The 58481-nt window shown below is 48.2% G+C and overlaps 1 protein-coding gene and 1 long non-coding RNA gene across 2 annotated transcripts; one reads left to right on the forward strand and one right to left on the reverse strand.

The window, feature by feature from the left end:
• Positions 1 to 851: 851 nt before the first annotated feature.
• On the reverse strand, positions 852 to 23121 carry ECHDC3 (enoyl-CoA hydratase domain containing 3). Its single transcript, XM_036341163.1, has 5 exons — positions 22837 to 23121; positions 12787 to 12908; positions 11062 to 11159; positions 9300 to 9500; positions 852 to 2199 (listed from the first exon to the last, which is right to left on the reverse strand). The coding sequence occupies exons 1-5, from the start codon at positions 23004 to 23006 to the stop codon at positions 1888 to 1890; spliced, it is 903 nt and encodes a 300-aa protein (XP_036197056.1). The 5' UTR covers positions 23007 to 23121; the 3' UTR covers positions 852 to 1887.
• Positions 23122 to 23201: 80 nt separating this feature from the next.
• LOC118671967 lies at positions 23202 to 24900 on the forward strand. Its single transcript, XR_004972938.1, has 2 exons — positions 23202 to 23380; positions 24513 to 24900. It is a non-coding gene; the product is annotated as an uncharacterized LOC118671967 (long non-coding RNA).
• The last annotated feature ends 33581 nt before the right edge of the window (positions 24901 to 58481 follow it).

Here is a 58481-nt window from a genome sequence, read left to right on the forward strand (position 1 = left end):
ACTGTTCTGGCAGCTCCATCCTTCACCACCTACTTTAGGACTGCAGCCAGCTCTTTATTACTTTTGTAGAAAAACTCCATTAGTGGTCTGCCAGTAACTCAAATCCGATGTCCCCTGCACACTAGCAGAGTTCTGTAGCAAGGAGTGCCTGGTCTGTTATTTTAATTGGAGAGCTGCCATGGAGCAGGAAAGTCACTTCTTCGGGCTGGCCTCCCCATGAGGCAGTGTGGCCAGGAGAAAGCATCCATGGCTTCACCAGGCAGATAGAGTTTGGAACCCTCACTGTACTCAGTGTCAGCTGTTTGATCTGGGACCAAGTGGGCCTCAGCTACTCACATGTGAGATGGAGATCACTGTAGGTCCTGCTCCCTGGGTGTGGTGAGGACTGAAGGAGAATGTAGCATGTCAGGTGTCCAGCAGATGGTAGCTCGAATGATCTTTCCGCTCTGGAGGGGCACTCTTAGAACAAGCTCTTCCTTTCCAAGAAAAAACTCTTTTATTAACCTTCCTAAACTTGTTAAAGAAAAAAAAAACCTACACAAAAACATGTCAATCTGAATAGAAACCTGTGAAACCACTAGGGGACATCATACCAAGAAATGCTTGCCCTGAGTGAGAACCACTGGTTAGAGCCACATGTTTCTCGTCTTTGGTTACTAACCACATTTAGGACCCCTTTCTACTCTACGTAAGATAAGCTGGGCAAGCCCTAACCGGTGTGGCTCAGGGGATAGAGCGTTGGCCTGCGGACTGAAGGGTCCCGGGTTCGATTCCGGTCAAGGGCATGTACCTTGGTTGCGGGCACATCCGGGTGGGGGGGGGGGGTGCAGGTGGCGGCTGATCAATGTTTCTCTCTCATTGATGTTTCTACCTCTCTATTCCTCTCCCTTCCTCTCTGTAAAAAATCAATAAAATATATTTTTAAAAAAAGATAAGCTGGGCAAGTTTGAGGACAGGAGATTTAGAACATATCTTGGGTCAGCCTGAACCAGAAGCCAGAAAGTAGCATGTTTAGGTCCTAAGCCAAGCCCTTGCTCAGCTGGGAACTCAACTGCCTGATGCTACTGTGGATTCTCACCAGAAGCTGAGCAGAGTTTGGAAGCATGTCCGGAGCAGGTGATTTTTAGTGGGTAGGACGTGTGCTCTGCATCCTTCCCACCTATCCTGATGTTTTTATCCTCAGGTTATGCCCAGGGTCCCGGTTTCACAGTAGCTCCAATGGCCAGGACATTCACTACAGAAACATCAGGCACCTACTCTGTGTCCATAGCACAGGCATACAAAGAATGAATTCATTTATTTTTTTCCTCAAACAGCTTATATTCTGGTTAAGAAGATAAAATACCAGTCTCTCTAAATACTTAATATTTTAAAGTCACATAAGATTATTCCAAAGCCATAGGCATGATTCTTTCTCAATAGAACCAAAATGTGCAATGTGGAGACTACCTCATGGAGATTGGAAATGGTTCGTGTGTCTGGGCAACCAGAACTACCTCCACCGTACGGGACATTTCTGATAACAGAAGCAGGTTGGCATCCTTCTTTCATGCTTCATTTTATCGTCACCTTCTCCCATGTCGGGGTGGTCCCACACTTAAGGTCCCATGAAGAAGTTTATCAAAATCCAGGCTTATTACCACAGCTGACCCAGCATAGGTGCTCACTACCCTTAAATTAGCATCTCCTTTGAATCTCGGTTTCATCCTTTTCCCAGGAACCATGGCTTTGAATATAGACCCCATGCAGTGGGACCATGACTAATGGTACAGAAGCAGTCTGTCTGCTGTTCCTGTCATGAGGCAGCAGTGGTGGCTGGGGGGGCGAGGAGCATCCTGAGTGCTGCTCACTGGGTCACACTCCCTCCATCCCTCTGTTCAGGCCGGCTCAGTGTGACCAGACGGGTTTTCTCTTCTGGATGAAGGCCTTGATTCCCTCCTGCCCATCTTGCAGGGCCACATTGTCCACCATGGTCTGGGAGGCCAGGTGGTAGGCCGTTCTAAGGTCCTGGTGCACTTGCTTGTAGAAGGCAGCCTTGCCCAAAGACACCACAGGACGGCTCAAGGAGGCGATCTTCCTTGCGATTCTCATGGTCTCTTCCTCCAGCTGCTCTTCCGGCACCACTCTACTGAGCATCCCATGGAGCAAGGCTTCCTGAGCAGATATGGGTTCCCCGGTGAAGAGCATTTCTAAGGCGACCTGGGGGAGGAAACACGGGCAGTTATTAAGGCACTCTCCTCCTGACCCCTGCCACCTACGTCCCACCCTCTCCATTTCACTCTGCGGGGATGGTTGGTGTCCTGGTGTCCTGACTTCCTGACAACCTGGGCCAGTTCTCAGGAACAGACTGGATCTTTCCAAGAGCAAGGAGAAGGAGGGACTCTCCGTGTCGTCCTGTTCTTTCCCTAAGCTGAACTCCCTGCCCTGCAGAGGCAGGAGATTTGAGCTGCCTCTTTCAAGGGCCACGCACAGGACAGCGGCCACATCTGATGGGACAAAACTAAAAACACCGCAGAGCGAGGCCCGTCGCCTTGCACAAGCCAATGCAGTGAGTGGTTATTTTCCAGAAGAAAGGGATGTTCAGAGAAGCCACCACCTCAGCCTGAGTTGAAAGAGCAGCCTCGTCTCCCAGAGGAGGAGGGGAATGAAAGGAACATCTTCTAGGGACAGATGGAGGGGCCCAGCATGATGTTAACTTATAAGAAGAGAATGCCCTCTTTCCAGAACCCTCTCCCCCCAGATTTCTGAGGCCCGCAGAAAGGGGGAGTACACCTTTCTCACTACAGTTTCCTCAGTTCTGTCCGCCTGCCATACTGTGCCCCGATTCTTTAATTCTACAAAGCTGAGCTTTTTGAAACTAAAATGTGATTTAGAAAAAGGGCTCCCAGATGCACAAGAAACACTTGTGCCTCTCTTCTCCCTCTCCCCTTGCTCCCTCTCCTGCGGCCCAGCTGGCATCTTAGCTGTTCCTTGAACACACCAAGTGTGCTGTCACCTCAGTCCTATACTTGCTGTTCCCTTGGACTGCAATGCTGTGTCCCCAGATAGCCTCACGGCCTGTTCCCTCATCTCCTTTAGGTCTCTGCTCACATGTCTCCTCATCAGTGAGGTACTCTATGACAATACCAGCCTATTAAAATTGCGATCCAACCTCAGCACTACCCCATTTCTGGCTCTATTTTAATCCTTTGTACTTTCATCATTTAACAAACCATATACTGTACATGTTTATTTGTTTACTAGAGGTCTGGTGCACGAAATTCGTGCAAGGGACTTGGCCCGGACAGCCCCAGCTTCTCTGGAAGGTCATCTGGAAGGATGTCCAGAAGGTTGTTCGGCTGTCTGGTCTAATTAGCATAGTATGCTTTTATTATTATAGATTAGATTATCTCCTTTGCTGGCATGTAAATTTGACTAGGGCAGAGGTTATTTTGTTGTTGTTGTTAATCCTATCCTGAGGATTAATTTTCCATTGCTTTTATTTATTTACTAGAGGCCCAGTGCACGGATCTGTGCACCAGTGGGGTCCCTCAGCCTGGCCTGTGGGGATCAGGCTGAAACCGGCTCTCCAACATCTCCCAAGGGGTCCCAGATTGTGAGAGGGTGCAGGCCACTCTGAGGGACTCCACCTGTGCACGATTGGGGCTGGGGAGGGACCGTGGGAGGGCTCCAGGGAGTGTCTGGCCCATCTTGCCCAATCCCTATCGGCTGGACCCCAGCAGCAAGCTAACTACCCAGTCAGAGGGTCTGCCCCCTGGTGGTCAGTGCATGTCATAGCGACTGGTTGAACGATCAAATGAACAGTTGGACACTTAGCATATTAGGCTTTTATTATTTTTTTTTTTTAAGAAAGGGGCTTGCTTAGTTTCACTTTATCATGCTCTCAGGCTAACCTTGACTGAGGTTGGTGTTCTGTTTTAAATCCTCACCTGAGGATATTTTGAGAGATAGTGGAAGAAAGATGAAAAGACAGAGAAAAATGTGAAAGAAATACATCGATTGGTTGCTTCCTGCATGAGTTCTGACCAGGGCCCGGGAGGTGCATGCAACCGAGGTATGTGCCCTTAACAAGAATCAAACCTGGAATATTTTGGTCTGCAGGCTGACGCTCTATCCACTGAGCCAAACCGGCTAGGGCCATTTTTCCATTGCTTTTAGCTAGAGTGGAAGGTGGCGGGGGGTGGGGTGGGGAGGGAAGGGGGGCCGCGGCAGCAGGACAACACATTGATGTGAGAAAGACACATCCATTGGTCGCCTCCGACCGGGGTTGGGTAAAGAACCTGCAACCCAGGTACGTGCCCTGGACTGGGAATCGAACCCACGACTCTTTGGTGCATGGGTCGACATCTAACCACTGAGCTACGCTGGCCAGGATGAGTTTTCTCTTTAGTGTTCTGTTCATTTCTGTGTCTCCAGCATCAGAAGAATGCCTTGCATGTGGCAGACAACCTATTAAATAGTCATCAATGAATGATTTAATGAATGAACGGATGAAGGCAAACAGTACAGCCAAAGTGGCACTATAGTTCTTTAAAGGCTAGGTCAAAGGGGGATACGGCTTCCATCTGGCTCTTTCCCTTGGCAACGCAGACTGAGAACCCGGCTGCCCCGCTCTGAGGAAGCGCAAGCCACACCGCCCAGAGGCTGCACTAAGTGCCTGAGTCCCCGCTGAGAGGCAGCCTCTGCAGCCAGCGTGAGTGAACATGCCTTACACCGACGGTCCCCAGCTGTCACTCCCCTACCCTGAAGTCTCCTAGCTGAGGCCACAGACACTGTGAAGCAGAGATCAGCTTTCCTCACTGACCTCGAGCCCTGTCCGAATTGCAGATTCATGAGCTAAACAAACTGCTGCTGTTCTGAGTCACTAAGAATAGTGGTTACGCAGTGAGAGATAATGGGAACAGTTTATACTATATATAAGACACAGCGCATCAGCACACTCTACTTACTGTTTAAGTTTCTATGTAGTGGGCCCTGGAAGCTTCCGGTGAGAGAGCATTTAGATCTAGCTTCTCAGTCTCAGTGCCATTGTATCTTCTGGACCAGATAATGTTTTGTTGTGTGGTTTTGTCCTGCGCAGGGTAGCATCCCTGGCCTCTGTCTACTGGGTGCCAGTAGTATACCCCACTCCCAATTTGTGATGATCAGAAATAGCAGCAGGCATTACCAAATGTCCCCGGGGCCAAAATTGCTTAGTTTATTTTATTTATTTACTTTTTAATTGATTTTAGAGAGAGGAAGAGGAAGAGGGGGGGAGAGAGAGAGAGAGAGAGAGAGAGAGAGAGAGAGAGAGAGAGAGAGAAACACTGATGTGAAGGAAACATTGTTTGGTTGTTTCCCGACCGGGGATCAAACCTGGGGATGTGCCCTGACTGGGAATGAATCTGCCACCTTCTGATGCACAGGATGACACCCTAACTGAACCACACCGGCCAGGGCAGCCCCCAGTTTAGAACCACTGATTTAGATGGTTTTAAAATCAAGACTAGATTATGCTTCTGCTATCCTGACATTTTTCTGTCCAGGAGACCAAGGAGGTCTTAACGGGTTTAAAGCTGCTCGTGAAAGACATTTTGACTGGAACAGGGTCAGGGCCAGAGGCCTGGACAGAGTTCCTGGCCTACCTTTAGCTTCCTAAGTCACCCACGCCTAGCTTATGCCTCTTTCTGGGCCTCAGTTTCCTCACCTGCCTAGTGGGGTAATACCGTTTGGCACCGTGTTGATTTATGGGGACTTTACCCAGGCAGATTAGGTGATAGAGCGGCATTCCCTAAGAAATAGAAAGCCTGTTTATTTTATAGTGCACAAGCAACAATCTTTATTTACTGTTTATTATCCAGTGGGCCCCTGAAACTTCAGGTGAGAGAGAAGAAAATAACTCCTTTTCCCTAATAAACTCTTGTTCATTTTAGGGGTACTTTTTTGGGCCCCCTAACAAGTTGGTGATTTACTACTTCCTCCTCCTGAGCTATCTGCATTAAAAACAATAAAAAGGACTGGAGGCCAACACTCACTCCTAGGGTGGTGGAGCTTGTGTCTGGATGTCCCTGAGGCCACTTACTAACCACAGATCTTAAGGGAACAATTCAACCCATCTGAGTCTGTTTCCTTATCTGAAAAACAGGAAGAAGAACACCATCTTCTGCAGAATGGTTAAGATTAGAGACAACGTATACAGTTTATTCTACAGTGCTGGGCACTCAGTAGCACTAATAAGTGCAGTGGCTATTATTCACATGCTTATTCCAGCTATAAACATGTATGAATCTCTAATGCTGTGTTTTAGGGATCATGGCCCCAGGAAGCAGAGCAGTCTTCCAGATCCCCTCTAGTCACACCGATGACAAGAACCAGCTGGTGGCAGTGGAGGGACTGGGATGCTGGAGGACTCAGAAGGGAATGAAGCTGACAGGATCACCGGGCTAATTTAATTGGCTGGGCAACCAGAGAAATAAGTAAATTAGGAAGCATGTTCTCAAAGGCTAAGGCACCTCTGACAGCCACAGGAATCACTGACAGAGTGCAGATTTTGATGCAGTCGGTCTGAGGGGCTGAGACCTGCATTTCTCCAGGCTCTGGTGAACTGCACACCAGCTGAGGGTCAATGCCTTAACTCTCCTTCCAGCTTGGAAGTTCTACTCTGTTCTAATGAGACAACTGAGAAATCAGATTCTACAGACACACAAGTTACCGTGGGTAAACAGGTGGCAGCAAGTGTTCCTACTGCAGAGAAATTACTGGCTTGGAAGGAGGGGGTTCGGATCTTTCATGTGCTCCACAGGGGTGCCACCCGCTGAGGCACCAGCTCCACATTTCTGAACAAGGCCAGCTCAGATAGGCAAAGGGAGCAGCTGCACCAGGCAGGTTGTTTATATGGTGCAATGAAGACACATTATTTAACTCACACTTTACAATCGTGGAAAATTATTCATGCCCAGGCTCAGTCTGGCTTGAACACAAGGGCTCCAGGCCATCATTTCTGCTCCCAGTGGACCAGCTGCAGCCCTGGTCTCTGGCACAGCTAAGCAGTTTTCCATGATGACCAGCAGAGGGTACTGGTGACCCATATGTGTGGCCTTAAGCTGCCTGAAAAAGGCCCTGTTTCCCAATTAGGTCAGTTTGCAAAAGCCACCTGCTTGCTTCCCTGTGGCTGTGCATGGGGACACGTGCCCAACACCCACACAGTTCACAGGCCTGTGTGTGAATGTGTTCCTGTGGGTGCAATCAAGCAATGACAACAGGTAGGTGTGTTTTGTTCAGGTTTAGATCTTTATGAATCCCCAATTTTCCTCCTAAAGGGGGCCACCCAGGTAAGATCTATAGTCCCAAAACTTGGCAAAGGCCTTGAGTGCCAACAGGCTTTTCACCCCACCAAATTCCACTTATCAATACTGTGATTTCACCTCATTAATACTGACCCGAACCATATCTCTGCCTTATGCCTCCAAGTAGCTCCACATGCAGGGACATCTGTTAGAACTGGAAAAACTCTGAAGACTTCAAAACAAGAATGCTACGCCTGACTAGTGATTCACAGGCCTCCTGGGATCAGGACGGGAGGAGCACAGAGCAGGGATCCGAATGGGACAATACTGGGAATCCTCTCCTGTCTTCTGAGTGGGCCTGGCAATGCCAGAACTTTCTGTGGAAGGACAAAGTACTTTGGTCTTACAACACCCTGCCCTTTAATCTCTCCTGCTGGACAATTATGCAACGTGATTCTGAGAATTGGGCTTTGTGGGAACTGAAGTCCTGTTTATGCCACATTTTCCTTCTCTTTCTTCTCAAAAACTAATTTAAATTTGACAAATATGATATAATGTTTACGTTTTTAGGACTCAATGATAAGCCTTGATTTTTAAAAGTTTGTTTTAAGAGAGAATGGATTCTTATCCTGACAGGGCAATCATGATTTACAGGTTTGAAATGCCTTAACATGGTTGAAGATGAACAGTTGCAGACAGGCTAACCAGACAACCACCCTTTAGTATGCAAAAGGCCTTGTGAGTTGATTTGCACAATTATAAGATAGTTTATTAATAAGCTCTGACTGTTTTTAATGAACGCATTTTAATTTAATGTACTGGCACAAAGTAGGGAACACACACACACACACACACACACACTCACCCCACATTTAAAGTCAGTGTGAATCCTGACAGGATGAAACCACCCCCTTGGGCTGAGCACATTTCAGCAAGCTCTGTGTTTGGCCGGCCACTTACTGTAGTTGTGGAGCCCACGTTCAGCCAGTTTTCGTGTGTGTGTGTGTGTGTGTGTGTGTGTGTGTGTGTGCGCGCGCGCGCTGGTAGGTATCTCTATTCAGAACATCGGCCAAAGCACACACCTCTGTAAAAGCTAATGAGGAAGCAGCGTGAAAGAAAGGCGTGCTTCCCTAAATGTCTCCGTCCCTGTGGCTTGATTTCGCCTGGGTCTCGTTTCTTTTGTGCCTCAGGCATATGAAGAACTGCTGACTTTGTAGATGCTAAATGGACGATATCCTAGAAGGCAATTTAGTTTCCTACCTGCTATACGACAATGTATACGACACCTATGATATGACACCTCCCCCCGCCCATCATTTTTAAAAACAAATTTCCAATTGAGAATGAAGATAGATATTTTTTTTAGAACAAGGAAGCCACTGGTTTCTACTCACAAGATGTTCAATAAATATTGTTTTATGTCTTATAGGAAGGGAGAAAGCTTTGTAAAGAAAATGGATTTAGCAAGGACAAAACAACGTTTACATATGGCTCCTGGGGCAGCTTCAACATGCTGAGCTCAAGATGTTCCATGCCCCTGAAATACAACCATCGTAAAGCTGACACGCTCAGTGTAGCAGCTACTTCAGCCCTTTCTAGAATACGACAGGCTGTCAGCAAACAATCAGCCAGTGACACTCATATCCGAGCCTCTTGGTACTGGCATGCCACCATGCTATTACATGTTATGGACACCTTTTGTGTGCAACAAAACTGTCTCAACTGCATTTCAAATAAGAGTACAAAAAATGTGTGCCTTTATGAAGACAAACAAAAAGATCCAAAAACCTAGCTAGCCACACAGAGGGGCAGGCAACAGCGAAATGCATGATTCAAGAAGTGAAGTGCCCTGTGAGGAGCCATGCATTCCCCGCTGGACAAGAGGCGTTAGAAGGAACACTGCAGCACATCCAGCCAGTCATGCTTCGTGCAGAACATCCTGATTCAAATGGTACTTTAACAAGCGAATTTGGAACCAGCCCTCCAGTGCGTGAGGGTTACGACTAGAGAGGAGGCTGCAGGGGGTCAGATTACCTTTCTTGGCACTGCTCTCCCCAAGGCCACCCCAGGGGTGGAGCAGAAGAGCCCGATGTTCACACCTGGAGTGGCAAATGAGGACTTGTCACTGGCCACGGCAATGTCACAGCTGGCAACCAGCTGACAGCCAGCAGCGGTGGCCAAGCCGTTCACCATGGCGATCACGGGGACGGGATGATTCTGGATCAGCATCATGACCTGAAGGAGCAAACATAACCAGTTCACATCCATCCAAGAGTGAGGTGCAACGTTCATGTTTATTTCATATGACTTTACTGCTTTCAGAGCACTTTTCATCCCCATTAGTGTATCAGATTCTATGGACAAAGGACAGAAGCAGGCACAAAGAGAACTTGCATTGAATATTGACTGTGGACCAGACTGTGCCATTTGACTCCTGAGAAGCCCAGGAGGAAGGAACACTAGTTACAACCGAGACACAGGCTCAGAGGGAAGGAACTGGCCTAAGGCCACGAGATCCACACGTGGTGGCTGTGGGGTCTGAACGCACATCTGTCTGACTCCCAGCCCCTGGCCTCTTCGAGGCTGCGGTCCCCTCCTCTCCGACTGCTTCCTCAGCAGCCCCACAAAAGAACAAAGCTGATTCTCTCTCTGCGGAATGGTTCTGTTCTCACTGAGCCTGTGTGGAGCTCTAGTGTTAAAGGTCTGAAACTGGTATTTGGAATTTCCTTGAAATATTAAGATGGAAAAGGGACTGGAAGGCAATTTCTCTAGTAATTCTCAAATTACCACCATGAATATTCTCTCAATTCTATTAAAATGGCAGGGAACACCCTGTCATCTAAATAAATAAAAGCCCAGCCAGTGTGGCTCAGTGGTTGAGTGTCCACCTATGAACCAGGAGGTCACAGTTGGATTCCCGATCAGAGCACATGCCCGGGTTGTGGGCTCGATCCACAGTGTGGGACGTGCAGGAGGCAGCCAATAATTCACCCTGATCATTGATGTTCTCTATCTCCCTCTCCCTTCCTCTCTGAAAGCAATAAAAACCTATTTTTAAAAATGATAATCTATAATAATAAAAGCATAATATACTAATTAGACCAGACGTCCTTTGGGACGGCCTTCTGGACAAAGCTGGGGCTGCGAGGGAAGCCAGGTCCCAGATGCCTGCTGGCGGCCAGAGGGAAGCCCGGGTCCCCGGTGCCAGAGGGAAGCTGGTGCTGGCAGGCAGGAGAAGGAAGGCCTACTCTTGCACGAATTTCGTGCATCGGGCCTCTAGTAATAAATAAAATTCCTAAAACAGTGCTATTGGTAGAGAGCAGCCAAAAACTTGCTCATGTGATACCCAGTTCCCCTCATAAGTCTCCAGAATTTTAAAATGGTTACTGTTATTCCATTTATAAATGTTCTCTCTTTCCCATTAACAGAACTGTTTTAGTTAAAAAATTAAATTATAATCTTGGATTCTCTATAAAGATGTACATTTCTACCCTTTACCTCTTAAGACATATATACCAAGACATACCCATGATGCTGGAGATGGCAGCTACTAATACCAACATATATTTCACTGTCTTTGGCATATCACATATCAAACTATGGTTGCTTTTTAAAAGTCTAAACCAAATTGTTGCTTGGATGAAGGACTCACCAATGGCCACAGAGGTTTTAGTAGTTCTGCAGTTGGTTAGGTCTCACAGATAAAACCTTACCTGTAAACTAGAAGCCTAATCCAATATTTAATGTGTGTAATTATCATTTTCAGGTTTGCAATGCAAGTTGTCCTCTGGCTTACCTCAGAACAGGTTTGAAATACTTCAGTGTGATATTCTGGACCTTGCTCATCCGTCAGTTCCTTTAAATCATGCCCAGAAGAAAATACAGGTCCCTCAGCTGCAAATGGTTCCAATTGAGAAAATAAAATAAAAAGGTGTAAACAGCAGAACTGGGAAGGTCATTTATTTGTAAATTAAATAATTTTAATGAACAATTGTATCACTGCTGTGGACACAGAAAGTTAATGGCCCAATTTGGTAAGAATAATTCCAGTTAACTGGAAAAGTTGTAGCCAGTATTTTGTGATGACAATTCAACATGAGGCATCTGTACTCTAAAAGGTCCGTGGTGGAAACCAATGAACACGTGCAATTACACATGAGTAACCAAAGCAGATGGACGACTTCTTTCAGAGTTGTCCCTCCAGTCTCAGTTTTGTTTTTGGACTTGATCTGGCCTAAATTTTTGACTCATGTAGGTCCATCAAAATCCACTGTGTCTTCTGTGGCGACCTTGTCATTTAGTCTACAGACAATGGCCATCCGTGCAGGCTGCAATCAGGGAGGTCAGAGGGTAAAGAGAACCTCTTTATTTTTAAAAAATATATTGTTTTATTGATTAAAGAGAGACAGGGAAAGGGAGAGAGACAGAAACACCAATGATGAGAGAGAATCATTGCTCAGCTGCCTCCTGCACACCCCCTTCTGGGGATTGAGCATAAAAACTTGGCACATGCCCTTGACCGGAATGGAACCCGGGACCCTTCAGTCCACAGGCTGACGCGCTATCCACTGAGCCAAACCAGCTAGGGTGAGAGCCTCTTTATTTTTAACATGGGACCTAAGGATGTGGTTTTATTGTTAATGTTAAGATTAATAACAACAAAATGCAATTCCACTGATAAGCTGGTAACACTTTCTCATATTTTCCTTTTGTTGTGACTCTTTTGATGAGCAATATTATTCCCTTTAAACAAGTGAGGGAATTGTGTTGTCTGGAAGTTAACTGTCTTTGCTGCATCTGGGTAACATCCCCGTGGCTGACGAACGATATCTGTCCTATTTCTTTTCAACAGTTGAAAACTTATATTCAACCATAGATAAGGTAACATTCTGAGTATCTGCCTCTAGAAATACTAACCCTTAATTTCTATAGCAACAAAAGTATATCACAGGGTATCCTCCATTTTATTTTTCTATGGATGCTTTAAAATGCTGACACTTATATTACTTAGACCATCACCATCATCACTAGATAATTCATTAACAACTTTTACTGGAGAAGAGCAAGGAAAGAAATGAGCAAACTGAAGAAGATTGCAGATATTGGTTGAAAGTTTGGTAGGAACAGATAAACCAATCAAATGCTTGAGCAGCCTGGTCCCATCGACTTGCTAGGCTACCCAACGGATCAGTGATTAAACTCATCTTATCCGGTCCATGAGGAAACCAATTATCTGATTTCAATGGGGATGCTATGTATCTGACAAAAAGGAAAGATATTTTCCCTGCACAGTAATCTTTGCTATAATTTCCAGTTAGCAGTGTTAGGGAAAAATAGTGTCAACAACGACAAAAATTAGTGTTAGGACCAAGCCCTCCAAATACACAATAGTTTTTCATAATGAATGTTCTTGTAAAGGAGCTTCCAAACAATTCTCCCATTAACTGAGGGACTGCCCCAGTCAACAAAAGAATTTTGAGAGAAGTCTTCAGCACCCTGAGGAAGGATATCAGAGAAGTACCTGAAATGATAATGACTTTCAGATCTGTGCTTTCAGCTTCATGAAGAATGTCCCTTTGGAGAGATTTCAGCATTGCCAGTGACAGCGCATTCCTCCTCTTTGGATTGCTCAAGACAATGTTCCTGCGAAGAACATTTGATAATTACTGGGTCATGCACCAGTCAAAACAAGTGAGGACCCCTGCATTTCCTTCTAATTTGGGAGCTATTTTTAAAACACCAGAAAAGAGAACTGCTGGTGCTTAGAGGCAACTGAGATGGTCTGTCAACTCTCCGGAGTTACGGCTAAGTCAAAACAAGGAGACGTCCGGAAATGCAGGCTGTGCTTTCTCCCTCTTCCCTCGATTTGTTTCTTTTTCAGATTTGCTGTCAGAAACATTGCTGTCAGCACCAAAAGGGCAAGTCAAAGTTGTTCCAAAATCATTGCCGCCCATACCTAGAGGCTGCACAGTTTGTAAGATGGCGGCAGGAGGCAGAGGAATCTGATACACGGTGCCACCTTCAACTTCTTCCCATTGTTCCTCAGAAATAAATTAGGTTAGGAAAAGAACCAAGAACCTGCCCCCATCTCCTCCTACCCACCGCACCGAAGAGGCAGCCAAGGTGCAGCTGCCCATACACACATATGACAGCATTTTTCCATTTCTTATAGTGGCATCCTATAATTCTGCACAATAATTCATGCTGCCTGAACATAGGATGGGATGTGAAGAACAAAAGGACAGAACCATACAGCAAGAGGGCTCTTTTGGACGTGTTATCTCACTGGAAGCTGGCATTCAGAGGCCTGCTCACTCTTTTAAGTATGCTGATTCGCCTGTATTGTCATCGTACTGCCCATACACAGAAATGTCTTATTTTTGCTATTATAAGGAACAAGCAAACCAAACACCAGATTATTAATATATGTTTTATATGTTTCCCATCAGCCTCCACCCACATTTTTTCAGCCTTCCTCATTCTTTTTCGAATCTGATATTCCTACTGCTATGTGTCAACTTGGATTCCCCATAAATAGCCTCCTTTGCCACTGTTTTCTGGGAAACCACTTTGATGACTGAATCTCAGTGTAATACCCTTTTCTTTGGAATACCGTTTCCATTTTGCTGCCACCTTTAGATGGCTGTGATATTCATCATTGTTTCTCATGTGCATGCTGTCTCCTAAGTACAAAAATGACTTGCAGCTGATATGCTGACTTTGAAACCTGTATTTGGGGGTGGGGGGAGTGACCTGGAGATGGTGGTGACAGAATTGCTGATAAACCTTCCAGTAAAATAATGGATGTGCCTGCTGAAGTATACTCATAAAGCTGCCATCCTATCCATGACAGACGCTTAATTAAAAGTCTAAGGCCTCAGGCAAAATTGTGTAAAAAGATCCAGTGCTTCATGGCAGTGTCTGCGCAGATGGGTCTCATTAATCCTTTGGCCTGCGTATGACACACCCTTTGAGTGTGCTCTAAGTTGCTGAGTTCACTTTTCAACCAGTGTCATGAACCAGGCTTCCTGCCCCTGTTCCTGCCACTCCACTAACACTATTCGCACCTAAGGGCTCCTAATCGTCTGAACCGAACCCAGGGGCCATCTGGATCATGCTCTCCTTCTGGAAACGCATGCCTTCTCTCCTGGCTTTTTAGTCCTTCCTCTACTTCTTCCATGGGCTCCTAGTCTTTCTGCTAACATCTAAATGCCAGCCACCTTCAGAGCTCCTGCTCGTGCCTAGAGCAATACCCAATTCATAGCTGGCCCTCATCTATTGCTGAGAGGAACAGCTTTGAAAAGGAACACTGCAAGCTTGACTGGGCTGCTCGAGCTCACCTACTTAGTTACACAGTGCTGCTTCCATGCTGGATTTGGGGGCCTCCTTCCTACTGAACAATTCCCAGCATTTATGATAGGTTGTTCTTCTCTATCTCCCTTCCTGATTCGTGTTTAACTCTGGAGAACTCAACCAGGCCTCCTTTCACAACTGGGCTGCCATGCCACAAGTCAGGCTCCTGACCAGATGGAACCAAATTTGCAGAAGCAGAAGTGCCTTTGAAGATGGGCAGGACGGGCCCCTGCCTGGTCCTGCACTTTGGAACACGGTGCTCTGGGCCTCCTCCCAGCTCTGCCCATCCAGGGGAGCAGGACACCACTAGGATAATGGGAAGTGTTTGCCTGGAATCACCTCCCCCTTCCAAACCTTGCTGCCCTTACCTGAGACCCTGGAGTTCCCTGACTGTGCAGTGGCACCCCTAGGTCCTGGGACTGACCAAGAGGAAGTGTCTGTGGGGAGTGAGAGGACAGAGAGGGCATGTGGATGGGGTGTCTACAGGTTTATGGGCCAAGCCTCTGGAAGAGCAGCGGGAAGGAGGGGTGAAGAGGCCAGAGTGGTGAGCAGAAGCTGGGAAGAAAAAGAAAAACTGCCGGTTAGCAGCCGGCTCTCCACTGTGGGGGGACTCCTAGGAGCCTGAGGGTTGTAAATTCAAACATGACCTTCCAGGTTTTATGAAGTACTACATGTCAGGGCAGGAGAAGAAAACACATTTAGCAGTTAGTGTGTGACTTTTAAATACGTAGATATGCTAAACGGGCCTATCATGGGGTCCTTGACAGGCCAGGCAAATGTCAGGCTGAGGCCTGGATGGGGCTTGAGGCCCTGCAACCTTGACTTCATGGTGCGGCTTGCACTGTGCACAGGGGTGGTTGTAAGGGGCTTGCACTGTGCAAAGGGGTGTTTTTAAGGGGCTTGCACTGTGCACAGGGGTGTTTTTAAGGGGCCTGAACAGTGCACAGGGGTGGTTTTAAGGGGCTTGCACTGTGCACAGGGTGTTTTTAAGGGGCCTGCACTGTGCACAGGGGTGGTTTTAAGGGGCTTGCACTGTGCAAAGGGGTGTTTTTAAGGGGCTTGCACTGTGCACAGGGGTGTTTTTAAGGGGCCTGCACTGTGCACAGGGGTGGTTTTAAGGGGCTTGCACTGTGCACAGGGGTGTTTTTAAGGGGCTTGCACAGTGCACAGGGGTGTTTTAAGGGGCTTGCAATGTGTGCACAGGGGTGTTTTAAGGGGCGTGCACTGTGCACAGGGGTGTTTTTAAGGGGCTTGCACTGTGTGCACAGGGGTGTTTTAAGGAGCTTGCACTGTGCACGGGGGTGTTTTAAGGTGCTTCCACTGTGTGCACAGGGGTGTTTTAAGGGGCTTGCACTGTGCACAGGGGTGTTTTTAAGGGGCTTGCACTGTGTGCACAGGGGTGTTTTAAGGGGCTTGCACTGTGCACAGGGGTGTTTTTAAGGGGCTTGCACTGTGCACAGGGGTGTATTAAGGGGCTTCCACTGTGTGCACAGGGGTGTTTTTAAGGGGCTTGCACTGTGCACAGGGGTGTTTTTAAGGGGCTTGCACTGTGCACAGGGGAGTTTTTAAGGGACTTGCACAGTGCACAGGGGTGTTAAGGGGCTTGCACTGTGTGCAGAGGGCTGTTTTAAGGGGCTTGCACTGTGAACAGGGGTGTTTATAAGGGGCTTGCACTGTGCACAGGGGTAGTTTAAGGGGCTTGCACTGTGCACAGGGGTGTTTTTAAGGGGCCTGCACTGTGCACAGGGGTGGTTTTCAGGGGCCTGCACTGTGCACAGCGGTGTTTTTAAGGGGCCTGCACTGTGCACACGGGTGGTTTTAAGGGGCCTGCACTGTGCACAGCGGTGGTTTTAAGGGGCCTGCACTGTGCACATGCGTGTTTTTAAGGGGCCTGCACTGTGCACAGGGGTGTTTTTAAGGGGCCTGCACTGTGCACAGGGGTGTTTTTAAGGGGCCTGCACTGTGCACAGGGGTGTTTTTAAGGGGCCTGCACCGTGCACAGCGGTGGTTTTAAGGGGCTTGCACTGTGCACAGGGGTGGTTTTAGGGGCCTGCACTGTGCACAGGGGTGTTTTTAAGGGGCCTGCACTGTGCACACGGGTGTTTTTAAGGGGCTTGCACTGTGTGCACAGGGGTGGTTTTAAGGGACTTGCACTGTGCACAGGGGTGGTTTTAAGGAGCCTGAACAGTGCACAGGGGTGTTTTAAGGGGCCTGCACTGTGCACAGGGGTGTTTTAAGGGGCTTGCACTGTGCACAGGGGTGTTTTTAAGGGGCCTACACTGTGCACAGGAGTGTTTTTAAGGGGCCTGCACTGTGCACAGGGGTGTTTTTAAGGGGCCTGCACTGTGCACACTCGTGTTTTTAAGGAGCCTGCACTGTGCACAGGGGTGTTTTAAGGGGCTTGCACTGTGCACAGGGGTGGTTTTAAGGGGCCTGCACTGTGCACAGGGGTGTTTTTAAGGGGCCTGCACTGTGCACAGGGGTGTTTTAAGGGGCCTGCACTGTGCACAGGTGTGTTTTTAAGGGGATTGAACTGTGCACAGGGGTGGTTTTAAGGGGCCTGCACTGTGCACAGGGGTGTATTTAAGGGGCCTGCACTGTGCACAGGGGTGTTTTTAAGGGGCTTGCACTGTGCACAGGGGTGTTTTTAAGGGGCTTGCACTGTGCACAGGGGTGTTTTAAGGGGCTTGCACTGTGAACAGGGGTGTTTTTAAGGGTCTTGCACTGTGTGCACAGGGGTGTTTTAAGGGGCTTGCACTGTGCACAGGGGTGTTTTAAGGGGCTTGCACTGTGAACAGGGGTGTTTTTAAGGGTCTTGCACTGTGTGCACAGGGGTGTTTTAAGGGGCTTGCACTGTGCACAGGGGTGTTTTTAAGGGGCCTGCACTGTGCACAGGGGTGTTTTAACGGGCTTGCAATGTGCACAGGGGTGTTTTTAAGGGGCCTGCACTGTGCACAGGGGTGGTTTTAAGGGGCTTGCACTGTGCACAGGGGTGTTCTTAAGGGGCCTGCACTGTGCACAGTAGTGTTTTTAAGGGGCTTGCACTGTGCACAGGGGTAGTTTAAGGGGTCTGCACTGTGCACAGCGGTGGTTTTAAGGGGCCTGCACTGTGCACAGGGGTGTTTTTATGGGGCCTGCACTGTGCACAGGGGTGTTTTTAAGGGGCTTCCACTGTGCACAGGGGTGGTTTTAAGGGGCCTGCACTGTGCACAGGGGTGTTTTTAAAGGGCCTTCACTGTGCACACGGGTGGTTTTAAGGGGCTTCCACTGTGCACAGGGGTGTTTTTAAGGGGCCTGCACTGTGCACAGGGGTGTTTTTAAGGTGCCTGCACTGTGCACAGGGGTGTTTTTAGGGGCCTGCACTGTGCACAGGGGTGTTTTTAAGGGGCTTGCACTGTGTGCACAGGGGTGGTTTTAAGGGGCTTGCACTGTGCACAGGGGTGTTTTAAGGGGCTTGCACTGTGCACAGGGGTGGTTTTAAGGGACTTGCACTGTGTGAACAGGGGTGGTTTTAAGGGGCTTGCACTGTGTGAACAGGGGTGGTTTTAAGGGGCTTGCACTGTGCACAGGGGTGTTTTAAGGGGCTTGCACTGTGTGCACAGGGGTGTTTTAAGGGGCCTGCACTGTGCACAGGTGTGTTTTTAAGGGGATTGAACTGTGCACAGGGGTGGTTTTAAGGGGCCTGCACGGTGCACAGGGGTGTATTTAAGGGGCCTGCACTGTGCACAGGGGTGTTTTTAAGGGGCTTGCACTGTGCACAGGGGTGTTTTTAAGGGGCTTGCACTGTGCACAGAGGTGTTTTAAGGGGCTTGCACTGTGCACAGGGGTTTTTTTAAGGGGCTTGCACTGTGCACAGGGGTGTTTTAAGGGGCTTGCACTGTGAACAGGGGTATTTTTAAGGGGCTTGCACTGTGTGCACAGGGGTGTTTTAAGGGGCTTGCACTGTACACGGGGTGTTTCTAAGGGGCTTGCACTGTGCACAGGGGTGTTTTAAGGGGCTTCCACTGTGTGCACAGGGGTGTTTTAAGGGGCTTGCACTGTGCACAGGGGTGTTTATAAGGGGCCTGCACTGTGTGCACAGGGGTGTTTTAAGGGGGTTGAACTATGCACAGGGGTGTTTTTAAGGGGCCTGCACTGTGCACAGGGGTGTTTTAACGGGCTTGCACTGTGCACAGGGGTGTTTTTAAGGGGCCTGCACTGTGCACACTCGTGTTTTTAAGGAGCCTGCACTGTGCACAGGGGTGTTTTTAGGGGCTTGCACTGTGCACAGGGGTGGTTTTAAGGGGCCTGCACTGTGCACAGGGGTGTTTTTAAGGGGCCTGCACTGTGCACAGGTGTGTTTTTAAGGGGATTGAACTGTGCACAGGGGTGGTTTTAAGGGGCCTGCACGGTGCACAGGGGTGTATTTAAGGGGCCTGCACTGTGCACAGGGGTGTTTTTAAGGGGCTTGCACTGTGCACAGGGGTGTTTTTAAGGGGCTTGCACTGTGCACAGGGGTGTTTTAAGGGGCTTGCACTGTGAACAGGGGTATTTTTAAGGGGCTTGCACTGTGTGCACAGGGGTGTTTTAAGGGGCTTGCACTGTACACGGGGTGTTTCTAAGGGGCTTGCACTGTGCACAGGGGTGTTTTAAGGGGCTTCCACTGTGTGCACAGGGGTGTTTTAAGGGGCTTGCACTGTGCACAGGGGTGTTTATAAGGGGCTTGCACTGTGTGCACAGGGGTGTTTTAAGGGGGTTGAACTGTGCATAGGGGTGTTTTTAAGGGGCCTGCACTGTGCACAGGGGTGTTTTAACGGGCTAGCACTGTGTACAGGGGTGTTTTTAAGGGGCCTGACTATGCACAGGGGTGGTTTTAAGGGGCTTGCACTGTGCACAGGGGTAGTTTAAGGGGCCTGCACTGTGCACAGGGGTGTTTTTAAGGGGCCTGCACTGTGCACAGGGGTGTTTTTAAGGGGCCAGCACCGTGCACAGCGGTGGTTTTAAGGGGCTTGCACTGTGCACAGGGGTGGTTTTAGGGGCCTGCACTGTGCACAGGGGTGTTTTTAAGGGGCCTGCACTGTGCACACGGGTGTTTTTAAGGGGCTGCACTGTGTGCACAGGGGTGGTTTTAAGGAGCCTGAACAGTGCACAGGGGTGTTTTTAAGGGGCCTGCACTGTGCACAGGGGTGTTTTAAGGGGCTTGCACTGTGCACAGGGGTGTTTTTAAGGGGCCTACACTGTGCACAGGGGTGTTTTTAAGGGGCCTGCACTGTGCACAGGGGTGTTTTTAAGGGGCCTGCACTGTGCACAGGGGTGTTTTAAGGGGCTTGCACTGTGCACAGGGGTGGTTTTAAGTGGCTTGCACTGTGAACAGGGGTGTTTTTAAGGAGCCTGCACTGTGCACAGGGGTGTTTTAAGGGGCTTGCACTGTGCACAGGGGTGTTTTAAGGGGCTTGCACTGTGCACAGGGGTGTTTTTAAGGGGCCTGCACTGTGCACAGGGGTGTTTTAAGGGGCTTGCACTGTGCACAGGGGTGGTTTTTAAGGGGCCTGCACTGTGCACAGGGGTGTTTTAAGGGGCTTGCACTGTGCACAGGGGTGGTTTTAAGGGGCCTGCACTGTGCACAGGGGTGTTTTTAAGGAGCCTGCACTGTGCACAGGGGTGTTTTAAGGGGCTTGCACTGTGCACAGGGGTGTTTTAAGGGGCTTGCACTGTGCACAGGGGTGTTTTTAAGGGGCTTGCACTGTGCACAGGGGTGTTTTAAGGGGCTTGCACTGTGAACAGGGGTATTTTTTAAGGGGCTTGCACTGTGCACAGGGGTGTTTTAAGGGGCTTGCACTGTGCACAGGGGTTTTTTTAAGGGGCTTGCACTGTGCACAGGGGTGTTTTAAGGGGCTTGCACTGTGAACAGGGGTATTTTTAAGGGGCTTGCACTGTGTGCACAGGGGTGTTTTAAGGGGCTTGCACTGTGCACAGGGGTGTTTTAAGGGGCTTCCACTGTGTGCACAGGGGTGTTTTTAAGGGCCTTGCACTGTGCACAGGGGTGTTTTTAAGGGGCTTGCACAGTGCACAGGGGTGTTAAGGGGCTTGCACTGTGTGCAGAGGGCTGTTTTAAGGGGCTTGCACTGTGAACAGGGGTGTTTATAAGGGGCTTGCACTGTGCACAGGGGTAGTTTAAGGGGCTTGCACTGTGCACAGGGGTAGTTTAAGGGGCCTGCACTGTGCACAGTAGTGTTTTTAAGGGGCTTGCACTGTGCACAGGGGTGTTAAGGGGCTTGCACTGTGTGCACAGGGGTGTTTTTAAGGGGCTTGCACAGTGCACAGGGGTGTTAAGGGGCTTGCACTGTGTGCAGAGGGCTGTTTTAAGGGGCTTGCACAGTGCACAGGGGTGTTAAGGGGCTTGCACTGTGTGCAGAGGGCTGTTTTAACTGGCTTGCAATGTGCACAGGGGTGTTTTTAAGGGGCCTGCACTATGCACAGGGGTGGTTTTAAGGGGCTTGCACTGTGCACAGGGGTGTTCTTAAGGGGCCTGCACTGTGCACAGTAGTGTTTTTAAGGGGCTTGCACTGTGCACAGGGGTAGTTTAAGGGGCCTGCACTGTGCACAGCGGTGGTTTTAAGGGGCCTGCACTGTGCACATGCCTGTTTTTATGGGGCCTGCACTGTGCACAGGGGTGTTTTTAAGGGGCCTGCACTGTGCACTGGGGTGGTTTTAAGGGGCTTGCACTGTGCACAGGGGTGTTTTAAGGGGCTTGCACTGTGCACATGGGTGTTTTAAGGGGCTTGCACTGTGCACAGGGGTGGTTTTAAGGGGCTTGCACTGTGCACAGGGGTGTTTTAAGGGTGTTGCACTGTGCACAGGGGTGTTTTTAAGGGGCTTGTACTGTGCACAGGGGTGTTTTTAAGGGGCTTGAACTGTGTGCACAGGTGTGTTTTAAGGGGCTTGCACTTTGTACAGGGGTGTTTTTAAGGGACTTGCACTGTGCACAGGGGTGATTTTAAGGGGCCTGCACTGTGCACATGGGTGGTTTTAAGGGGCTTCCACTGTACACAGGGGTGTTTTTAAGGGGCCTGCACTGTGCACTGGGGTGGTTTTAAGGGGCTTGCACTGTGCACAGCGGTGTTTTTAAGGGGGCTGCACTGTGCACAGGGGTGTTTTAAGGGGCTTGCACTGTGCACAGGGGTGGTTTTAAGGGGCATGCACTGTGCACAGGGTTGTTTTTAAGGGGCCTCCACTGTGCACAGGGGTGGTTTTAAGGGGCTTGCACTGTGCACAGGGGTGTTTTTAAGGGGCCTGCACTGTGCACAGGGGTGTTTTAAGGGGCTTGCACTGTGCACAGGGGTGTTTTTAAGGGGCTTGCACTGTGTGCACAGGGGTGTTTTAAGGGGCTTGCACTGTGCACAGGGGTGTTTTTAAGGGGCTTGCACTGTGCACAGGGGTGTTTTTAAGGGGCTTGCACTGTGCACAGGGGTGTTTTTAAGGGGCTTGCACTGTGCACAGGGGTGTTTTAAGGGGCTTGCACAGTGCACAGGGGTATTTTAAGGGGCTTGCACTGTGTGCACAGGTGTGTTTTAAGGGGCTTGCACTCTGTACAGGGGTGTTTTTAAGGGACTTGCACTGTGCACAGGGGTGGTTTTAAGGGGCTTGCACTGTGTGCACAGGGGTGGTTTTAAGGGGCTTGCACTGTGCACAGGGGTGTTTTTAAGGGGCTTGCACTGTGCACAGGGGTGGTTTTAAAGGGCTTGGGCCCGTGGAGACAAAGGGCAGGGCTCGGGACGGTGTGTCCTTCACTGTTTACAGACTGGGCACTTCTGGGTGCGGGCAAGCAGTGGCTCTGCCAGGCCTCCCCAGGCCGTGGAGCCAGGCCCGCTCCTGGCCCCGACCCTCCAGGCAGGGCTTTCTCAGGGGCGCGCGGCGGGGGCACCGGCAGAGCTGCCCACCCGTGCCCGCGGGTCTGAGGGTTCGGGGCCGTCGAGGCAGTCCCACTTGAGGTCCTCCTGTGGGTCCTGCACGGTCCCAAACGCTCCTGCGCCCTGGCAGGGGCTCCTTTAAGCACCGCATCCGCGATTCCTTCGGAGACGGGTAACGCGGGTCCAGGGCGGCAGTCGGCGCCGCCACCGACCGAGCCCGCGTGGGACCCCGCGTGGGGTGCCGGGCGGCCTCTGCCCAGCTCTCTCCCGCCAGCCCGGCCCACCCGGGAACAGCCCCGCACGCCTGCAGCCCGCGCCCCGCCGCTGACCTGATGCCGTCCCGCTGCCGCGAGCTCGTGAGTCGCGACCCCGGCTCCGGCTGCCCGGCCCCGGCGGGCCCTCCGCTGCAGAAGCCGGCGGCGAGCGGAACGCACCGGCCGTGCCGGAGCCAGTCGGGCACCTTGGCCCTGAAGGCCCGCAAGCCCGCGGCGGCGGCCATGGCGTCCGAGACGCGCTCCGAGGGCGCAGGTGCGGGGCTCCGGCCGTGGGAAGATCTGGCTCGGAAGTCCCAGGCCCGGGTCCGGACCGACTCCCCAGGCCGGATCCCTCCGCCGCCCCGCCCCTCGGGCCGTCACTCCACAGCCCGGTCCCCCGCGGGCCCGCCCCGGCCCCGCCCACCTCGCCGCCCCGCCCCTGGGGCCCTGACCCCTCCCCTCCTGACCGCCCCGGCGCGGTTCCCCTCCAGCTCCCTGGTCCCTCCCCGAATTCCACACTTCCGGACACTGGCTCCCGGCCCCCGAAAGGATCAGGCCAGGCCAACCTGCCCGCGATCTGTCTCCACGATCTGTTTGCCTTGCAAGGCTAGATAAAGAGGTGAGGCGTGGGGGTAGATCTGTTCCTTGCTGCACCAACACCAAGAATGTGGTGGTTTGCCTAGATTAGAAAAATGAATGTTACCAGGTGGTGAGTGGTGTGGCTTATGGACCTCACTTTGTTACCTCACCTTTCACACTGACTTTTGCAAGAATAACAATTGTACAAAAGCATACTACGATGGGGCCATTGAGATTGTACAGTGGCTTAAAATAGTCACACACTGGGTTCCTCTGAGTGAGGCTCTTATTAATTCTCAGCTTCATAATTGGGCAGAACACATGTACAGAAGGATATTTTGAAATATCAGTTGAGATCACCAGTACCTTGGTCATTTCCTTGGTCTCCACTCCATGCAGACAACCTGGGGTATTCTCATTCATTGCCTTCAAGGATGAAGGGCTCTGACAGAATTCAGAGACAAACAGGGGGCAATTCTTGGCTTTTGAGTTGTGAAAGTCCAGCAGATGGGGGTTAGGAAACACCAAACAGGCATAAGAGATTGGGGGTGGGGGGGAACTACTGATAAGTCAATAAGGCTTTTTGCCTGAGACCAGATTAAGGTTCCAGGTTTGGGGGGCAAGGATAGGGGAAGTAGGGCTTGTAGGAAAAGCTAGAAGAGGGCAACTGTTGTAGGATTTGGGAAAAGGGATGGGGACGTGGAAATGGTAGGAAGCCCCAGCTAGAGAAGAGGCAGGCTTGCTCATTTTCCTTGTTGGTATCCCAGGGGAGTCATGAGACTCCAGGTGGCACAGAATGCCTGGGCGATAAGCCTGAACACCTCCCAGAATTTGACATGGCCCAGTGTGATGCTGTGACAACCGGGCATTCCACTGGGCTCAGAAACAGCTGGGAGAGGTCTGGATCTGAGGAGGCTTTGAGGTGGGGAATGGAAGATGACTCAGCCAGTGTGGATTTGTGGTATAGGCAGTTAGACAGACATGAGCAGAGCAAGGACGATGGGCCAGGTACAGGAGGTCACCAGGTGGACAGCCCTGGATGCCTAGCAATGGACAATTATAGGGTGAGACCTCATCCCCAGGGTGACCTTTCCTCCTTTAGCATACTGATGGTCAAGCGGTTTGGACTTTTCTTCACTAGAGATAACATCTAAGCCTCAGTTGTTTTTCAGCTCCAGGCCCAGAGAAGCAGCAACATCAGACACGCAGATGACCTCAGAACCAGCTGCATTGAATAATGACCCCCTGCCCTGGTGCCAACCAATCAATCAGTGGAGACCCCAACCCTGAAAGGACACACCTGGAAAGTTGCTTAATAGTCTACGGAGCTTTTCTCCTGGGACTGTCCCTAAAGACGACACCCTTAAAACCCTTAGGAGGGAAGACCTAGCGGCTCTCCCAGGAGCAAGGCTGCACCTTGCCCTTCCCCATTCTCCTCCCCATCCCATCAAGTGCATCATCTTGACCTTCCTTTGCCTCCATAACTTGTTTCCTCAGCCCATTTCTTCTACAAATTACTTCTTTTACCTCTTTGATTCTCTAAATAAATGTTCTCTTATAGTTTGAGTCTTGGCTCTGAATTCTTTCCTAGCCAGAGCTCAAGTACCAAAGGTTGCTGAACCCAGGTCGGGTCTCACCCCACTAGTCTTACACTGGGTGCCTTTCTCAATGCCCCCCACAGATTGACACGTTGAAGACAAGGTGGGAATGAGGACATTTTGGATGGATGCCATCACCTGTAGGTACACCAGAATATGGTGAGGTAACAAAAACAACAACAAAACCAGCCTAAGTGGCTCAATAACAAAGCCTCATTTCTCATTCACACTACAGGTCTACTGCAGATGAGCGGAAAGCTCTGAGCTAGGTCAGTGCTGTCCTCACTCAGGGACCTGTTGGAGTAACCTCTGTCTGGAAAGTTGGCAGAGGAAAAAAAAATAAATAAATTTTAAAAAGGATGGGGAGGACCACGAACTGGCACTTAAAACTTCCTTCTGGAAATGTCACTTGCTCTCACATCTCATTTACCAAAGCAAGTCATGTGGCCACACTTCAGGTGTGTGGGGAATTACAAGCTTCCTATATATTTGGAAGATGAGAGCTGGAATCTTTTTTAGTAGTGACTATCCAATGACTAGCACAACCGCCCAAGCACAGACCCTTGGTGTCCTAAACTAATCCACACTTGTTATTCAGGGGTCGGGGATAGAACTCCACATCGGCTTCGATGAAGTTTCTGCCAGAAGGCAGAATGAGAGTTTGAAATAGAAGTTCAGCTCATAAGTAAAATGAAGTTAAATTTCTAGAACACCTGAGATTTGCATCTATCCTCTTAGTCATGTCAGGTGCTGCAGAAGAGGCAGAGCATACTACCTGAGGCTGCAGGGCGTGCGGGATCAAAACGTCTGGTCAGAATGATCACCATCATGGTCCAGAGTCCACCAGCAGAGTACATGTCTCACCTTCGTCCTGAGGTTGGTACACAGTACTGATAGTACCGTCCTGTGGGCTCAGTGGGCCATGCTCGTGTCCCCATGAGAAAATGGAGAGCAGGGGAGTCCAAACAGGGATGTTGCCCAGGGGGTGGCTTGGGCATGGGTTCTGTTGCAGATCTGACAAGCAAAGGCTATTTAGAGTTCTCGGAGACTAACATTTGTGCTTTAAAAAGACACACCGTGGGTTTTTCTCTTTTGATGAGTGCAATTGTCTGTGACAGTGCAGGGAACAATCTATGATAGTAAATGAACATTGAACACTCCTGATTTTAATAAGGTTTTTGATATAGCCAGTTGATCCTTCAACCTCTGGTGCTCATGGCAGTCTGTGGAGGGGAATAATTTTATTGTTTGGGCAGCTGCTGTTGGAGTGCTCATTTATTTCGAGTGGAAGCATTCAGGATGGCCCAGAATCACATGACTGAAGTCATTCATCAAAGTCACCTGCTTTTCTGGGATTCTGGTCTGGATAGGCTCAAACTTGCATGTTAGATATTGTTACTGTTGGCAAGGGTAGGGGCTGGATGTTCATGGAGTTTTCTGACATTAATTTTTGCTTATTTGTGTTTGCCTTTGTTAAATTAGTACTAGATAAGTATTAAATTTAAAAAAATTATGGGAGGTGGGGAGATGAGACTGCTTCATCCCATCATAGGACTGGAGTAGAGGACCTAACAGGAATATTGGGTTTTGAGTTTCACATTTCCTTTAAAGACCCACAGATGCTTGGCAGAACTGTTTCAGAGACAGCATCCACCTGCTTTTAAATGTTATGTAATAATAGAAACAGCTGCTCTTTAAGAAACCCCCCTCTGTGCCATCGCCTGCACGTGGTGCTTTCCTGGTGCCGTCTGAGGATAACTTGTGAGGCAGGTGTCATTATCCCAGTTGAGAGAGGTTACGACAGTGGGTCTGGGCTCTGGAGGTGACCTAAAAGATGGGGCTGGGATGCAGGTTTCCACGCTCACCTAAATTCCATCCCTTTTCTGTCTCCTTCCTCCCTTCATCTCTTCCAGAGCCCGCAGCTCTGGTTTGAGAGTGATGAAATGGAGACCGACAGCCACAGCACTATCCATGTCACTTGCTGAAATGCTTGTCCATCCTTCAGCAGTGCGAGAGTCTTTTCATGCAGGCTGTTTCTCCCGGCCCCCTCTGCCTCTCATTAATTTTGGTAGGGGCTGCTTGTCTTTCTTCTCTCTTGCTCAGTGCCCTTCGAATCTATTTTTTCCATGTGGGCCTTCTCCCTGACACAATTTGAGTTCCAGGTTGCCAGCAGGCTTTTCTCTGCCTTTGATTTATGTGCTCCTTCCCAGTGCCACACGTCTTAGCCATACAGATGTGTCTTTGCTACGTTTCACATTTCCTTTAAAGACCCACAGATGCTTGGCAGAACGTTGCAGACAGAATGCAGAATAAACGGCCGTTCTGGGGAACCTGGTGTCTCTGGTTGCTGTAGGACTGAAGGAAGTATCAGAATTCTTCAGGGTGCAGAGAAAGAACAGTAAAGGGCAGATTTTCAGCTGCACATGGAGTGGTTTTTGAACTTTCTTTTTTTTATTAATTTCAGGCCCTTCTAAGACAGACATGTAATGACACGGTTCAGAGGTGCCCTGTGGGAGCTTAGTTTCAGCTGAGATCCCTCTCGCTCCAGCTGGCTTGCCAGTCTAGCTTTCACCCTCATTCTCCTCATATCTGCCCCCTCCCTTCCCTCCCAAAAAAGTCATAGGAGAGTCAATCACCCATAAACCAGAAATGCTTAGATCTTTCATTGTTTCACACAACTGGGGTGCTTTTTAGTGCCCCGGTTTTACTTTATATTTATAATCCACCGGTCATTTTCCAAACGCCTTTTGCAAACCTAAAATTTCTTCGCAAAGACCCATGCTTTAAGTTGGTTGAACATTTACAAACTAAACAGGGAGGAAGGGTGTGTGTATGATTGAAATTAACTTCCTTTCATCCCCACTTAGTGAATATTCTTGAGTTTGCTCAGATGCCTTAAACCAGACAAAGCCAGTAATTTTAGGTAAAGGATATGGAAAAGTGATTTAAATGGATGAAGAGGTGTGTGCTTCATGCATCTTGGCTATAGGTAATGCTTTGAGCTTGAGAAGTTAAAGGATCCTAATAATGGCATTGATGGAAACTTTCTGGAAGGCAAGGAGTCATTTGGGAGATGAATGTTGAACATTTGACCCATTAAATGGTGCTAGAAAAAGACAGCCATGGGGAGGCCGCAGAGCCATGCAGCTCAACATTCACAATCCCCTGATGAGGAAGGGACAACAGACCGCAGAGCCTGCTAGCCTGGGAAGAACTAGTTAGTGCCAGGGCCCTGGCAGGGGCGGGAACCTGCTGGTTCCAGTCTTCCACCCCTCCCCCCGTCTGCACCACCCCTCCCAGTAGTTACAATCCCAGCACTCGAAGAGAAGGTTCAATTATGTTTCAATAACTGTAAGAGGAAAGGAAAATAGTAGGAGTCCTACCATCAAACAGGTTAACCTTCAGCCAAATGGAACATTCCTTTGTGAATGCGGAGTGATCTATTGCCCCAATATCCCAGAGAACCTCGGTGGAGAGCGGGTAGTGGTGGTGGTGGTGGGTGGGTGTGGGTGGTGGTGTGGTGGTGGGTGGTGTGTGTGGGTAGTGGTGGTGTGCGTGGGTGGTGGTGGTGTGGTGTTGGTGTGGTGGTGGGTGTGGGTGGTGGGTGGTAGTGTGGTGGTGGGTGTGGGTGGTGGTCGTGGTGGTAGTGATGGTGATGATGGGGACTGGGGGTGGGTGTGGTGAGAAGGGGGGAGTTTGTTTGACTGGAAGGGGGACAATTTTCTACTTAGCTTCTAGGAGGGAGGGATCGGGAGGAAGTTTAGTTCTTGGTAGTTAGTAGCTTACTAGTTTAATGACCTTAGCAAGTTACCTCTGAGCCTGTGCTAAGGACTCCAGAGCTTACAAAAGCTAGAGCTGACCTCTCTGTGATTCTTGAGGAGAGCTTGGGCACTTTACAGAGTGAAAAATATTAAGAGAGTAGGTGCGAACCAATTCCCCATGGTGTGTCAGCCTTCTAAGTCTGTGTGCATCTGGTTAACCCTGTGCAGAGATGAATAGCTCTAAAGTTCAAGGTTTTGTGTTGTTTTTAGATATAATTGACATAAAACATTCATTTCAGGTGTACAACATAATTTGATAATTGTCTATATTGTGAAATGATCACCACAGTAAGTCTCATTAGCATCCATTGCCATACATAGTTTCAAATTATTTTTCTTTGTAACTTTACTCTCTTAATAACTTTCAATTAAAGGTAAATGTGATTAACTATAGTCACTATGCTGTAAATTACATCCCCAGAACTTATTTTATAGCTGGAAGTTTGTGCCTTTTGACCACTTTCACCAATTTTGCCGACCTCTCACCCCTGCCTCTGGCAACCACCAATCTGTTCTCTGTATTTATAATTTCAGTTGTGTATTTTGGTTTGTTTGTTTTTTAGATTCTACTTGTGACAGCATATTGTCTTTGTGTGTTTGTCTGACTTATTTCATGTAGCATTATGCCCTCGAGGCCCATCCATGTTGTTGAAAATGGCAGGATTGCCTTCTTTTTTATGGCTGTATATACACACCATGTTATCTATTCCTCCACTGATGAACACATAGGCTGTTTTCATGTCTTGGCTATTGTAAATAATGCTGCGATGAACAGAGGGGTGTAGATGTCTTTTTGAGTTAGTGTTTTTGTTTCCCTCTGATGAATACCCAGACATGGAATTTCCGGATTATATGGTAGTTCTGTTTTTAATTTTGAGGAACTCTCTTTTTTTAATTGAACTTATTGGGCGACACTGGTTAATAAAATTATATAGGTTTCAGGTATACAGTTCTACAGTACATCATCGAATATTGTATTGTGTGTCTACCACCCCAAGTCAAATCTCCTTTCATCACCACTTATCCCCCCTTTACCCTCTTCCTCTGGCAATCACCAGACTGTTGTCTGTGTCCAAGAGTCTTTCTTTTTATTTTCTTCTTTGCTTAATCCCTTCATCCTTCTCACCCAGCTTCCAACCCTCTCCCCTCTGACAGCTATCAATTTGTTTTCTAAATCCGAAGTCTGCTTCCACTTAGTTAATTTATTCTGTTCATTAGATTCCACATATAAGTGAGATCACTGGTAGGTTTCCTTTTCATTTTGTTGACGGTTTCCCTTGCTGTACAGAAACTTTTTAGTTTCATGTAGCCCTATTTATTTATTTTGCTTTTGCTTTTGATGCCAACTCCAAAAAATTGTTGCCAAGACCAATGTCAAGGAGTTTACCACCTATGTTTTCTTTTTATGGTTTTAGGTCTAATGTTCACATTTTTATTCTTTTTGAGCTGCTATTATTTTTACATGACATAATGTAATACAATTTCAAAATAGGTGGGAGTTAGTTTTGGTAACTTCCTTCTGAATTGTTTGGAGCTACCTTGAGCTCTAGGTGCCTTTATGTTGTCTTTCTCTTCCAATCCCCCCTCCCCGCACCCCACAGTGATACCCTCATATTCCTTCCACTGCACCCCACCTCCAGCCCCATTCCCTTAGGCATATCTTCTTTCCCATTCCCCAAGTGAAAGTTAGCTTGGGCAGAAGTTAGAGAATCACAATCTAATTAAACCACTGTTTCTGGCCTTATTTCTCACTCCTATCTGGATACCTAATCAGGTATTGTCCTCATTCCCCAAAGCTAAGAGGTCCCAGTCCAAACCTGTCCTCTGCCCTCACTTGATCACACATCTTCGTTTTATTACTACATAGGCTCAAAGCTTTCATGTCTCCTTGAATGCCTTTCCTACACTTTCTTTCTCTCTAGAATGGGAGCTTGGGGGTTCCCCGCCTTCAGAGTTTGGATGAGGCTGTTTCAAATTACATGCTGACCTCCCTAGGAGCCTCTTGTGTCTCACTCCCATGCCCCATTGCGACAATTGCAGTGGCCTCTGAATATGGCCCCCTCACCTCTAGCCTTTCCCTTGTAATTCATACTGTGGCCAGATTTTGCCTCCTTGGAGCCCTTCTTTCCATCCCCATTGACAGCAGCTTTGGTGCAGCCACCACTGTCTCACCTGGCAACCGCAGAGGCCTCATTACTGGTGTCCCAGAGCTGCCCATGTCCCCTTCTTCACACTATGCCAGAGAGATGTTTACACATTGTAAACACAGTCAAGTTGCTCCCCAGTTTCCTGTGGCACTTAAAACCCAGGCCCATTGCCAGGACCTATAAGGTCAGCATGAACTAGTGCCATTTCCCTCCATGCCACCTCTCACCACCCCCTCTCTTGTTCCTGCCCTCCACTCACATCACCATTTTTCCAGTCTCTCAAGGCCAGGAAACTCCTTTCTCCTTCAGGCCTGTATGCAAATGTTTAAGGTTCATTTCCCAAGTCTCTACCTGGCCATTGTGGGTCCTTCAGGATGTCATTTTCTCAAAGAAGACTTCCCTGACCCTCCATTTCAAGTAAGTTTCCAACCCCTCAGTATTCTCTTACAGGATCTTGCTCTTCATTATCTGCCTTAGCATAATCTTCAATCAGGTATTTATTTGTATGAATACTTCTTTATCGTCTCTCCCTGCTATAAGCTCTGTGATAGCAGGGCCCATGTGTGTTTTTCTCAGCACCCGGTACCCAACACCTTGTGCCTCCCACTGGTAGGCACACTAATATTCGCTGAATAAATCAAAGAGTAAGTGAGCTTCTCTCTTCTGCTCAGATGCCTTCCCTGGTTCCCACTTTGTCACCCAGAGAAGTCCAAGTTTGTTTGATCATTTTAAAAAATTTTTTAAAACTTATTTTATATTTTAAATTTTATTCTATTTTATTTTTCAATAACAGTTGACATCAGGTTTGTTTGATCTTAATTTAAATCATTACCCTTCACAAATTAATGCTCCCATAACAGAAAGTTCCTGGCTGTTATCTCCATAACTCCTTCATTTTTCTGCTTGAGTGACTTCATTTTACCGTTAGTTAAAAGAATTCATGAGTGAATCAATTAATGACCGTCCCTCCATTAGACTCAGTCTATAAAGTCCATATCAAAATACAGTATCTACCATGGAATTCATTTTGCCTTCTTCCAGCCTTCCATGGCATTTTCTCTGGAGCAATTAAAAGTATGTGTTGCACCTGGTCGGTGTGACTCAGTGGTTGAGCATGTACTCACGAACCAGGAGGTCACAGTTCGATCGATTCCCAGTCAGGGCACATGCCCGGGTTGTGGGCTCAATCCCCAGTGTGGGACATACAGGAGGCAGCCAATCAATGACTCTCTCTCATCAATGATGTTTCTATCTCTCTCTCCCTCTCCCTTCCTGTCTGAAATCAATAAAAATACATATATTTTTTAAAAAAGTATTTGTTGCTTTCTGCCTCTCTCTTTAAATTTGTTTCTGCATGTCTTATCTTCTTTGTTAAACTGCAAGTTTCTTGAGGGCAAGATTTACATTCTAATCATCTTTATATCTGTCACCACGATGCTTCAGCTACAGCAGGTGCTCAGTGAAGGCAAATGTTATGGATGATTGATTCCAAGTGGTTATGATTTTTCAAATAACTTAAATGGTAGTTCCCTTTACAAACACGTGAGGGTGCCCTAACCAAGCAAAAGTATAGAGCCTGCACTACTTGAATTAATTCTAAACTATTTTAAAGATAATGGGGCTCCTTTTGAATTCTGTCTCACTGGTCATATTGGCCATCTGTGGATGACAGAAGAGAAATGTAAGGGACAAGTAAGTGGGCAAAGTAAGAGAGTTATTAAATCAAATTCAAAGATTACACCTGGCCAGAGAGACCAGGCAAGGCACCACACCTGTTTTCTCTGCATGAGGGGCCCTATCTACGATCGCAGACTATGGATGTAGCCTGGATATCATGGGTCTCCAAATGAGGGCTGGGAGTTGGGCTATGGACTGAGCTGTAACCCATCGAAATTCCTATGTTGAATCCCGAACCCACAGTATGATGGCATTTGGAGATGGGGGCTTCAGGAGGTAATTAGGTTTAGATGAACTCATGAGAGAGGGGACTCCATGGTGGGATTCATGTCCTTATATAAAGAGAAAGAGAGAACAGAGCTCTCTCTCCCCCTCTCTGTCATGTGAGGATGCAGTGAGAAGGCAGCTGTCTGCAAACCTGGGACAGGGTTCTCATCAAGAACTGGACCATCCAGCACCCTGATCTCCAACATGCAGCTTCCAGAACCGTGAGGAAATACACCTTTGTTGTGTGAGCCCCCCACTCTGTGGTACGTTGTTATGGCAGCCCAAGCAGACTAGGGCAGGCTGTGTGCAGGGCTGGGCTGCCTTTCAAGCTCTTTGCCCTTTCACAGGGAAATTGATATTTAGATAACCAAATGTTGAAACATAAGCTGGGAGCAGACAATGGGATTTCAATCCCCTGTCAAATCCTCTGATTTTGCTTTCTTAAAGTGTATGTGGTGCTTTGAAGACCTACCTTCCATGTACTGAAAAAGCATCACTATTCTCTTCTTTTATAACAAGTTTATGGCAAATCTCTTCTATTAGTTTGTTTGGATCAGAATCCTATTTCTATTTTGGAATGAATTCCTTTCCATTTTAAATGTCGGGACCTTACATGGGAAATAAGCTCTGAGAACTCCGTCATGTGGGATAAATTGATTTTTTTCACTATTGGTCTAAATGTACAAAGCATTCATTAGAATCAACCCGGGAATGTCTCCACAAAAATAGCCACATGCATTGCTACCTGGGCACTTGAATACCTGGATTTACATGTGTCAAACCATTGCTTTCCTGATCCTTGTCATTATCCAGCACTTTTATTTTTTTCATTTTAAAAAATGTACATGTTTATTTATTTGGATAAACTGAATTTGAATAAGCTGAACACACTGGCAGAATTTGAAGGTGCAATTTAAAGTGGTTTATAAGCTGAAATAGAAACTCCTCCTTTCTCATCCTCCACCTCTCCACCCTTCCCTCCACCCTCTCAGGTGCTTTGTGCTATCGTGTGTGTATCGGTATGTGTGGGTGTCTGTGCATAATCGTATTCTATATAAATTACAGATGGGGCTGAGTTTCACAACTGGGTCAACATGGTGTAGCCATGATAACATAGGTGTCTTCCTCTCACCCTGCTACTTAGAAATGGCAGGAATCTCAGGGGAGGCTTTGAACTTCCACAATCCATGGAATTGGTGAAAAGGAACAGAACCAATTATCATTAGAGCTTGAGAAGTAGAGAGATCTCAGTTTACATCTAAGTTATATATTTTCTTAATGTATATATTTTATAACATACAATATAAACTTGGAATAAGACAGTGTAATGTTTTACAACCTGCTTTTACAACCTGCTTTTTCTCATTAATCCTATATAATAAAAGGCTAATATGCAAATTGTCCCCTTGACCAGGAGTTCTACTGGGAGTTCAACCGAGATTTTTGACCAGGGGGTGGAGCCGGCTGGCCAACTGCCCACAGCCCCTCTCCCTGGCCTGCCCCCCCACATTGTCCCCCTCCTCCTCCTCCCCCCCCCCACCCCAATCGGGGGCAGGGCCTGCCAGCCAACTGCCCGAGGCCCCTGACCCAGGCCGACCCAACCAATTGCCCGATTGGGGTGGGCCAGCTAGACCCCACCCATGCATGAATTCATGCACTGGGCCTCTAGTAAATTACAAATACTTCCATGACACTAAATATTCTCCTACAAATGATTTTAATAGTAGCATGTTATTGTATCATATAGCTCTACCATAATTTATTTAATCAATCTCTCTTGACAGACATTTAAATTGTTTCTAATTTTTATATTATACTAGTAAATAATGCCACAGTGAACAGCCTTTTTCATAGATCTCTCTGTACAAGTCTGATATTTCTCTAGGATGACCTCCTGGAAGCAGAGTTGCTGGATCAAAGGATGTGAACATAGTTGGTGGCCTCTGATACCTGTTGCCAAACTGTCCTCCAGTAACATTGTTTTTTCTCCTTTCAGGTGTTTTAAAGAGAAAGGGTTTGAACTTGGATCAAATTTAGAAAATACCTATTGATATGATTGAATTTGTTCCCCAAAGATTGAAATTCTCACTGAATGCCTTATACTGTACATGTACATACAGCTTTGTAAAATTGACAGTTTTTGGGGTATGTTAAAGACTTCTTCTGCATTCATACCAACTAGGGGACACATGGCAGAAATGGGGGTGAGTATAGCAGGAACAGGAAAATCGAGAATCATTACACCTTTATTGGTTTACCATCCCAGATAGTTCACAGATTGATTAGTAAAAACTCCAGAGAAGGACCCAGATATTATAATTTTGAGGTTAGCCTATCATGAACTTAAGAAATAGCATTTTACAAAATGCCTAGTTCAGTATGTAGGCAATCTCAGCAATCTCTGCCTTTGTAACATGGAGATGTGTCTTCTCGCTCACAGGACCGAAACGGAACCTGGCATCATCTCCTCTTAATATCGGGAAGGGGCTTCTTTCCTTTTGTCTGCACTCTCTTTTATACACGAAGGAACTGACCTCCTTCAGTCAGATATGCCCCCTTGGTTTTTTGAAAATGTTGCTTATATCCATATTTTTGCTTTCCGTCTGTCTTCTCCCTGCCTCCCTGCCATTACCATTTCCATTACACCCTTATCCATGGCTTCCGCCATTCTGTGTGGTGAAGGGGGACATGACCTGGGCCTGGAATCAAGACATCCAGGTTCTAGTAACTTCACCTCTCAAAACCTGCTCATCTATCAAATGAGAGAGTTCAGCTAATTGGGACTATTAAAGAAAAATCAGAGCTGGACAGTAGTCAAAGTGGTAAATATACCTTTTATTCCGGACTATTGCAATAGGAGAAGAGAGACCTCAGTATAGAACTGGGCTCCACTCCAAATACAGCATGGGCAAGTGGGGATGTATAGTCCAGCAGCAGGTTGGGGCTGGTGAATGGAGGATGACTAAGAAGAAACACCAGGGGTGTGGGGATTTGGGCTAAACCGTCTTAACAGGATTCTTACTAAAGGCTGGCCAGGTGATCAGACATCACCTGGGAGATGGTGGAGGTTAAGGTACCCGATCAGATATTGAGGCTGATGAGATACGGAGGGTGATCAAATATGGAAGATGGAGACTGTAGCTAACCCAACTTAGCAGGATTCTTGCTGAAATTGGACAATGCAGAGATTAACACGGAAGTCCAAAAATTGAGGCCTGGTTGAAAAAGAGTTAAGAGGGGCTGTGTAGGGTTTGGTCAAGGAGAGAGTCTTTGTCAGGATGTCCTCAAACTGGGTCATCAACCCTGGGGGCTCTGAGGAGGGTCCCTTGGACTGTGGGCTGCAGGAGGGGCCAAGTGCAGTCCCAGGCTCAGCGTCAGCCTGAACAGCTCCACTCTTATCTGAGCGCGTCTGTGTGATGTATGGGGTCTTACCCAAACTCGTTTGTTTGGTATAAATCAGTAGAACCTTTTCTTCAAACTTTGAAGACCATGAAACCAGAATATGTGTGAAGACCCTTCCAAGTACACCACATTAGGATTCTGAGTCCGCGTAAAGCAGTGGTTCTCAACCTTGGCTGCACATTAGAATCACCTGGGAATCTTTTTAAAATCCTGATTTCTGGGCCTCATCTTCCGGAAACTCTGTTTCTTTGTTATGGGGTGGGGCCACAACATTAGTAATAAAGAAACAGCATTTCCGGAGGATGAGGCCCAGAAATCAGTATTTTAAAAAGATTCCCAGGTGAATCTAATGTGCAGCCAAGGTTGAGAACCACTGGCCTAAATCAAGTGAAGGGCTTAATTTTCTTCCTAACAGACACCCCAGGGAACTTGACATGAGTGGCAAAGAGGCTTCTCATGAATCACAGAAACTTGCTGCGCTCTGTCTGCCCGTTCCTTTTGTGAGAAACATGTCCTTCGAGGACAGACCCTTCTTTTAAGCGGATTTCCACAGCCAATGCTGAAACTTGGCATTTGGGCGCATCTCCCCCTTCCCAGTGATAAGTATTCATCGCTGCTCCTGAGTTCACATTTCACAGCATCCATCCTCAGTGGGAGGCCGGGTTATTCATCCGTTTCCACAACACATGCTGTAGTATGATTAGTGCCTGTTCTGCACAAGAGGAAACTGGGACACAGAAAGGATGAGCAACTGACCTCAAATAGCACATGTTGTCTGTCGGGGGAGCGAATCAGGACTGCAGCTTCCTGAAAACAGCTCCCTCCCTGCTGAGTGCTGCTCTGCTGTGGAGAGAGGAGAGGCGGATTTCTCTTTTCTGATCTTGATGACACTGGGAGTGCTTCTCTCTTTTTATTTTCTTCTGGGAAACCAGCCCATCGAGATTGGCTGCAGTGCCCAAGGAGGCAGCCTCTGGACTTGGAAGGGCGGGGCCTCAGAGTCAAAAGTGCTCTGGGAGGGTGACGACACCTTTCCTGTGGGGCCCGAGCAAAGGAGGAGTCAGAGAGGACTGCCCTTGTTGCCTGCTCCTACCTCTTAGAGGCTGCGTCTGTTTTCTTGGGGACCTACTTGTGCTGCAGCAAAAGGGCACACAGCCCTGACCGGTTTGGCTCAGTGGATAGAGCGTCGGCCTGCGGACTGAAGGGTCCTGGGTTCGATTCCGGTCAGGGGCATGTACCTTGGTTGCGGGCACATCCCCAGTGGGGAGTGTGCAGGAGGCAGCTGAATCGATGTTTCTGACTCCTATCCCTCTCACTTCCTCTCTGTGGAAAATCAATAAAATATATTTTAAAAAAAAAAGGGCATCACAGAGTTACCCAGAGAAAACCAAGCAGTTGACTGAGTCTCAAATCATATTTAAACTCATGGTTATCGTTCATGACGTAAAACCCCGGCCCCATTTCACGTGCAAGAGCTGAGTGTTTTTGAAAGACAAAGCGTTTTAGAGTTAACTTTGAATGCTGAGAGGCAAAACCCAAAGAGGTCAGCAAAGGTTATACCATTAGTCAGGGCTTCCCAACCTTTGTGGCACACACAGTAAACAGTAATGGGTACTATATTTGTGGAGCCTACTGGGCAATGCCACTGGCCACCCACACAGGGTGACTCCACCGCAGGCCTCACCTGTCCACCTAAGGGATCAACATCTTATTTCACCTATTCTGGCTGCTGCCAAACATCAGGAAGCTCTGTCAAATGAACAAAAGTTGGGAAGAATCACAATGATGTGAGAATAGTGTTTCCCATTAAAAAAAAAATAAAAGGACATAAAAATGACATCTAAACAGCAGAGACTAGGATTCAGGAAGATGGCGGCGGTATAGGCAGACGCGTCCCAGGTCCTGTCCCTGAGCAAATGGAGTGAGCAGCTGAAACTAGTAACATCCACCCCGAATTGGCGAAATTCCTCAGCTGGCGAGACGGTTTACAGCCGGGAAGAGCAGAACTCCCCTGGAAAGCAGATCCAAGCAACAGCAACCTCCTGAGCACCACACCCTCTGCTGAGGAACAGCAGCTGTACATGAAACCTCGCCCCACCAGCCAGAAGAGCCACCACAGCTGTGAACAGCACCCACCAGAGGAGTTGCTGCCAACTGAAGAGCAGCTGCTACCGCAACCGCCCGAAGAGGAACCGCAGACCAAGGAGTCACTGCCACCAAGGGAGCAGCCACTGAACGACTCAACGTCTAGATATGTCAGTGAGATCAAACATGGTTAGACAAAGAAACCCCCAAAGGAAAGAGAAGGAGGACTCTCCAGAAAAGCAGCTAAGTAATACAGAGGCATGCAACATGACAGAAAAAGAATTCAGAATAAGGGTCCTAGAGTGCATAAACCGGATGGAGGAAAAAATCGACAACCTCAGCAAGAAGCAAGAAGAAACAGATGAAAAAATCGATAACATATGGAAGAAGCTAGAAGAAACAGATGAAAAAATCGATAACATATGGAAGAAGCTAGAAGAAACAGATGAAAAAATCAACAACTTAAGTAAGACCCAAGAAGATATGAAGAGTGATATAGCTGCAATGAAAAACTCCATTGAAAGTATCAACAGTAGACTAGGAGAAGCGGAGGACCGAATTAGTGATTTAGAAGACAAGGAAGCAAAACACACCCAAAATGTACTGCAATTGGAGAAAAAAATGAAAAGACAGGAGGAGAGCCTAAGGGAGCTTTGGGACAACATGAAACGAAACAACATACGAATAATAGGGGTACCAGAACAACAGAAGGATGAACAAGGATTAGAAAACCTATTAGAAGAAATAATATCGTAAACAGCAGAGACTAGTGTGAGACTGCTGTGGGTGCCCTGATCAGGGCGTCGTGAGGGGCACTTAAAAGGTCTACCCTCATGGCAATTATGAGTCCTCTCCAGGACTCACTCATCTGGCATAACTGAAAATCTGTGCCCTCCGACCAACGTCTCCTCATTTCCCCTCCCCAGCCCCTGCCAACTGCCAGCCCACTCTCTGCCTCTGAGCTGGACTCTTAGATTCCACATATAAGGGGCATCGTGTGGTATTTGTCCTTCAGTGTCTGGTTTATTTCACTTAGCATACTAGTCAGCTTTAATGAAGGAAATCCTGCCATTTGCCACAACACGAGTGACCCCATACACACGTTTTATACCACCAAACCGAAAAGTCGACTTCCAGTGAGCAACATCCTGTTCAGGTTATCTCATAGCGTCAGCATCTGCAAGAACAGGAGACGCACAGTAATTAGCTTTGCACTGTTCACGCTGGGCGTGTAGGGTGACTTTTTTTAAGCAAGGAAAATCTTGCTGGGAGGTGAATTCCAGTGTCTGCCACAAGGTTGTCCCCCCCCCCCCCCCCGACAGTTTAGCCCCGTCCCCCAACCCTCCCACCCCCTGCGCCCTACTGGCTCCTCCAGTGGCCACTTTCCTTCTATCTTTGTGGGGTGGGGCACAGGCACGCTGCTGAGAGAGCTAGGCCCCCATCCTGGAGCCTGCTGTTTGCTCTTGGCCGACTGCCTCCTCCCCAAGCCCCTGCTGGGCCCCAGGTCAGCTCAGCTCTGCTGCCCACACTTGATTGTGGCTTTGACTCTGCACCCTCTCCACTTGGCTCCTCCTGGACTTCTCTCACCTGTGATGGGACCTTCAGACTGTTTCCTCTGCAGCTAATCCACCTCTTGGTTTCAACTGGTCCTTTTTTGGCTCAGATATCAGCAATTCCCCTTTTTAAAGCTGGGTGACATCCACTTCTCTCTCCAGTCACCATTTGTTGTTTCCAACCACCTGGTTTCCAAATCAGCTGGAGAAACAAAGTTATTCTTAGTATGTTTTCCCTCATCTGTCTATTCCTTCCTTCCTTTCTCTCTCTCTATCTCTCTCTCTCTCTCTCTCTCTCTCTCTCTCTCTCTCTCTCTCTGTCCTTGCCAGGCAGAGGCCTTGACTCATCTTTCATGGCAAAATGGAACGGGCATTCTGCTGTGAGGGTGGTCGGGTCAAAGTCCTGGACAGTTTTGGGGTTTTTGGTTTTTGTTTTTGTTTTGGCTCCCACTGGTCTCTGGCATGTGGTCAGCCCTGCTTTGGCTGGGGTGGGATGGGGCCCCATGGGGAGGCCTGACACAAAGGCGGCCCCTCAGACTGCTTGCTGGTGGCACCTGCACCACAGCAGTCCCCCCTTGTTCCCTGCGCCCGCTGGGCCTCGGCCCTCTCACTCCCTGCCAGCCCGCTCCCTTTATGAAAGGACAGTTCTTTATCTGGGGCCAAATTCAGCTGCCACTCCACCGTCCTCAGAGCTGTTTCTTGGTCTAGGGCTTGTCTGTGATGCAAAGGCGTCACCCCTGTGGGTTCGAGTGACTTTTAAGGCAACTTTGCACAGAAGGTGGGGGATGGAGCCCAGGTTTCTGATTAGATTTTGCTCTTGATTCCTCCTCAGGACCTGGAGCTGGTGTCGGTCTAGGGCCGGGCTTGTAGCCTCTGTGTGGGACACCCAAGAAGGTTTCCCGGACTTCCTGTGGTTAGGTCACACGTCATGTCAGAGGAAAATATCGGCACGTACCATTCAGATACTGAGACACAGGCCCCTGTTGTAGCATCACTTTTGCCTCCTCCCGCTTAAGCTGCCCCCTGGAAACATGGCAGGAATTTTTTCCAACGAGGCTCTTAAAGTCTTTCAAAGACTTCCATGACTTCCTCCGCCGCCGCCTCCAGTAGCAGGTGTGTAATGCGCTCTGTGACTCTTAGGAACGTTCCGAGTGACGGCAGAGAAGGTCCAGGAAGGTTAAGGGACAGACTTGGGGTGCTCAAGCCTTAGTCCATGTGAACCCCAGTTATCATCCTCTCCGTGCAACTGCCGGCTGCCTTTCCTCAGGCGCGGTTGTAGCCTGACAGATACTTTGCAGCAAGGGTGTGGATATTGATTCGTAAATTGTTAGAAAAGTGTAAATGCGTGGGCAGCTGTTATCCGGATTGCCATACCCACCCAGGCTTTCCTTCGCTAGTGTTTGCACACTCAGAGGGGTGGGCGTCCAACGACTTCCCTCCTGGCTTGGACTTCATGCGAATTCCACGCCTGCTGGCGGTGATTCATACAAGTGCGGTGCGTAATCCGGCCGTTGCACCTTGAATTCCGGAAACACAGACACCTTCACGCAGCACACTTCTCAGAGGTGCTGCTGAGGGGGAACCAGAACAGCTGGGTGCCTGGGGGTGCCCGACATAACAGACCGTTCTCACAGTAAACACCTATAGCAACGATTTTGTGATTTTTATCAGGAAAGGAAACATAAGGTGCTATTTGTAATGTTTTGATGCCAGAGATGCTCCATGTAAATGGAAAAATATACCCATACATCCTTGGAACGATGCCAAGGGGGGGCGGGGGGGACAGAAAGTGAGGAGCAGCCAAGGGAGGGCCTGGAGGTGCCAACTAAATAAGTGCTTCCCTTAGAGGGGGGAGCCTGGTGTGCTGGTTATTCTGCTTGAGCTGTGCTGGTGCCTGGAACTTGACCGGCTGCAAAGAAGGGGTCTGGATGCAAAGAAGATGGGGGACTCTGGGTTCTAGTTATGTTCTGAGATCTTCCTCTGGGGTTCCCGAGGTCTGTCCAGGCACAGCATGTTGATGCAGCCCAGCCACCCAGAACTGGCAACCGTCTGCTAAGCAGCCCCCACTGCCAGCACCTGCCTTTCTTTCTCGGGATCTCAGGATCCCTCCTACTTATTCTGCAGAAAAGGTGGTGGGGAGAGGGTGTGACTGTAGAATTCAAAGGGGCCTCTGTTAGGAACCAGCTTTACTTCTAACACCTAGTTACACGGGGAACATTTCTTTCAGGTGGCACAGACTTGGGTGATCCAGGAGTCCTATTTCTGAAAGTCCTGTACCTGTTCATCGGGTGAGGTCCCGCTGCTCTTCCCCCCACTCCCCGGAATGCCCTTTCTTCTCCCCATATGAAGAAAAGAAGAAGAATGATAATAAAGCTTCCTCACTCAATCAATGAGTATTACTGAGCACCTGCTATAGCAGGCATTGCTCTCAGACTGGAGAATAGGCCTGTCATAAAGCCTTACATGTGTATAGTTTGCTTTACAGTGTGAAAAACACTTTAAGTTCAACCAATATTTTTTTAAAAATATATTTTTATTGATTTCAGAGAGGAAAGGAGAGGGAGAGAGAGACATAGAAACATCAATGATGGGAGAGAATCATTGATCGGCTGGCTGCCTCTTCATGCTTCACATTGGGATTGAGCCCACAACCCGGGCATGTGCCCTGACCAGGAATCGAAACCGTGACCTCCTGGTTCATACGTCGATGCTCAGCCACTGAGCCACACCAGCTGGGCATGTTTCTTTATGCATGTCCTTATTGTGGTGAAAGACACATAATATAAAATTAATCATCTTAACCATTTTTACATGTACATTTTAATAATGTTAAGTATTTTCACATTGTTGTGAAACAGATCTCTAGACTGTTTTCATCTTGCAAAAGTAGAACTCTACACCTATTAAATAAAATCTCGCCTTTGGTCCTCTGTCCAGCCCCTGGCAACCACCATTCTACTTTCTGTCTCTATGAAGTTGACGGCTGTAGATATTTCATGCAACTGGAATCATATAGTACTTGCCTTTTTGTGACTGGCTGATTTCACTGAGCAAAATGTCAAGAGCCACCCATGCTGTAACCTTTGTCAGACATGTTCTTCCTGGGACAGCACTACAGGGAGCATCAGAAGGCTTTCATTTGGGGCAGTCTGTGTGCAGTGTGGCACAGTGTCCCCAAAGTGTATCCTTGTCACCTGGATAGGTCTAGTTCCTCAGGTTGTTATTGTTCCATGCTCCAATAGGTCTGGGAAATGCTAAATGAAAACAAAATAATGTAGGCTCTTTATTGCAGGATTTCTCAGCCATCAAATCGACATACATCTATAAAGTGCCTATTGTGGGTATGGTATTGTTTGAGGTGCTGGGGACACCGGAGGAGAAAGATGTGGCTCTTGTCCTTGGGAAGTTTAGATGCTAGCAGAAGACAGACCTTACACAGCAGACTGCCCACTAGGAACGCAATAGTAATGACAAGTGAGTGCTGTGGGAGAAAGGGCTGTGGGGAGAACATTTGTCTCAGGTCCTAAAGGATCTGTGGAATCAGGAATGGCTTTTTGGGGGAAATGAAATTCAAGATAAGATCTGAAGAAGGAAAAGATGTGGACTAGGTGACAAGGAGTGGGTACAGAGCATTTTAGGCAGGAGGACAGTCTATGCTCAAGTCCTGAGCAGGAAAGGGTTGGGCGTCTCTACAGTGTTTTGAAAACAAACCTGATCAGGGAACTCCTCCTCCACACCCTTCCCACCCTCCAGTGCCTCATAGGACTGGAATTTGTGTTATAAAAAGCTCCCTGGGAGCCCTTGCTAGTTTGGCTCAGTGGATAGAGCATTGGCCCGTGGACTGAAGGGCCTGTACCTGGGTTGAAGGCTCGATCCCTGGCCCATAGATGTCTCTCTGTCTCTCCTCCTCCCTTTCACTCTCTCTAAAGATCAATGGGAAAATATCCTTTGGTGAGGATTAACAACAACAAACCCCTGGGAGAGGTTTGGGATGCTGGGCTGTGCTAGCCATGCTGTCATTAATGGTCTTGAGGAAGAAACTGGTCTTGCAAGGCATGTCAGGCCATAAAAACTGTGAACAATGCACTGTCCTGGCGGGGAGGGGGCAGGTTGTTATCGCTGGCCCCAGGACAGATCATCGGATATGGCCTGGGGACCTCAACACCTGGGGGCCTTCCTGTAAGCCCACGAAAGGGGGTGGAACCATATCTGCAAGACAAAGACCACAGAAAGTTATAAAAAGTGAAGCCCTCTGCATGTTTCTTCACTCTGATTTGGAAATTATTCCTGGAGTCCACTAGTGTTAATAAACGGGGTCACTCCGTTTCTCTAGGAAGTGTGCTTGGTATTTCTTTGGTCTTCTGCAACAGTCTCAGATATAATACCCTTAACTTCTTTGAGTTTCATTTTTCTTATCAATAGAATTAGGGCAGACACCATGATTCTGAAGGTCCCCCTCCAGCCACAGCATGCTATGAATGCTTCTCAATGTCTTAGGATCGAGAGAGAAGGGAAGCCAAGCTCATTACAAACAGGAATTTTTAGGCTGGAAGGGAAAGAATTCAGTGCCGAGGAGGATGAAATAGAACAAGGCAGAGAGGCGGTCATCCTAAAGCCTGAGGGGCCTCAGTCAGAAGCTGTGTACTCCCTGGGGCCTCTTCTCAACATGCATGTATTGACCAGCTGCCATGGGGGTTACAGGCCCTGCCCTGAGTCCCCAGGGAGATCTGGGGTTCCCCTGCCTTCACCCCGTTTGCTCTCTTCTTGCAAAGACACAATTTCCAGGGAAGCCTAAAGGGCTCTAGTGGGGACAAATGGCTGATGGACATTGGACAGAACAGAGGCTGCCTGGTAATTGGCTGGAATCCCTTCCTGCCAGCCCTGCCCCCATTCCGGGAACACAGAGACCCTGGAGTGGGAATAGCGGCCTGGAATCCAGGAGAACCCAGCGAATGCCCTGACATGGGAGACTTTTAGAGGGTCATTTATTTTATAAAGGAACATGCTTGCAAAACACCAGCAGAGTCCAATTTTTCAAACTCTTGCAGGTTGAGAAAAGACCCCTTCTTCCCCCTGTGGCATCAGCCTGGAAATTAAGAACAAGTAATGAATAAAAACTGCTGTCTCCCAGGATCCCTGTTTCTCTCGCTCTTCCTCCCACTTTTTCAGCTCCCTGGGACAGATCCTTTTGTTCTGTCTCTCCCTCCCTGCCCCAGAAAACAGACACTGTTTTTCTCTCAGATTACTTCACTCGGACAATGTGGAGTGAGAAGCTCCCCCTGCTCCAAGGAAAACGGAATACTATTCCTATCTTTGAGTTCAGAATATTCTGAGCAACCCCACTCTCGCCCCACAGTAGATGTATGCATTGTAAAAGTCTGTCTTTCTGTGCAGACATTGTGTTCGCTTGCCAGGGCCTCTGTAACAAAGTACCACAAACCGGGTGGCTTCATTGGTTGTCTCAGTTCTGGAGGCTGCAAGTCCATGATCAGGGTGTCAGCAGGGTAGGTTCCTGCTGAGGGCAGAGTCTGTCCCAGGCTTCTCTCCTTGGCTTGCAGACAGCCATCTTCTCCTTGTGTTTCTTCATATCATTTTCTCTCTGTGCACATCTTTGTGTCCAAATTTCTTCTTATAAGGACACCCATTGTGCCCAGCCGATGTGGCTCAGTGGTTGAGCATCGACCTATGAACCAGGAGGTCATGGTTTGATTCCCAATCAGGGCACATGCCTGGGTTGTGGGCTCAATCCCCAGTAGGGGCTGTGTAAGAGGCAGCCGATCAATCAATGATTCTCTCTCATTGTTGATGTTTCCATCTCTCTCCCCATCTCCCTTCCTCTCTGAAATCAATATATATATATATATATATATATATATATATATATATATATATATATTTTTTTTTTTTTTAAAAAGGACACCAGTTGGATTAGAACTCACTCCGATGACCTCATTTAAAAACCTTACCTCCAAATAAGGTCCTATTCTGAGGTTGTGGGAGTTAGGATTCCAATGTATGAATTTTGGGGAAAGGCAATGCAACCCATAACAGCCAGTAAGTCTTAAACTTCACTGTACCTATGGCTTACCTGGGAGCTGGTTAGAAATGGAGATGACAGTGATACCCCCACAGTTTTGAATTTGATAGATCTGGGGTGCTGTGTGCCTCCCCCATGAACATCCCCCCCCCCCCCCCGCCAGACTTCATGCTGTGAACCCAGCACTTTGCTTACTGAAGGCCTATAACAGTGTTGTGCCAAACACCTCATGCTGCAAAGAAATGACATTCTTTATGTCTAGTTTTTCCTTAGTCCCCACTGTAAAGCCAATCTCTGCTCACCTGTCGCCACACACCCTCTTTACTGGTAATTTTCCTATGAGGTCCCTGTCATATCTGGAGGCTGCCAGGCCCACGTTGACGGTCATTGCCCTCTCTAACTGGCAGGCCCCAGGGGCGTGATGGTTCAGGCTTTGGAGTTGGGGCCTAGTTGTGCTGCTTAAGGGCTGGCTGACCTTGGACAGCTCACTGGGTCTCTCTGAGCCTGAGTTTATTCACCTCTACATTGAGAACCATGCTGATCCATCTCAGAAGGCTACCATAGTAATTGAACAAAATCGCACAGTGCCTGGTACATAGAAAGGGCAGAGTAGGTATTCGTTACTACTGTTACCCTCCTCTTACATTGGATGGCAACTCAGATTTAATTCACTTCTGCAGCCTAAATGTGCTAAAGGGACACAAGGAGAAACTCCATTTCAAGGGCCTCAGAGGCTGTCTGTTCTGGAGATGAAGAGTGCGCCTCATCTCTGAATAGAGCGTCCAGTGTTGGCACGGGAGAGCTGTAAGGCATGCTCTGGAAACCTGGCTTAGATGTTCCCTACCCAGATGACTTCTCACCTCAAAGAAACCTGCCCACTCCAATGCAGAGTTGGGAAATGAGGCTGTTGCTGAGTCCACATTTCCTCCCTAGGATGGTACAATGGCCATGAGCACAGGGTCTGGAGCCAGACTGCCTGGTTTCGAGAGCTCAGCACATCACCTCTTGGCTGTGCCACCTTTTGCAGGACACTTAACCTTTCTGTGCCTTGTTTTTTCATTTGTAAAACAGGGGAATAATAGTGCTGTGAGGGTTAATTTTATGTCACCTTGACTGGGACAAGGGATGCCCAGATTGCTGGTAAAATATTATTTCTGGGTGTGCCTGTGAGGGTGGTTCTGGAAGAGATTAGCATTGGAATCAGTAGATCGAGTGAAGAAGATTGGCCTCCCCAGTGTGGGTGGGCGTCATCCAGTCTGCTGAGGGCCTGAATAGAACAATGAGGCAAAGCAGGGCAAATTTTCTCTCTCTGTTTGAGCAGGGACATCCAGTTTTCCTGCCCTCAGACGTAGTACTCCTGGTTCGTGGGCCTTTGGTCTAGAACCAGGATGTACACCATCAGTTCCCTGATTCTCAGGCATCTGGGTTTGGACTGAAACTACACCACTGGCTTTCCTGGGCCTCCAGCTTGCAGACAGAAGACTGTGGGACTTCTCAGCGTCCATAATCACATGAGCCAATTTCTCATAGCAAATCTCTATGTACCTATAGATATAGTATTGATTCTCTTTCTCTGGAAAATCCTGACTAATACACTCACCTACCTCACTATAGTCATAGCTTTTTCTTGATGCATAGCAAATGGCCACAGTGGTAGTGGCTTTCGACAACATGCATTCCTAATTCTATAGGTCAGAAGTCAGGCTTGGCTGGACACTCTGCTTAGGCTCTTACAGGCAAAATCAAGACTCTTACCTGGGGAGGCACTGGGGCAGAATCCTGCCAGGCTCACACCGATTGTTGGCAGGATTTGGTGCCCTGCCACTGTAGGACTAAAGTGTTCCTCCTCGGCTTACTGTCAGCCAAGGGCCGCTCCAGAGCACCTAGAGGCATCCACATTCCTTCTCATTTGGCCTCCTCCATATGCAAGCTAGTAATGCTGCATCGAATCCTTCTTGTGCTTTGCATTCTCTGATTACCTCATCTACATGTTTTTAAGGGCTCATCTATAATAATAAAAACGTAATATGCTAATTAGACCTGAAGCATGGGTCCCAGGTGTCAGGGGAAGCCAGTGCTGGCAGCCGGGGGGAAGGAAGGCCTACTCTTGCATGAATTTCATGCATTGGGCCTCTAGTGTGATTATATCAGGCCCATACAGGATGATCTCTCTATTTCAAGGTCAGCTGGTTATATCTGCGAAGTCCATTTTGCCATGTAAGATATTTGTGGATGTGGTAGCATATTGACAGTCTCAGGAATTAGGATATAAACCAGTGATGGTGAACCTATGACACCTCTGACACGCGAACTCATTTTTTTGGTTGATTTTTCTTTGTTAAGTGGCATTTAAATATATAAAATAAATATCAAAAATATAAGTCTTTGTTTTACTATGGTTGCAAATATAAAAAAAAAATTCTGTATGTGACACGGGACCAGAGTTAAGTTAGGGTTTTTCAAAATGCTGACACGCCGAACTCAAAAGGTTCACCATCACTGACATAGACTCTCCTTGGGGACCATCATTCTGCCAGTGAGAGTACTCCTGGAAGACTTTGCCCCCAGATCATAGGGCAAGGCACATTTTGTCTACATACAATTTCCCCTTCGTGCTGTAATTATGTTTTGTTTTCTTCAGCACACCCTAGCAACTTGTGCAGTGGATGTATATCTGCCCCTCAATCTTCTGTGTGAGCCTCCCTTTGTGGCCCAATCCTTGTGGTTTGGGTGGGATGGGTATTCTACCACCACCCTCCAGCTCCAGAAATGGGTCCTTGTTTTTCTGAGGTAGTCCCACCTCCCCCGAGGCACACTGACTGGTTCAGAGATCGGCATGTGACCCACGTGGTCCATATCAGAATGATGCTCAGGACTTCTGATCCAGATGGGGAAGGCTATTTCCTTGCTCTGTGGGACTGCGGCAGGTTATTTTAGGCGCTTATCTTGGGCCATCGGGTAGCCAAAGATGAGAGAACCTTGGCATGAAACCAGTACCAGGAAAACAAACAGGGACAAAACATGGAAAGAAAGTATATTTTTTGCAATAGGCAAATAATGAATTATTATGTTATTTACCTGAAACTAATATAATATTGTATGTTAATTACACTGCAGTTTTTTAAAAGTGTGTTCTTGGTGGCATTGTTGAACTGCTAGGTCAACCCTTACCTAAAGTTCACACCACTTTTGGGCTTTTCATTTATGTGGGACAGTAAGTTTCTCTTACGGTTTCACACTTTGAGTTCGGTTTGATCTTGCTTCTCATCAAAAGCATCCCAACAGACAGAACTTGTTTAACCATGTGGTGATTCTACAGAGTGGGATAGTGGATGGGGCCACAAAGAGAGGTGTGATCTGCCCAGTGTTCACCTCCCCCTCTGCAAAGGCTTCTAAAAATAGCCATGTTGCACCACAGGGACTGTAGCCCTCAGGTTCCTCTGAGTTGTGGTCAGTAGTGGGGGGTGAGGGGAGGCCCTGGCGGAGCAGGGAGGAGCACCCTGTTGGAGAAGTGGTCAGAAAGGGAGTGCTGGACCTCGTGGGGACAGCCATCTTTTTGTCATCACCCCTTCTCAAGTACACAGAGAGAGGCGACACCTAAGAGGAAGGAAGGCTGTTCCCTGACTAATGTGTGGAGACCTAGACAGTGCCTGGCACAGGGTGGCCTCAGTAAAGAGCTGCACTGCCTGGGTCCCATGGGTGGACTGGGCACTAGAGTTGGTGATGTGTCACCTGAGAACAAATTGGTGTTTTTCCTCTTTTTCAGCAGGGACTGTGCCTAAAACCACCTCATTGTTACGGGCTGAATTCTGTGCCCTTGGAATTCCTATGTTGAAGTGGTAATCCCTGGTAACTCAGAATGTGACTATATTTGGAGATAAAGTCTTTGCAGAGGTCATTACAATTAAGTGCAGTCATTGGGGTGGTTTTTAATCCAATATGGATGGTGTTCTTATAAGAAGAGGCCATTAGGACTCAGTTACACATGGAGGGAAGACCATGTGAGGACACAGAGAGAAGATGGCATCTAAAGCCAGGGAGAGAGGCCTTGGGAGACATCCCCCTCCCCCCCCCCCCCCCGCACACACATACATCTTGATCTTGGACTTCCAGCCTCCAGAACTCTGAGACAATATCTGCACTCTCCCTGACCCCCAAGCCTGTCTGTGGTATTTTGTTATGGAAGCCATTGCAAATTAATATACCTGGATTGAATGGTTCTCCTAAAAGACGTGTCCAGCAGGACTTGTGAATATTTCCTTATTTGGAGAATTGTCTTTGCAGATATAATTAAATTAAGGATCTCTTGATGAAAATATTCGGGATTCACGAGGTGGGCCCCAAATCCAGTGACAGGTGTCCTTATAAGACACAGAAGAGGAGAACCAGAGAGAAGGCCATGTAAAAGGAAGCAGAGATCAGCATGATGCAGATTCAAGCCAGGAATGTGGAGGATGCAGCACAGGAGACAGACGAGGGACAGATTCTCTCCCAGAGCCTCCAGAAGGACCGACCTGCCAACACCGTGATTTCACACTTTTGACCTCCAAACCTGTGAGAGGATACATTTCTGTCCTTTCAAGCCACCCAGTGTGTGCTCATTTGTTCTGGCAGCCCCAGGAAACAAGTCCAGCTGAGAGCTTACATTTGGAGCACTCCAGGCTAGAGTTAGACCTCAGGCTGTGGCTACCCTGCCCCCAAGAACCCAAGCAATGTGTGCAGGACTCTGGCTGGGAGGTGGTCAGAGATTGCCAGTGGGATTGAGTAGAGCCAGTTTCTAGCAGCGGACTCCAGAGTATTCTCTGCTCAGATGGTGTGGGCCTCTGGGGTTGAGGAGGGGAAGGGAGAGCCCCATGAAAAAGATACATGGGTTTCCTGTTCATTAGACAGGGCCTGAGTGACAAAGGGTTAAAATAAAAGGGAATTGACCCTGTGTGCAAGGTGATGGGAGCAATTCCTGCAGCTCCCACAGGGCTGGACCTTCCCCAGGTGGGTCTGCTCTGAGAGCTGCCTTTGAAAGTGGAGAGTCTGTTCCATCGCTGCTCCTTTGACCACTTCTCAGGCAAATGTAATCCCAGTGCGGGAATCCCAGTGCTTGAAATAAACAGTTATTATAATTGAAGCCAGAGGTGGGGGGTGGGAATAGTTCTGTGTCCCTGCCCTTCCTCTGAGCTGACACCCACCACCTGTTGGCTCCATGCCAAACCCGGGACCCTGTGAACCATGCAGCGCAGAGCCAGATGGCTCCCAGCGCTGACAGGGGGAGGAGTCACCTCTTGTTAGGCTTGTTAAGGAGCATCTGTGGCCAGGAACCAGGTGAGGAGTTTCTAATGTCTCTGGCAGACATACAGGTGGGTTTGCCAAGTAGTGGCTGCATATTTCCCCTCCTCCCCCTGCTCCAAGATTATGCAGCACTTGGCTCCTGATCTCTCGCTGTTTAGCAGATTCTCCCTTAGTTTTCCCTGCACCCATGCCCACTTCATACACTGTGTGAATGTAAGTTAAGGGGATAACCTGATTCCTGGAGGGGCTGGAACTGACCCAAGGACCTATAGTTACCCAGGAACCTTCTTGGACAATGTGAGGCCCAAATCAGGGCAGGAAGGCCATGCTTTGCCACAGGAGTTTAGAGAGTGCAGATGATTTTGAAATAACGATTAGAAAAGATCGTACAAAGTTGTAAGCTGGTAACTTCTAAGGAATTGTCCTATCATGTTCCTCCCCTCTCACACCCACACCCCAAGTGCTGCTCTCTGGCTGGGTGGCCAGGTAAGTCCTGTCCCTGTGTCACCTACTGTGGATATCAGGGTGCATGGAGGGCAGTTTGCCTATGCAGGGGCCACTCTCCCCTTACCATGCTAACTAAGCTTGTTCCATTGGCTTGAGACCACTTGTCATATTTCAAGCCTCAAATGCCCAAATTGCTAGTTACTGTACATGGAGACTCCTATTCACTTGGAGAAGGATTGGGCAGAGGAATCAGGACATGTGGGTTCTTTACAAGGTCATGCAAGAGTGATAGCCAGTGGGGTCATCTCTAAGGGTCGAATGTGAGTATAGAGCAGTGATGGCGAACCTATGACATGTGTGTCAGAGGTGACACGTGAACTCATTTTTTTGGTTGATTTTTCTTTGTTAAATGGCATTTAAATATCCTATATAATAAAAGGCTAATATGCAAATCAACCGAACAGCGGAACAACCTGTCACTATGACATGCACTGACCACCAGGGGGCAGACGCTCAATGCAGGAGCTTTCCACTGGTGGTCAGTGCACTCCAGAAGCCGGGCTCACAGCTGGCAAGTGCAGTGGTGGTGGTGGGAGCCTCTTCCACCTCTATGGCAGCACTAAGGACCCCATGGGGGATGTCCACCTAAGCCAGTAGGTGGACATCCCCCGGGGTCCTGGACTGCGAGAGGCCATAGGCTGGGTTGAAGGGGCCACCCTCCCCCCCAGTGCACGAATGTCGTGCACTGGGCCTCTAGTATAAAATAAATATATATAAAAAAAAAATCTTTGTTTTACTATGGTTGCAAATATCAAAAAATTTCTATATGTGACACGGCACTAGAGTTAAGTTAGGGTTTTTCAAAATGCTGACACACCGAGCTCAAAAGGTTCACCATCACTGGCATAGAGGTTAGTTTTGAGTGAGGGTGGAGGCTTCTAACAGAAATGAAAGGATTTATTTTCCTCAGATGTCAGTTCAGTTGAAAGCAGGTCCCTGTTTCCTTGGTTCTGGTTGAGGCTGAGAGGAAGTCTGTCTCTAGGCGAGGAACTAAAGACTGGCGGAGGTGCGGTGTGGAGGAGACTGGGGCCAGTGTTTCAGAACCAGGAGGTGACCCCACAGCCTGGTGTCCTGTTCTTTTCTCTGCTGCCCACACCCTGCTTGGTGAATGCTGGTTTCTAACTCCATAGACCTGCATTTTTCTAAAAATAAATAAAGCCAGACCACAAGTTTCCCTCTCCCCAAAGCCTAATGAAATCAACAGCAAAAACCTCACTGTTGGTGATCAAGTATAGAAAAGAATATAATCACACACTGTAAATTTGAAAAGTGGTTGCCAAGGAAAGACACATGATACCCAAGGTAGCTCCTACCTCCATTCTCCCCCATCTCTGCCCCCAAAAATAGGATATAAAAAGGAATCAGGATTACCAGGTACAGAGAAGTGGCCATGTCTGCAAAACCCCGTGGCATTGCTGTGGCTCGGAAGAGTGGACACAAAAGTGATCAGATAGGAGGGAAGTAGGCCACAGAGAAATCAACCACACACTAGGAGAGAAATAGAAAGTTGGGGCAGAAAACATGCAAAACTAATAAAGGGAAAAAAAGGAAGAAAGAAATATCTATGCAAATTGATGGATGAAGAAACCTGTCCAGAAAAAAAAATTGAATTAAAGGAACAGAAGTAAATTCTAATGCCCTAAGTGTTTCAGGCGGTGGTAGACACAAGTGGTTCCCCGGATCCCATCTAATAGTCTGGGTTGGTCTCTAACAACATTTAGCTCTCCCCTTCACTCAGGATGCTATGCAACCTCCCTTGTCCCCAGGGCAGCTGGAAGACATTGACTGCTGACAAAAGGCTGACCCCTTGTCTTAACACGGGCCCTATCCTGTGGTATGGTTCAGTCTCCATCCAGAGGGCTAACTGTGGGGCCCACGGCTCTATGAATGACTTTATGGGCAATACTAGGGGAGAATGGGAAAGAGATGGTTCATAGCAATTGGGAGTCATGGGGCATCTATTTCTCCACAAACACAGAAAATCTTTTTTCCTCACCCAAGAAGAAATATTTCTTGGTGTGGCTGGGAAGGGAGGCATGTCTGCCCAGGCACTGAGACTCACAGAGGCTTTTCTGGGCCTAGCATCTGAGCCTAGCATCAGCAGACTATGGGTGGTAGTGAGCAGGCATAACTGGTTCTTTGGGCAAGGACGGTAATGAGGTCACCACCGAGCCATTCCTCCTGTGTGCTTAAATGGCAAAGCCTGGAGTAGCTGCATTTCTTCCAGATGACAATTAGAGGACACACCTGGGGACAGCGTGACTCCTGCTGACGCCATTTTCTGTTCCCAGATACTTCCTTCAACCTGTGTATGAAGCCCCTTTGTGACGAATGTCTTCTCTTCTGGGATTCAGAGCGCCTGTCCTAGAGCACCACTGAGGCCACATCAGACAGAGCCGGCCACGTTGGTCACCCTTGACTCCTGGTTGAGCAGATGATCAAAGGTGGTTAAGGAGAAGTACCTGAGACACTGCAGTGGTTTCTCCTGAATAACTGGTCTACACATACTACCTGGCTTGGTCCTGTGTGTGGCTCACCTGGATGTCACTTCCTCAGTGTGACCTCAGGGCTTCCCTATGGAGCTCCTCCCCGTCCACACCTCCCCCGAAACCCCCACTTCCTTCTGACATCAGAAATTCTGGTTAGAACATATATGTTGTTGTTTTTTTGTATTATCCAGAGAAACAAAACTAATAGGCTATACAGAGATAGATACAGTAGGAGATTTGTTATGAAGCCTGAGAAGTTCCATGATTTTCCATCTGTAAGGTGGAGGCCCAGGAAGGCCAGTGGTATAATTCCAATCCAAACCCTAACGTCTGAGAACCAGGATTGCTGATATCCAAGGGCAGGAGAAGATGGATGTCCCAGCTCCAGCAGAGAGCAGATCACCTTTCCTCTGCCTTTTTGTTCCAGCCAGACCCTCACAGATGGGATAATGCTCACCCACACTGGGGAGGGCAACCTTCTTTACTCAGTCCAGTGATTCAAATGCTAATCTCGTCTGGAAACACAGTCACAGACACACCCAGAAATAATCTTTTATCAGCTATCTGGGCATCCCTTGGCCCAGTCAAATTGACACATAAAATTAACCATCACTCTTTCCCTCAAGGTTTTGCCAAGAATGCAGATGCTGCGCAGAGGTAACAGCACAGCTGTCAAAGATCAGCTATTTGACTTCTTGATGAATGACCATCACACTTTCCCTTAAAGCAGGGGTGGGCAACATCCAGCCTGAGCACTGTATGAGGCCCCAGAAATCATTTGGTCTGGCCCTGCCTAGGTAACCACAGGCAGGACTCGAAATTCAATGAACCTAGAAGCTTTTTTTCATAGCAGCGTAAGTTTATGTTAAGTGAATTATGTGAAGCGAATGATGTTATAAATATACAAATGGCCCTTGGCAAAAAAAAGGCCCCCCACCCCTGCCTTAAAGTCTAAGCTTTAGGATAATATAGACGGGGCTGGGGCCTGGCAGGAAGGAGGGAAGGAGTGACACAGACACTTGGGTGGGCAGGAGGAGGAAGCTAAGACCCGCTTCATCTACTTTGCAGGTCCAGCTTTGAGCCAGATAGGGATAAGAGGGCCACTGGGAATAGGGGTCCATGAGGGTCCTAGGCACCTCTTCCCAGGCCCAGGCCCAGCTTCACCTTGTTTTAAAAATAAGATCAATGCAGTGGTGAGCCGGGTGAGCTCTGGGGACAGTGGAGGAACCCAGCCCCGCCTGCCTCTTCAGCAGGTCCGGTTACGAAGGAGGAAGAGCCTGGGAGTAGGGCCCCATTGGCCTCGTGCCCGTGGGGCCTGGCTGACCACTGAAGACCCCTCCTGTGAGATGCTTTGTTATCAGGTTTGGCTCCTGGATGGTATTGTTTACTCTCCTTTTTAAGATGTTTGAAGTTCTTTGATGAGCTGGTGTTTATATTGCATGTTCTTTCATGTCAAATGAGCACTTGTTATTATGTAGAATTACAAAAGCTTTTGGTGTTTTCCAAGCTTAGGCAGACCGCTTCACAATCCAAGACTACCTTGCTTTGCACAGTGGGGTGGGGGCCTGGGGTGATGTCCAAAACAGTTGTATGTTTATTAAATTTCTGACAATTTAGTGATATTTAAAATTCACTAGAAAAATGACCCAAAGGAAGCTTCTGATGGATATTTTGGGGTCAAAATAAAATAATTCACATTCTGTAATGAGTATAATGGCCTCAATACTAGACAATTGTAATGTGGTAAATTGAGACTTGGGGTTGGCATTTTTTAGAGTAAGGCATGCCTACAACGTAAGTGCTCACTTGTCTTGTACCCTCTGCGTAATTCTCCTGTTTTCCCTTCCACTCTTTATCCTCGGCCACTTTTATTTTAATTGGACTATGAGTCATATAACACACAAAGCGCTTTAGAAGCCAGACCAAGACATTCAGGGACAGCCTCAAGAACCCCGAGGCTGGCAGGCACCCCAGCTTGAGGGGAAGCCATCCATTTCCCCAGCCAGTCCAACTGGCAAAGGTAGTGACAGGTGGGGTGGCTACTCAAGCCACTGGCCCAATGAGGACAGGTTGTACCGCCCCTTAGTTTCCTGCCCATAACAAATGAACCGGCGTCTGCTCTTCCCAAGCCCAGAGTTCTCTAGATCCTACCAAGTCCCTAGGGCAGCAGGAGCCCTGATGACGTGGCAAGGAAGAAGCGGTGACTCATAAAGTTAGTTATGATTTGAAGGTGCAAAGCAGCTGGTTCATTTAAATGAAATTTTACCTTCTTCTCTCTCCTCCAAGAGTGAGCAGTCAGAGCCCTGGTTTAACACGGGCCTCAGGCGCCCAGAAGAACAAAGGACACTGGGCCTGCAGATCTGGTTTGGAAGCTGCTTGTGCAAGCAGCCAGGGCAGGGCCTCCCCTGTGTCTCTCCACCTAGCCCTCCCACAGGCCACAGTCCCAGGGTGGCCAGCAAGGGTGTGCTCATCGCCACGACCCAGCAGCCCTGGCATTTGGGGCATGTGAGTTTGTGTGTGTGTGTGTGTGTGTGTGTGTGTGTGTGTGTGTGTGTGTGTGTGTACAGTGAGAGCCAGAGAGAGAGGGAGAGAGAGACAGAGAGGAAAGGCCTGAAGAGCGTGTGGCCTCCACCCCAGGTGCCCCTCTATTTCGCTGTAGTTGGAGTAAGGAAGTACAAGAGGCTTAAGTCGATTGTTATCTCACTAACAAAGAAAGAAGCTTCAGCCAAACTTTGAAAGAGACTGGCACAGACCTTCATGATAGGAGGCAGCGATGCTGAAGGAATGTCTTATAAAAGTTGCCCCGTTCCACTTGGCTCAGTGAGACTGAGCAGAGAGGGGGTGATACTCACTCAGTAGCTGACTCGGGAAAGTGGAGACCGGATGAGGGCAGACTTCATTTTGCAGCTTTGTGACTTTTCAGGAGGGAGAGCTCTATCTCTCAGTGCCTTCCCCAAGAAGCAGAGTGAGCACAGTGTCTCAGTTTCCTGGATTGGGCATAGGCTGGGGCATGGAGCCCAGGCAGCCTTTCTGGGAGAAATCAAACAAAAGCCAAGGCCAGGCCAGCCAACAAACAAGGGATGGCAGGGTGGTTTCACCTTGTGAGCCAGTTTTCACCTATTGTAATAGTGCTGCCAGGAACACAGGTGCACACATGTCTGTTTGCGACCCTGCCTTCAACACTATAGTGCGTACACCTCAGGATGCTGCTCAGAAAATCTCTAAGGAGACATCCTAACTGTCTTTCAGATTCTGGCAAGGCTGTCATCACCCCCGGAGGTTCTCAAACAGCAGGCTGCCCCACTTGTGACAAGGGCCTGTCCCTATTTTCCTCATCCCAGTCACACAGAGCCCTGACTTCTGGGACTCGGGGCCCTTTTCTCTCTGAGCACATCCACGTCAGGGCCAGAGGCAGGGGCAGGGTAGGTCCTGGAAGGGTCAGGGCCAGAGGCAGGGGCAGGGCAGGGCAGGGCCTGGATGGCTGAGCTCTGATCTCCTCCCAGTCAGCTGACAAAGGGCTGTCTGCTAGGTGAGGGGCCTCTTCTCAGGACACCTGGAAGGCTGGGATAGTTGTTCTGATCACGGCCCTGGGGCAGGGGCTTAGATAATGCTGTGCACACTCCACCGCCCCCTGCGCCCCCCCCCTCCCCCGCAGAGGGCCAGGCCCAGAGCTAGAATGGAGGGCGGTCTCTGGATACCTGTCCAGGTGTGGCTGCTGGCCACCCTGCATGGAGCCCAGGGGATTTTGTTTGGGATTAAAAAAAATCGAAGCACTTAAAGCAATTAACGCAGTACTAATACATACTAGGTGCTCAATGAATATTAATTTACTTTTCCTTTTTCTCTTTAAAAAGTTTTCAGTAAAATATACATAAAAATTTACCATTTTAAGCATTTCAAAGTATACTGTTCAGTGGCATTGAGTACATTAATGTTGGTGTACAACCATCACCAGCCTCCACTTTCAGAACTTTCTTAGCTTCCCAAACTTAATTTCCACACACACTGAACACTAACTCCCTATTCTCCTCCTCCCAGCCCCTGGCAACCACCATTCTACTTTCTGTGTCTATGAATTTACTGCTCTAAGACTGCACAGATAAGTGAATCATCTAATATTTGTCCTTTTTGAATGGATGGATATTTTGAATGACTAATTTCATTGAGCATAATGTCTTCAAGTTCATCCATATTGTAGCATGTGTCACAATTCCTTCCTTCTTAAGACTGCCCTAATATTGCTTTGTAAGGATAGGTCACATTTTGTTTATGAGTGGC

The sequence above is a fragment of the Myotis myotis genome, unplaced genomic scaffold, assembly GCF_014108235.1.
Source record: "Myotis myotis isolate mMyoMyo1 unplaced genomic scaffold, mMyoMyo1.p scaffold_m19_p_1, whole genome shotgun sequence".
Taxonomy (NCBI): Eukaryota; Metazoa; Chordata; class Mammalia; order Chiroptera; family Vespertilionidae; genus Myotis; species Myotis myotis.

Excerpts from the sequence above, each read along its gene's own strand:
- ECHDC3 (XM_036341163.1), bottom strand. The coding sequence starts at position 23,006 with ATGGCCGCCGCCGCGGGCTTGCGGGCCTTCAGGGCCAAGGTGCCCGAC. Across the intron at positions 12,909-22,836 it reads CGGCAGCGGGACGGCATCAG|GAACATTGTCTTGAGCAATC; the intron begins GTCAGCGGCGGG and ends TGTTCTTCGCAG. Across the intron at positions 11,160-12,786 it reads GAAAGTCATTATCATTTCAG|CTGAGGGACCTGTATTTTCT; the intron begins GTACTTCTCTGA and ends AACCATTTGCAG.